The 70,597-nt window shown below is 45.4% G+C and overlaps 4 protein-coding genes and 2 non-coding genes across 6 annotated transcripts; 3 read left to right on the top strand and 3 right to left on the bottom strand.

Annotated features, from left to right (window-relative positions):
- Positions 1-927: 927 nt before the first annotated feature.
- On the top strand, positions 928-9,810 carry LOC124659759 (brefeldin A-inhibited guanine nucleotide-exchange protein 1-like). Its single transcript, XM_047197580.1, has 12 exons — positions 928-1,916; positions 3,044-3,361; positions 3,520-3,841; positions 3,935-4,357; positions 4,432-4,724; positions 4,810-5,083; positions 5,746-6,248; positions 6,352-6,673; positions 6,787-7,117; positions 7,273-7,931; positions 8,530-9,272; positions 9,369-9,810. The coding sequence occupies exons 1-11, from the start codon at positions 928-930 to the stop codon at positions 9,136-9,138; spliced, it is 5,043 nt and encodes a 1,680-aa protein (XP_047053536.1). The 3' UTR covers positions 9,139-9,272; positions 9,369-9,810.
- Positions 9,811-10,058: 248 nt separating this feature from the next.
- Positions 10,059-13,845, bottom strand: LOC124695432 (RNA-binding protein 38-like). The gene is made up of 8 exons (XM_047228288.1): positions 13,582-13,845; positions 12,957-13,080; positions 11,611-11,737; positions 11,351-11,387; positions 11,058-11,274; positions 10,837-10,950; positions 10,665-10,764; positions 10,059-10,574 (listed from the first exon to the last, which is right to left on the bottom strand). The coding sequence occupies exons 1-6, from the start codon at positions 13,828-13,830 to the stop codon at positions 10,862-10,864; spliced, it is 843 nt and encodes a 280-aa protein (XP_047084244.1). The 5' UTR covers positions 13,831-13,845; the 3' UTR covers positions 10,059-10,574; positions 10,665-10,764; positions 10,837-10,861.
- Positions 13,846-45,397: 31,552 nt separating this feature from the next.
- Positions 45,398-45,478, top strand: TRNAL-CAG. The gene has a single exon. It is a non-coding gene; the product is annotated as a tRNA-Leu (tRNA).
- Positions 45,479-50,626: 5,148 nt separating this feature from the next.
- Positions 50,627-52,045, bottom strand: LOC124683851 (cinnamoyl-CoA reductase 1-like). The gene is made up of 6 exons (XM_047218282.1): positions 51,913-52,045; positions 51,649-51,818; positions 51,382-51,567; positions 51,138-51,300; positions 50,841-51,033; positions 50,627-50,759 (listed from the first exon to the last, which is right to left on the bottom strand). The coding sequence occupies exons 1-6, from the start codon at positions 52,043-52,045 to the stop codon at positions 50,627-50,629; spliced, it is 978 nt and encodes a 325-aa protein (XP_047074238.1).
- Positions 52,046-53,424: 1,379 nt separating this feature from the next.
- Positions 53,425-53,585, top strand: LOC124685542. Its single transcript, XR_006997524.1, has one exon. It is a non-coding gene; the product is annotated as a U1 spliceosomal RNA (small nuclear RNA).
- A 413-nt stretch (positions 53,586-53,998) lies between these two features.
- LOC124695422 (cinnamoyl-CoA reductase 1-like) lies at positions 53,999-57,442 on the bottom strand. Its single transcript, XM_047228278.1, has 6 exons — positions 57,204-57,442; positions 56,397-56,566; positions 55,821-56,006; positions 54,901-55,063; positions 54,460-54,649; positions 53,999-54,140 (listed from the first exon to the last, which is right to left on the bottom strand). The coding sequence occupies exons 1-6, from the start codon at positions 57,325-57,327 to the stop codon at positions 54,008-54,010; spliced, it is 966 nt and encodes a 321-aa protein (XP_047084234.1). The 5' UTR covers positions 57,328-57,442; the 3' UTR covers positions 53,999-54,007.
- Positions 57,443-70,597: the final 13,155 nt, after the last annotated feature.

The following is a 70,597-nucleotide window of genomic DNA, read 5'->3' as shown; positions in this document are numbered from 1 at the left end:
CTTAGGAATAGAGCTTGTTTTGAAAAAAAACTAATAAGCTCTCCCTTCGAATTAATCAGTTATGCTGCTGTTTTTATGAAATACTGGACAGGCTCACATGGTGATCAAGATGCTTCTGATCTTCGTGCTGGTGCTGATGGACTCCTGCGCCTGGCCGGGGCGGCTGAAACTGGAAACTCTTCCTCTAGAAGTGCTGGACGCGTTGGACAACTTCGCCTGGAAGATACAAAGTTGGATGGCTCAAGCGATGACAAGAATATTTGATGACCTGCTGAAGGAAAAAAGATGTCTGAGTGCTTTTGTGTTGGTTTTATCCCGTTCGGTTAGCCTAGATCCCTTTGCTGTTGTCAAGGGTTCGTTTGTTTGCTCACAAAACTTTGTAGCCTGGCTCTGTAATATGCTCTCAGAACGTTAGCATTAGACGGCGATCTCCCCCTCTGCTTTTTTGCTTTTTCTTTGGTGTCAAGACTATGCTGTATTTTCGTTATCTCTTGGTAATGAAAATTCGATCCCCTGGTGGATCGTTTGAAAAAAAAACATTTTATACTTCTGTCGTTCCATATTTCTTGTCGTGACAAAAATTATAGAAATACGGAGAGAGTACAAAACATTGGCCTATGACGTGGCCGCATCGGAGCAGAGGCAATTCACAGATTCAGGTGGCCCTAGGTTCGTTCTAGAACTGTCCCAGGGACCAATATGACTTCAAGTTTACTGCTCCCGTCCCGTGTGCCTGCTGATCTGTTGCTGCAATTTCCTTTCCCTTTCGCTTCCCCGCTCCTTCCACAGCTACTACCAGCAAGGCAGCAGCAAGCGTCAGACTCGAGCTCCACCGCCAACTCAACTCCCAGATCTCCCATCCCCACCCACCGCCGATGAGCTCACCCGCCGCCGCATCCACATAGCCGGACCGCACCACCCACCCTAATGTCGTCCTCCGCGAGCGACGCCGACGCCGATCCCCTCGCCGGCGCCTCCCCGGCCGCGCGCGTGCTCGGCCGCGCCCTCGACAAGGTCATCAAGCACTCCTCCTGGCGCAAGCACTCCGCGCTCGTCTCCGCCGCCAAGTCCGCCATCGACCTCCTCTCCTCCGCCCCCACCTCCACCCCCACCCCCTCACCCCCCTCCCCCATCCCCACCCTCCCGGCCCCGGTCGCCTCGGCGGCGCTCCAGGCGCTGCTCCTCGCGCTCGATCCCGGCTCCCCAAAGGTGGCCTCCCCCGCGCTCGACTGCGTCGCCACCCTCCTCTCCCTCCGCCTCCTCCACGGCGACGTCACCCCCGCCTCCCCCGCCCCGCTCTCCGCCCTCTTCGCCGCGTCCCTCTCCTGCGCGGGCCTCGGCGACGAGGCCCTCGAGCTCGCCGCGCTGCGCGCGCTCCTCGCCTTCGCGCGCTGCCCCGCGGCCCCCGTCCGCGGGGACTGCCTCGGCCAGCTCCTCCGGGCCTGCTACAACCTCTACCTCGGCAGCGCCAGCGGCGGCAACCAGCTCTGCGCCAAGCTCGCGCTCGCGCAGGTGCTGCTGCTCGCCTTCGCGCGCGTCGAGGCGGATGCCATGGACGTGCGCGTGCGCACCGTGGCAGCCGCCGACATGATGGACCTCTCCGACCGCAGCCTCAACGACTCCAGCGTCGTGCAGGCCGCGCAGGCGTTTATTAACGAGGCCATGGAGGGCAGCGACGAGCCCGAGGAGGCGACCTCCGCGGCGGCGGCTGGGCCGGACGAGGGGGAGGACGAGGGGATGAGCAGGATCAGGGAGGATGGGCTCGCCTTGTTCAAAAACCTCTGCAAACTCTCCATGAAGTTTGCCACGCCCGATAACCCGGACGAGCCCCTACTTCTCCGGGGGAAGGTGCTGTCACTCGAGCTGCTCCGGATGGTCATTGACAACGCAGGGCCCTTCTGGAAGACCAGCGAGAAGTATGTCCGCATACCCATATATGCTTCACATGAATTCAGTGCATTCCCTATTTCCTTCAATCTTATTATTATTCCAGTGAGTCTTGATGTGCCAAAAATGGTAGGGGAGGGATGTTAACATGGAAAATGTGGACAACTACACTTGCCAACAGCGAGAGTGTTTGTATTTTTTTCCGGAAAATAGTGTGTTACATTTTCGGACATAGATTACATCTGCTCATGTTGGTTATGCGTAGTCTGCTTGATTGATTGCCCTTAGCCCTTAGGGTGTTGAAAGAAGGTTCTAATCGAACCAGGGGAAATAGTTATTCATTTTACACTAACTCTGCCACCCTGGTCGAGGTTAACGAAAGAAAATGAACTGCTTCACTGGTCGGCGGTTTCCACGGTTTGTGTTCAACCTGTGGTTGGACACCCCCTAACTGCCATACAAGTTGGTCGCATGAGGATTTGTCTGACAAAGGAGTTTTTGCTTCTGGATTTGGCTGTGTTAGGGACTTAGGGTCATATATTTGTAGCTATATGTCATGGAGGAATTTGTGATCATATTAAATGTTAGAACTACTGATACTAGATTTATTTTCTTTTGTAACTAGAATGTCTATTCATGATAGTACCAAAAGGCAGTGCTTGATTACTTGAAAAAAGAAAAGATACTATTGATGGATAATGAATCAGTTTATCCAGCTAGAATTTCCAAATGATGTACTACTAGTTACTTATCACTTCATTAACTGATGCCTGCCTGTATCGGAGTTATATTTAATTCAATTCGCTGTGGTTCTTCCAGCAAATAATGCATGAACAAAGAACATCATTAAGGGCACCAAGCAGGTTGGTGAGAACTGAGAAGTGAATATAATAGCTACATAGCCTATGCGTGTAACAGTCGATGTAGAGACAGTGCTTAAGTTTGGCGATGCCACTTTGGCAGTGGGCACTAACAATAATAATCTAAGTTAGTCTTTATTCATACGGAAATATTTCATCTAATCATTCTAAAAGAAGTCCACACTTGAAGCTGGTTAACTAATCTGATCATTTCATATAGGAACGTTAATTGAGTATGTAGTTCAACAGATAAGAACATCCCACTAATATCATATTTTTTTGCTCTGCTGGTGCAGGTATGTTGAAGCAATTAAGCAGTACCTTTGTCTATCCTTATTGAAGAACAGTGCCATGTCAGCTATGAGCGTTTACCAGCTTTTGTGCTCCATTTTTATGGGTCTTTTGTTAAGGTTTAGATCTGCTTTGAAAGAGGAAATTGGAATATTTTTTCCTATGCTTGTTCTGAGAGTTCTTGAAAATGTCCTTCAGCCTAGTTTCTTGCAAAAAATGACAGTTCTGAACTTTCTGGAGAAGATCTGTAAAGAACCTCAGGTTACTATCGATATCTTTGTGAACTATGATTGTGATGTTGATGCACCAAACATTTTTGAAAGGTATGCTAGTTTTATTCTTCACGGACTGTTATTAAGATTCATTGGTATTCTGTATCAAATATACCAAAATAGTCTGTACAAAGGGCACAGTTCTACATGTGCAACATCTACTGACAAAAATATGGCATTCTTTCTAATTTTAAAATCGTTCTTCACAGGATTGTCAACGGACTTCTAAAAACAGCTTTGGGTGTCCCTGATGGATCAACAACGACACTGACTGTGGCACAAGACCAAACTTTTCGGATTGAATCTGTGAAGTGCCTTGCCACTGTTATTAAGTCAATGGGTTCATGGATGGACCAGCAACTGAGAATTGGTGAAAGTTCTGAAGTACTAAGTTCAGTGGACAATCATAACAGTCAAAATGGAGAAGAAGGGACAGGAATGGATCATGACATGCAATCTGAGTCTAGTAGCTCTGATGTGTCTGATTCTTCCACACTCGAGCAACGGCGTGCTTATAAAATAGAACTTCAGGTGTAGATGATTGCCTACTTTAAATCATTTATGTTCTAGGTAGACATTGTTTCTATTAAAGAAATACTGATAGGTCTATCCATTGTTTCACAGAAAGGAATTGCCTTGTTTAACAGAAAACCATCTAAAGGTATTGACTTTCTCATTCGAAGCAAGAAGATAGGCCAGTTGCCGGAAGATGTGGCTTCTTTTTTGATAAGCACTGCTGGCCTAAATGCAACAATGGTTGGAGACTATTTGGGTGAAAGAGACGAGTTTCCCCTCAAAGTCATGCATGCTTATGTGGATGCACTAAACTTTGATGGGATGGATTTTGGTGAGGCAATTAGATTCTTCTTGCAAGGTTTCAGGTTACCAGGGGAAGCACAGAAAATTGACAGAATTATGGAAAAATTTGCTGAACGCTACTGCAAATGCAACCCAAATGTTTTTACCAGTGCAGATACCGCTTATATTCTTGCTTATTCCGTGATCTTGCTAAACACTGATGCTCACAGTGTCATGGTGAAGGATAAGGTAAGTCAATTAAGATCTGCCAGTGTTATCATCTGGGAGTGGCCTCACTTAATTATGGAGACTTTGTTGTGCAGATGTCTAAGGCTGATTTTATGCGCAATAATCGGGGAATTGATGATGGGAAGGATTTGCCTGAAGCTTACTTAAGTACATTGTACGACCAAATTGTCAGCAATGAGATCAAAATGACTGCTGATTCTTTGGCCGCACAATCCAAGCAAACCAACAGCATGAGTAAGCTTCTAGGCTTAGATAACATCATCAACTTTGTCAACTGGGGACAGACAGAAGACAAGGCGCACGGGGCAAATGACTTGCTCATTAAGCACATACAGGACAAATTTAAAGCAAAACACGGGAAATCAGAGTAAGATCAGCATCTTTTCTCTTTGTTACGATACTTATATATTGAATGAGACTTTATGAACTTAAGCGGCTTGTGCATGATGCAGGTCCGTGTTTTATGTTGTTGCTGATGCAACAATTTTAAGGTTCATGATGGAGGCCTGTTGGGCTCCTTTGATGGCTGCATTCACAGTGACTCTAGACCAAAGTAATGATAAGGCTGCTACATCTCAGTGTTTAAATGGATTGAGATCTGCGGTGCATGTCACCTCTGTCATGTGCCTGCAGACACAAAGAGATGCTTTTTTGACATCCATAGCCAAATTCACATCCCTCCATTCTGCTGCAGACATGAAACAGAAAAATGTTGATGCTGTTAAGGTAGGAGGCACTGAAACTGTATTTCTTTCGTGGAATTTATTAAATGTTTTTCTATATCAGTTTTACGAAACTGTGCATATTAGATTCCTGGATCTTTGGAACTTATATTTTAGTTTATTACCAGCAAAGGCCTACTTTCGCCACGTCTCCTGCAAAATGGTTGCATCGGGTTGTGCAAATTCAGAAATTCCATATCTTATGACAACACTGATGAAAACATCTGGTGTTTTTACCCTTTTGGTGTTTCAGTGCTCTCCTTGAAAAAACGAAACATACAAACTTTAGACACGTTGTACAAGGGTCATAATTGCAGCCATCCACTGATCAAGTACAAATAGTGCTGCTGCAGGTCTTGTGCAATTGAAACTTCTAGGGAATATGGTAGAACTGCTGACTTGAGCCGATTGGAATTTAAACCATCCAAAAAATTATTTTGCAGATTATTTATGATGCTATTTTTCGAAAAAACAATCCCCATTAACTATGCCAACCTGTACCTACTTGTGTTGAATAATCCTTTTTGTGAGGGTATATTCAATATTGGAGATACAAACCAGTCTTGTTCGTTAATGATGTACTTTACCAGTAAGCAGCTAGGCATATTCAGACTGTTTCAAAGTTCCTCAGTGATATATTTACTTTTTTTTTCTTCTTCTAAACAGGCTATAATTTCCATCGCAATCGAAGATGGAAATTATTTGCAGGAAGCTTGGGAGCACGTATTAACATGTTTATCACGGTTTGAACATTTACATTTGCTTGGAGAAGGGGTGCCTACTGATGCTTCATTTCTTACAGTACCTATCGTTGAGTCAGAAGGAAAAAAACAGATATCTGCTTCTGTTGTACCTCCAAAGAGAGCCAATGCTCTTCAGAATCCTGCCATGATGGCTGCTGTTAGAGGGGGTTCTTATGACAGCACTGTGGCAAAAACCAGTGCCTCAGATATGGTTTCTCCTGAACAGATCAATAATTTCATATCAAACATACATTTGTTGGATCAGATAGGCATTGTTGAGTTAAATCACATATTTGCCCACAGTCAGAGGTTAAACAGTGATGCCATTGTTGCTTTTGTGAAAGCTCTTTGCAAGGTCTCAATGACTGAGTTGCAGTCTCCGTCAGATCCTCGTATCTTCTGCCTTACAAAAATAGTAGAGATTGCGTAAGAAAATCTTAAGACCCACTCACAAAACTAACCATTTTAAGTACCATGCAGCAGCCATGACTCAGTACTTATACTCTAATTCTCGATTTTGTTTGTGCAGGCATTACAATATCAACCGCATACGCTTGGTGTGGTCTCGAATTTGGAAAGTTCTGTCAGAATTTTTCGTTTCTGTCGGATTACTAGAAAATCTTTCTGTTGCAATATTTGTAATGGACTCTCTGAGGCAGCTGTCAATGAAGTTTTTGGAAAGAGAAGAACTGGCAAATTACAACTTTCAAAATGAGTTCCTTAAACCCTTTGTGGTTGTTATGGAGAAGAGTGATGTTCCAGAAGTACGAGAGCTGATTGTTCGGTGTGTCTCACAGATGGTTCTAAGTCGGGTTAACAACATAAAATCTGGCTGGAAGGGTGTTTTTACGGTATGTATTGCTTTGGATAAGTTCTCATCTTGAGGTACCGTGGCTTGTCCAGGAAAGGTATGAAGTTAACCTGACAATCTTATGTCATTCATTGTTTCTTTGTCAATGTACAGGTTTTTACTGCTGCTGCAGCTGATGGTACGAAAAGTACTGTCCTAGTGGCATTTGGGACTATGGAAAGAATTGTCCGTGATTACTTTCGATACATAACTGAGACAGATGCCACAACATTTACTGATTGTGTCCACTGTCTTATTGCATTTACAAGTAGCCAGTTCAATAGCGAGGCCAGTCTCAATGCTATTGCATTTCTCCGATTCTGTGCTGTTAAACTTGCCGAAGAAGGGTTTGTTTGTCAGGATAGGCTTAGTACCGACATGTTGGATGGAAATGCCACTCTGAACAAGAATGATTCTGTTTCCTTCTGGGTTCCTCTCCTTGCAGGTACAGCATTAGTTTCTTATTTGCAAAAGGCTAGTTACTTTTATCCCGCAGTGTGAACCTTGTTAGATGAAAATATGAAGGCACATACGGTTTTTTTAGATCGATCAATAGTCATATTAATGTTTTTTTCCTTTGGGTTTCCCTTGCCTTTTCAGGTTTAGCCAGATTGACAACTGATCCGAGGCTTACTATTGGGAAAAGTGCTGTAGGCGTGCTTTTTGACATTTTGAAGGATCATGGACACCTCTTCTCGCAGTCCTTTTGGACTAATATATTTGAATCTGTCATTTATCCTCTATTTAGCAGTCAAATGTCTAGGGTCAGTGATCGGACCTTAACATCAAATGGTACCGAGGATGAGTTTTCAACACTTGAAACACAAACATTGGCGGTGAAATCTTTGGTGGTTGTATTTGTCAATTTCTTTGATGTGACGCGGCCAGAACTTGCTAGAATTGCATCTGTTGTCACGTATTTTATCAGAAGTCCATATAAACATTCTGCTACCATTGGTGTATCTGCTTGGATGCGTTTAGCAGAGGGAGTTGGTAGTAAACTGTCAAAGGAGGAATGGAAAGATATTCTTCTATGCTTCAAAGAATCGTCGTCACATACCTTTGTTGTATTCTCTAAAATTGTAAGGATGATGCAAGACATTGACATTCCAGATAAAACAGAATCTTATTCAGAAACCGATCAGTATTCAGATCATGAAAATTATAGTAATGATGAAGAGGAAGCTAATATGGAGACAACTTCTTACGCTATTGTCAAACTGAAGAATCATATGGCCCTACAACTCTTAGTTGTTCAGGTACTTATTTTTTGTTAATTACATCATGCACATTATCTTGCCTAGGACTACAAGGACTAGCAACTTATTTGTTGTTAATTTCATCATGTTCAGTCACGCATCGAATCAAGTGGCGAGACTCGGTTCTCATGTACATAATCTTGCTAAGACACTCATACTTGTACGTGCTTTAAGTTTAGCTCAGAGATCTTACGTGAATGGTAAAAGTGCAAAAATATGTAGAACTATGAGCATCTTTTACACAGCTTGAATGATCCTGGCCCACTTCCTACACGTGTGCCTTGGAATCTGATACGGAGTAGTGTTTTGTGGCTAGGCCTAGTGGGTTTGTCCACAATTAAGGCACCAACTTTTGAAAGAGCAGAGGGGGTGAGTTGTTAGGACAAGAGAGGAAATTGATAGAGATATTTAAAGGGCAGTTTTCTTCTACATAGAGGTATCTATGCCAGTTTTCTTGTCAAAGTAAGCTCTAAAGGCTTATTAAACATCTTCCTTTGCTGGATATAATAGCTAAAATCTCGTGCCAAAGTGATCTAGACAAGACAGTCTTCTCATCCAGTCTTCCCACATCATACTCAGTTTTTTTCCTTTTACACAGGGCATTATTAAATTGTATGAGGAGCAGGGAAAATATCTTCATGCGGAGCACATTAGCATTCTTTTGGAGATGATATCAGCGATTGCAACACATGCAAGTGAAGTGAGCTCCGATTCCTTATTACAGATGAAATTCCATAAGGCATGTTCCCTTTTGGAGGCATCTGAGCCAGCAGTTGTCCATTTTGAGAATGAGACATACCAGAGCTACCTCAAGCTTCTCCAATCTCTGCTCCATGGGTATCCATTCTTATCGGAAGACATGAAGATAGAGTCAAGAATACTTGATGCTTGTGAGCAAATACTGCGGACATATCTAAAGTGTGCAGGGCATGGGCAATCTGATGAAGCTTCTGACAGTGATCCAGCTTTGCATCGCGTAGTGCCACTGGGCCCTGCCAAGAAAGAGGAACTGGCTGCTAGGACTCCTTTGGTTCTTCAAGTGATGCAGTTACTGTCTAACCTAGAGAAGAAATCGTTTAGGAGAGTACTGCCCCGCTTTTTCCCTGTGTTGGTTGATCTGATTCGCTGTGAGCATAGCTCTGGAGATGTTCAACACGCGCTGTACACAATCTTCAGATCATCAATAGGTCCCATGATACAAGTATAATTGCACACTCCCATTCAGCAAGGTGTACAATTGTTTGACTCCATTTTGACGACTAGTCCAATAACCTACAGTGGACCATACATACATTTGGGTATCCTGGTTGAGGCCTTTCCTTCAGGATCCTAGAGTTCAAGGTGAAAATTCTCACTAGTTCCGACCAACTTCCGTGATGTGGTATACATATGTTATTCAGCTGAGAACTAATCATTGTATGTCTTAACTTATTGCAGTGCCATATTACCTGTCCAGATATCCGGCAGAAAGAAAAGTATCCTTTTTGCCTACATTCACTTCAAACAATGAGTTGCATCGGCTGGATATGACTTGGCACTTTTGTGAGCGTGGTATGTGCTGAGGTAATTAATTCATGTCCTTGTGATGCGGAAGGATTTTGTGCTCCCATTCCATCAATAGCATTTCCCTTAAACTTAGGGCAAACTGTACATAGTAATGTTGTCCCAAGGCATTGGCTGTGCTACTAGAGAAATCCATTTGAAGCTACGATTGTTTTGTAATATCCTATTTCCCCCACACAATACGATTTTATCAATGGTAGGTTGTGTTTGTAATTCTTTTTTGTCCATATATAAATGGATGACAATAGTACAGGAAATAGTTGTTGCTTGGTCGTGTAAATGGATGGAAATACTAGCTGTTGTTTAGGCAGATGAGCTATGACGACCTTTGATTTTTTTTTTTTGACATGACCTTGGATAAATTCTTAAGAACATGCACGCCGGTTAAATTCACAGCCTAAATAATGCCCAGCTGTCTGATGTGAAGGTTGTCAAAGTACGACCAATCTTTGGATTTGAATCATTGCTGAACCGTTCTATCTTGAAATCACAGCTTACCATGCAACAATATCTCTTGAATCCTCCATGAAACGATGCTATCAACATGTAGACGATCACCATTCATCCATGTGTTGCAACTTGCAACAAATCATATTATTTTACAGGGTAGAATTGGCCTTATTTACTTACACGCTGCATGCAACTGATATACAGTTGAGTTTAGAAATAATAATTTACACAGCAAACCGAAGACACTATGACTATGACACCGAAAGACCTGTACAACACATGCAGATATGCTACGAAGAAGACTGAGAATGGGTATACACAGCATGAACCAGATGCAACACTTAGAAAAAATTGAGCTGTTCTACGACTTAAACCCTACATGAGCTACTACTACTATACACAGGTTGGACGTGCGGACTCCTTTTCCGACGTCCAGTTTGGTCCATGCACAGACCACCAGCTATCAGAATTCCTGGCAGGGGATGGAGAATGTACAAGACAGAAGACACTGACAGAAGCAGAGCAAGAGTGGCTTCAGCCTCCAGCTCTCACTTGCTTCCCGCCCCATCCAATGGAGCGGTTTAACATTCACATTATAAGCATTGCGGGTAACCATGGATCAAGGATAACCTGAAATAAGAGTTAAGAAACAATATAATTCAGCCCACGCAGCCCTTACGATAAAAGGATTGGCACATTAAGATCAATGGCGTGACCAACCTTTAAAAATGCAAAAGAAGACAGTTTGCAAGAAAAGAAGCATGCCGCCCAATTAGCAGTACTGCTGCTCTTAGTCCTGCTGCAGAGTAGAGATGATACCCTGCAACATGGAAAGCTATATTTTAAGTCTGACAACCAACCAGGGACTGTAGTTTTGACAAGGTAAACACACCTCAAATTTGTCACGGGTTTTTTTGTCATCCCGACATTTGCTCGGAGATGTTGTTTGGCGGGAACTGTGGTGCACGAGCGGGGAGCAAGACCTGTTGCTGAGGACGTGGAGCTCCTGTTTCCACACAAAGAGGCACACATTAAAACTTCGACGAATACAACATGGTTGGGTTGTGCAAGACATAGTAGGTTTAATTCACCCATCACCAATGGATTTCTTGCCTGGAGGATATTGCTGTTGAACTGTTGATGCGCGCACATTTGCAGCATTCTGATTAGATAGTGGAAGAAGGTGACCTGGTACATAGCCAGGTGAATAAGAATGATCACTTGGCACAGGTTGGCCGAACTGCCCATATGGGTAAGCTGCTGGGCCTACAGTTCTGGGACCACCATATACTGGGACATACTGTTGTCCAACATATGGACCATAGGCATTCTACAAAACTAAAAATATAATAAATTAGCGAAAGCAAAAAGTAAAAAAAATATAAAATTGTGGACGAGTTCTCAACCTGTGGGTACAAGTATTCTGGTCCATACGTTGATGGCCTGCAATGACAAAAACAATGTATCATTACTTGCAGCAGCCAGGCTGTTCACTTGGAAATAAGAAGATATTCTAGCACCACAACATTATATACACTACAATCATGTAAAGTATAAATTCCAGACTAGCTACAGCTTTAATCAGTGTGCCAGACAACCTAACAGATCACAGCATTAGCTGTGCATGATTTTGCCAACAATGCATCGAATGAACTTGTTAACCTACCCATAAGGAGGATACACAAGAGCCTGTGAGTAGTTGTAGGGGGGTTGCTGATATGTTGGGCTTGGTACATACATGCTCCCTGGAACCGCTGCACCTCCGTTGTATGGCATGACAGGCCTTACAGGTGCTATTGCCACATTAAAAAGAAGGAAAATTATCAAAAATTATGAATATACACAAGGCACACGCATAAACCAGTAAGCACTTTGTAACAATATGGTTTTACTAGAGTCCTGCCTGCCAAATGACGAACATAGAAGAAACCGATTAAAACTTAATTGGCGGATACATTTTGGGGTTGTCCATTGACCACGGAGCTACATCTTAATATATAAAGCGGCCCATTATATTGCATTTGTCCTAGTCTGCATATTTGATTTTTTCTTGAGAGAACTAATACTGATTCAGCGTGACCATTATTTTTCAAGCTAATTTTAAATATCTTTGAAAACTTATTGCCAACTACACATGTTGTTCTCTCCTATTTAAAGAGTGACAGCCCAGGAATGAAGTCTTAATTGGCACATACATTTTGGAAGTGTCCATTCACCACGGAGCTTACATCTCAACATAGAATTCAGCATTCTATTGGATGTGTCCTAGTCTGCCAATTTGATTTTTCTGTGAAGTAATAATGATTCAGCACAACCATTATTTTTCAAGCTAATTTTGAATATCTTTGAAAACTTATTGGTAACTACAAATGTTATGCTCTCCTATTGTAAGAGGGACAGCGCCTGAATGAATAATAAATATCTTGTGCATTCCATAAGAAAAGATGTTTACATTTGGACACATTATTTGTCTTTGTGACCATTGACATCTTTCATCGGGCTACAAACTATGCAAAAGATGTCCGACTTGTAGATGAACAGTTTCTTATCCAAAAACCAACATGATTGTCCCATGCGTTCTACTACCCACCAGCTCATGAGTAGTCCACTATCTGTTACCTAATCGTCCTTTCATTCGAGTCATGCACTAACTCTACCACTCATCCAATCCCCCACAAATACGACTGACATATGACTAGTAGCTCTCAAGCTACTTTCTTTTGTCCATTTTTTAGAACCAACTTCTTTTCATAGCTGATCCCATAATTCTTTTAGCAGTTTAGCCTTCTGGCGTTGAAGAATTGGGCGAGAAACTACACAATGATAGGTTATGACAACTCTGAATTGATAGAAAATGATAGGTTATGACAACTCTGATACACTGGCAATAGACATTGATTTTAAAATTAAACCCAATGGGAAAAATGTTAAGCCGCGAGAAAGAACTCTACATACATTTGACAGTTCACAAAGCTGTCATTAGGACGATAGAAAACCAGGTCAGAGACTTACAGAAAGGCACAGCTGGGCCAGGTCGCCCCAGGATGGCAAGATTACAGTTGGCACGCCGCCCGTCGATTACTGGATAGGGATCCATGCAGGCCATCCTGGCCGAATCCGGGTCCCGGAAGGTCACCTGCACACGCATCCACACAGAATTAAGACACATTCACATCGTGAAATAACAGAACACTTTCCCCTTGATTCCCTCCCCCAAAACCAAATTGCTAGCGCACTCCCTTCAAATAGTTCCGCAATTCATGAGGAAATACCTAAATTTTACTCCAATTTGGAGGCATAAAAATTTCCCAAGCAGCCAAAATATGTTTTTAACAAGGATCACCTCAGGACTCGTGAGAAGCAAATTTGGGAATGAATCCCCGTGCTAAAGTCGCACTATTTCCCCTGCTTCTATCCAGAGCAATCAGTTCCCCAAATTTTCTGGACTGCTGCAGAACCCCCAAATTTAGACTTTCCTCACCACCGTATGAAGTCAAGCAACTCCCAATTGAACCCCAAACCCCTGATCCGCGACAAATACTTCAAATCACAAACTCTAGCTTGACCCTCCCCGTGATCCCTAGCTCTCCCAAACCCGACAAACACAAGAAGCAGAGAGGGAGAGAAGCGTGCTCACGAATCCGTAGCCCTTGGACCTCCCGGTGGCGCGGTCGGTGATGACGACGGCCTCGAGGATGTCCCCGTAGACCTCGAAGTGCGCGCGCAGGCCCTCGCTGCGGGTCTCCCAGGCGAGCCCGCCCACGAAGACCTTGGTGTAGGTGGTGTCCCCGTAGGGCCCGCTGAGGTAGTGCAGCGCCGGCGTCCCGCCCCCGCCGCCCCCGCCTCCGCCCCCCATCACCGCCGGCGACCGCTGCGGCGTCATCATCCCACGCGCATGCGCTCGCGAGCGAACCCTAACCCTAGGTCGCTTGCTGGGTGGCCGCGCGCGCGAGCTAGCTGACTAACTGACAGCCCAAACACAGCGCGAGGCGTGTCGCGTTGGGATTAAGGCAGTGGCTAGCTGCTAGCAGCCGGTATTATAGCGGCGCGCCCGGTGCTAATCGGAGAAGCGGTTAGTTAATCTGGCGGGAGAGGGGAGGGGAAGGGGGAGATGGAAGTTGGTGCGAAGGGAGAAGGATCACGCGCGGAGCGGAAGAGGACAAGGTGGCCAACTGGGGGGTGGTTTGGGCTTTTTGTGGATGGGACGGGACGCTTGCTGGGGGAAAATGGCTGGCATCCCCGGTGAACTGATGCTATTGCTCCCGCGAAAACTCGGCATCTTCTAAGCTGCGGGGCCCCCCTATGCAGGTCTCCAAATCTGGTTTGGGGCTGAGACCACCAAGGCTTCTACTCGTGCCCTAGAACAAAATGGCCAGCCCTAGCCATTAGAGCATCTCCACTCACGAGTTTCCCGAACTGAGCGTCGGATTTATCGTTTGAAAGACGCCGTACCTTGGTGCTGTTTTTGGGGCGCGTCCCAATGGATGTTTCCCCCAAAAAAATTAGGATTTTATTCAAACATCAAATAAATTAGACGTTTAACAAACAATAAATAGAAGTTGGGCGTCTCCTCTGAGCTTTCATAGATACTCAACGAGATTATATTGCAGCTAAACGTGAACATTAATGTCACGGATTTCCGCGTGGCGGGAAAATCAGCAAACTCTGTAGGCACCTAGTGATCAGCCTCTGCAAGACATCTCTAACACTCGTAGGGACCAACATGCCTAGCTCGAGTCTCGCGGTCATTCTCGATGATCATATTGTGCATGGTCACACAAGCTTGCATCACCTCCCACAGTTGATCGTGAGACCAGGATAGAAACAATAGCAAATTGAGCTTCAAGCAAACCAAATGCTCACTCGACATCCATCCGACAGCTCTCCTAGCGCTCAACAAAGTGACAATTCTTTTAACCTGTTGGCGCGTGGATGTTTGATTGTTGACGTCAGAAACCCCCTGGCGGGCAGAGACGGGCAACACGGTAGAGCCGGGAACAACTAGGGCTGCGGCTGGCCCCAGTCCCTCAGAGCGACGGCCCGCAAAGCCTCCTGGTCGCACGTCCGATGTTTATCACAAGGGCGTGCCACCCGACCTATACCCGGTCGGGAAGGTGTGGATGATGCCTCGCTTAGTTTCTCGCATGGCATACACGTAAACATTAAATACGAGCCTCGATCGGCTCTCGGGTTATCCCGTGAATCGGCTCAAAGAGCCGATCCACCCATGATCCGGACGAGGTGTCCGAATATATGGTGGTCCCGCTTGATCAAGAAATAGCTAATGAGATCTACGACGATTTAGGGTTTTCACCGCATAATCGTATCATCCTACTCCGAGGTTGGGCCTCGCGGCCACGCACGGTGATCGTAAGCCGATCCTAAACAAGGCCTAAAAACCAACACGAGGTTGATCCCCGGAACATCCCGTTTAGGGCCAACGAACGACACCCTACGTGCCGCTGGATCCTCCCCTTTGTAAGGCCTAACTATTGCGGATATTAAACTAATCCTTGTAGAACAAGGAGCAATCGTAACGGATCAGATCTACTAAATAATGATCAAGCGGGTGTCGCCCTACACCTAAGATAGGTGTAAGGGCGGCTAGATATGCAAGGGTTGCACTACGACAGACATATGATACGAAGAACAATGCTAACCCTAACATATCTAAGATAACTACGTTGCTCGCCATCAAAAGGCTTCAGATGCAGCAACGCATGAACAACGTAGGCAGGCTTAGTGCTGCCTAGATCGCAAGATGCGATCTAGGCAGCATGGTGCTTACCGGTAGAAACCCTCGAGACGAAGGAGTTGGCGATGCGCCGAGATTTGTTTGTGGTTGAACGTTGGTTGTTGTTTATTCCATAAACCCTAGATACATATTTATAGTCCGAGCGGACTTTCTAATGTGGGCGTGCACCAAACCGTGCACGAGTAAGATTCTAACTTCTAAACTAAGATGCGATCTAATATGTTACGTATACACGGGCAATTAAGCCCAACTTGGTATAAAAGGCCGATTCACGTATTTCTTCCATGTATATATCTTCAAGTCCATCTTGATCGCGGCCCACCTCTAACTCGGTCAAATTCTGGTGATAACACATGCCCCCCTGGTTTTGGAAATGACATTTCCAAAATCATTATGCTCTTCTTTCGTCGGGTCACGTCGTGGCGGAGCGGAATCGCCGCTGGAATCCTCATCATGATGCCTTGCCCCTTCCACTTCTCCACGTGGCCGCAAAACTCTCCCGTTGGGCAACATCTCCTCGGAAACTGCTCGTGGCATTGAATCTCTCTCATATCCCCTTTATTTAACCGTTCTAAACAGCTTGCGTCTCCTTCGTCCTCCTCGCATTAGCACCAAAAACCCTCTATGCCGCCATGTCTTCTTCCTCCTCCTCCGAGTTTTCCTACGGGTCCGACTCCTCCCGCGAGACGCCGCCGGAAATTCGTGCCCCGGAAGACTGGGACGAGGAGAGCCATGCCTCCTCCATTTGGTCTGAGGACGACAAGTCCTTGACCGGCGGGGATGAAGATCTTCGGTTCCTCGCCGACGGGAAGCCGGAGTCAAAAACGAGGACGACCGAGTTCTCCCGGGACGGCTGCCCCACCTCTCGAAGAAGAGGGAGAAGAAGACGACGACGACGACGACTCCCTCGAGGGCTACCCGCCGGCGAAACGCCTCCGCATGTGGTGGGACGACGACGAGCAGCGACGACGAAGACGGGGATGAAGCCCCCGTGGAGGGCTACGGGAGTAGCGACGAGGAGCCCATCGGCAGCGGTCCGAGTGAGAGTTCCGAGGATGACGAGGGCAGTGATGGCCCGTAGATTAGGATCTAATAGTATAGGCCTAGCAGTAGTAGATTGGTCAATAGACCCTTCTTTTGTTCTTCCTTCCTTGAGCAATCGGCTCCCCATTGTAAGAAATCCCAATGAAGAATTCCCTTAACTTGATTTCGCCGATTTCTTTCATACTGATCCCGTCGATCGCCAATTAGCCAATGCTTAATGAGTCGATGACAATGCATCGGTCCCTCATGATCCATCTTTCACCTCTTCGACTGATGAATCGAAGCCCTGGTGGACAATGAGGCAGACCACACCTTCCACAGAGTCCTAAAACAGCTGCTGAAACAACTCGCTGTTGAAACCGAGACCCGTGTAGTACAGATATCCTCTGCTCTGTTTCCTTGCAGCAACCAGATAGCCCAGAACCAATTCTCCATCGGTGATGATGGATCTCTCTTTTGCAAGAACCCATCGCCTTTGAGAGTAATCGCGTTGCCTTGCCAGCCGATGACTCTTCAATCGGCTTCTAAAAATAGCGTATCCACGAGGCCATCTGCCCCCCGAGCCTCAGCCGGGGTGGAAACAGTGAGGAGGAACCGTAACTCAAGAAAGCGGTGCCCGGGCTCAACAACGTCCGAGAGCGCTATCGTGCGGGGCCAACCGGTTGATCACCTTTTTTCCGTCGTCGGGCGATACGATCGATCCAGACAGGTCGGTAATCCGGTGTTGAGCGGGTATCTCCAACGGAGCCCCGGGTTTGTCGCTGAATCGACTGGCATGCTAAAAAATGATAATTTTGCAATATCAGTACCATTCTTCAGACAAGTTGTGGCGCAGAGCCAGCCGATTCCAACAGAATCGGCTTCCTGTAGCAGAGGATCCTTCGGGGCAAGCTGCCCCCCGAGCCTCAGTCGGGGCGAGAATAGCAGTGAGCCGACCACGTCGGTCATCCTCGGTTTCCAACTCGTAATGCAGCATCAGCCGATTCTTGGCAGGCTGAAGCAACTTCTGGCGAGGATGCCCTTGCATTTCTGACGCCCTCCAAACTCTGGACGTAACCCCCCGGAAGTGATAGTTACCAAGTCACCACCTCTGTTAGGTTCATCCCTACCCTGACTTGCACGTGCTGATCTTGAAGACTTGCCAATGGGAATTAGGGGTCCTCTGAAGAGAAGATCCACTTCTGCTCCATTGATCATTAAGTCGATGCCTGCACATCGGCTGTGCTTAAATTTTTTGAATTTTCGGCCGATTTATGTATCGGCCCCCATGCTCCAATACCCATCATCAAAGGATGAGACGCTTCCATCGCATAACATCGTGTTTTATCCACACAGGTGCCCCCGAGCCGATTCTCGTCAAGAGAATTGATGGTATCGGCTCCGTTGGATAACATGTTGAACCCGAGCGGAATGGATGGTGAGGATAATTTTGGCCGATTGCTGGAATCGGCCTCCCGTTGCTTGCTCGGTGAAGGTTTTGTGATGTCCCTTCATAAATTTTTTGGGGCCGATCACAAGGATCAGCCTCGCCACGTTTGTTTATCGACGTTTGCTTTGTTACACGGTCGAGGCTCGTGGATAAAACCAGCCTAACCCCGTTCTTTGTCACGTCGATGCGCTCGCGATCGTCCGGATTGATGCACGAGAGTGGCTCTTGGCCCGATGTCTCCCAAATGTCCATGCCGGCCGTTGAAACCTCGACCGAATCATCCGCATGGACGACTTCTACTTCATCTCCATCCCACTGTATCGGGCATTGGTGCATCGTGGATGGAATGCAACAGCTTGGCGTGGATCCAATCTCTCCCTAGTAGGACGAGCGTAGGTACTCTTCTGTGCCGACGATAAAGAACGTCGTAGGGACAGTTTTTCTTCCTACGGTCGGATCCACATTCGAGAACACCTTGTGCGTCGGATGCTTGGCCGTTGAAATCACTCGGTGTCACATTGGTCTTGATCAAATCCGAGCTCGAGCGTCCCAACCAGACGTAGCATGGAGTATGGCATAATGTTGACAGCCGCTCCGGTGTCCACCAACATCTTGTTGACGAGGCTGCCCATTGATGTAGCCTCGCAAGTACAGGGCCTTCGGATGCACGTAACTTCTTTCTTTTGGCTTCTCAAAGATGACCGGCCGTGGGCCGCGATCTAATTGTGCCACGGGTGCTTCATATAATCTTGGAGCGCTAAACTCCGTTGGAAGAATGAAGACCATGTTTGTGCCGGCCGATGTATCATCATCGGCTTTCCTCTCGCCTGAGGCGCCACTCTTTTCTTTGTGGCCGACCTTCTTCGTCCGGGGTTTGCTGAATTTTGGTGGCCAAATCAGGCCGTGCCTTCCTCGGCGTGTGCGGTACAATCTTTCGGCTTCTTCCAACCCACGAAGACGCTGAACCCTTCGCTTCGGGAACGGCTGAGCCCCTCGAGGGCACCACCCGGGCCGATGATATTTGTCTTCTTCATCATCGTCCTCTAGTTCCTCGAGATCTTCCACCCGAGCGGACTCGGCATGCTTGTTCCGAGGCGGGAGAGGCCCTAGACGCTTGAACACGGACACGTTAGCGGCATCCTTCTTCCTTTGTTTGCATTACAGGCGCGTTCTCGATTGTTGGCAATCGGCTCATTCCCGAGTCCCAAGCAATGTTTGAAGAACGGACGAGTCCAGTGCCTATCCATGTAATCCCGCCTCCCGACCTTCCTTCGGCGCGACGATTGTACCCGTCGTTGCTTCTATCATGTTGACGGTACCTCCCGACCTCTGCATCGGACCGACAATTCCTCTCATCGTTTACGTCGTAGCGCCGACGTCGGTCGTACTTGCTTGCTCATATTTGTTGAGGAGATGCTCGGAGAGTGGATGTTGATACCGCACGCTTCTCACTTCCTCCTCCGTCGGTACCGTCCGTCATCATCTTGGGGCCGGTCGCGTGGATCGGCTTCCTCTTTATCCTTGCCACGGGAGTGGCTGCTTCTGCTTCATCTTTGCCATGGCGGCTTGCAAGCCCTGCCATGTTGACACCAAAGGAGAACTTTGGCTGGCCTATGGAGTGGCTGAGATCCACCATGTTGACGCCAGGCAACGGACGTGAGTCTCTACCGAGCTTGATATCGTGCGGCTGGGTCTTCTCAGAGGAGCCAATGAGTTTGGCTTCGAGGGTTGCCTTGATCTCGTCATGTTTCCTTTTGAGCTCCTCGGGTAGATCCTCGTACTTCAGCGACCTGGTGCGTTCTTCGACGGGGCGGACAGGTCCACTCCATCGAGTGCGCCTTCGGTGTGAAACCCTTCCACCGACGCCATGGGAGCGGGTTCGGTGGAAAGAGCCGATGAGTTCGGCTTCGAGGACCGCCTTGATTTCGTCATGCTTCTTCTTGAGCTCATCGGGCGGATCCTCGTACTTGACCGGAGTGCCTTCCGCCATCTCGGATGCGGACGGCGACGTGGTGGATGTCGAAGGTTGTCCCACCGGCGTGCGCGAATGTGTTGACGTCGGAAACCCCCCGGCGGGCGGAGACGGGCAACACGGTAGAGCCGGGAACAACTAGGGCTGCGGCCGGCCCCGGTCCCTCGGAGCGACGGCCCGCAAAGCCTCCCTGGTCGCACGTCCGATGTTTATCACAAGGGCGTGCCACCGACCTATACCCGGTCGGGAAGGTGTGGATGATGCCTCGCTTAGTTTCCTGCATGGCATACACGTAAACATTAAATACGAGCCTCGATCGGCTCTCAGGTTATCCTGTGAATCGGCTCAAAGAGCCGATCCACCCATGATCCGGACGAGGTGTCCGAATATATGGTGGTCCTGCTTGATCAAGAAATAGCTAATGAGATCTACGACGATTTAGGGTTTTCACCGCATAATCGGATCATCCTACTCCAGGTTGGGCCTCGCGGCCACGCACGGTGATCGTAAGCCGATCCTAAACAAGGCCTAAAACCCAACACGAGGTTGATCCCCGGAACATCTTGTTTAGGGCCAACGAACGACACCCTACGTGCCGCTGGATCCTCCCCCCCTTTGTAAGGCCTAACTATTGCAGATATTAAACTAATCCTTGTAGAACAAGGAGCAATCGTAACGGATCGGATCTACTAAATAATGATCAAGCGGGGTGCCGCCCCTACACCTAAGATAGGTGTAAGGGCGGCTAGATATGCAAGGGTTGCACTACGACAGGCATATGATACGAAGAACAATGCTAACCCTAACATATCTAAGATAACTACGTTGCTCGCCATCAAAAAGGCTTCGGTACGAGCAACGCATGAACAACGTAGGCAGGCTTGTGCTTGCCTAGATCGCAAGATGCGATCTAGGCGAGCATGGTGCTTACCGGTAGAAACCCTCGAGACGAAGGAGTTGGCGATGCGCCGAGATTTGTTTGTGGTTGAACGTTGGTTGTTGTTTATTCCATAAACCCTAGATACATATTTATAGTCCGACGGACTTTCTAATGTGGGCGTGCACCAAACCGTGCACGAGTAAGATTCTAACTTCTAAACTAAGATGCGATCTAATATGTTACAGATACACGGGCAATTAAGCCCAACTTGGTATAAAAGGCCGATTCACGTATTTCTTCCATGTATATATCTTCAAGTCCATCTTGATCGCGGCCCACCTCTAACTCGGTCAAATTCTGGTGATAACATTGATAGATACCATCGACTATATAGTAGCCTTTGGTGTATTGATTGACATTGACCTCATAGTTGCATGGTGAAGCATGACCTTCTACAAGTTTCGAGAACATCGGAGAGCACTGCAGCACGTTGATGACATTCTGTGATCCCGCCATGCCAAAGAAAGGCTGCCAAATCCATAGGTCATAATCCGCCACAGCTTCAAGCACCACGCTGCAATTTCCATGACGTCTTTTGTACGAACCTTGACCAAGCGAACGGGCAGTTCTTACATGACCAATGTCAATCAATACAAACGATGTTTCCAAGCATTCCAGGAAACCACTCTCGCTGCATTTTGTGCCATGATCCTAGCAGTATCTGCTTCAGTTGGCCCTCTCAAATAGTACAGGCCAAACTTCCCCGCCACGACTCGGTAGAATCTGTACATGCACTCAATGGCAGGGGACTCACTCATGCGAAGGTAGTCGTCTTGTGCATCGGCAGGTGCTCCAGATGCAAGCATCCTCATGGCGGCGGTACATTTCTAGATCCACGAGAAGCCAACCGTGCCAACGACATCGTGCTTTAGCCTTAAGTAGGGGTCGAATTCTCTCACACCATGAAGGATATCCATGAACAAGTCCTTTCTCATTGAAAGTGCATGGACCCCCATGTGTGATTTTGGTAATTAATGACAATCCCTACGGACTAATGTTTGCATTGAGTTATATTTGTAGGAGTTGTCCATAGGCAATGCTTGAACCATATGTTGGCTTCAAGATTGCAATAAGGAGCAAATGAAGAAGATCAAGTGTCAAGTATGTCTTGAAGATGAAGATGAAGTGAGCTCTCAAGGTTAACTTCAAGACATCAACGAAATGAAGTGCAAGTCAAGATGAGCCAACTTGAAGAGATCATATGCTTGAAGCTTGCCATGAAGAAATGAAGTGCAAGTTCAAGATGAGCCAACTCGAAGAGACCATAAGCTTGAAGCTTGCCATGAAGAAATGAAGTGCAAGTTCAAGATGAGCCATCTCGAAGAGATCCTTTGCTTGACTCTTGCCATCCATATGGTGATCATGGATATGTGAAGATGCGCCAAAGAAGAAGCTCTCCCATGGTGGATTATGGGGGAGCAATCCACAAGACTTCGTCAAGCAAGCACAATCAAGAAAGGCGTTCCATCTTGTTGAGGTCAAGATCATCATCATCGAGCTCAAGTGGAATGCGCAAGTATAAGGTTTGCTCTTGATAGGGTTTCTTTCTCACCGGTCTCATAGTGTAGTTTGAGACCGGTTTATAGTTTAGTTGACGTACTATCAAGAGGGCTCTCGAGTGAGTAACTCGATCGTATCCTTCAGAGAGCTCAAACCTTTGCATCCTTGCATCATCTTTCTTGGTTGTTATTTGGATCTTATCCATGCGATGTTTTAGAGCTTGTGCTTATTCTCATGAGGAGCTCTAGTTCATCAAGAATGGTTTTTGCACGGGCAACTTGTTGCATTTTCAAGGTTGGAGGTTTTTACCGGTATGTCTTTTTTAGATAGGTCAAACCTTTCATCATTTGTTTCTATCCTACATTGTTGGATTATGATGGTTCCCTGCATGATCTTGTAGAGCTTGTTCCTAGCTTTAAAACAAGCCCAAGGTCATCAAAATCGGAGTCCGGATGCTAAAGTTATGCCCGTTTCAGTTTGATGTTTCTGCCAGTTTTCAGGGGGCGGATATTCCGGCCCATGTTTGGGACGGATAATCCCCCCCCCCCCCCGAAAAATCCGGCCTCTGGGAAAATCCGGCCAAATATCCGGCCCCCATCCAGGGGCATGTTTTTTCTGGTCCTTAGTCGTTGCTGGGGCCGGATATTTTGCAAATATCCGGCCCGGAAAATCCGGCTTGAGCATACCCAAACGGTCATATTTCGATGGGAGGGGTATTTAAGCACCCCTTCTTCCTCCTTGGGCTAGTTGGTTCACTCTCTCTCTCCCCTCCATTGTTGTCCTTCAAAGCTTGCCCTAGTTCTTGATTCCTCCCATGATTCTTGCATATTCTTGAGGGAAAAGAGAGAGGAGACCTAGATCTACATCTTGACCAATCAAATCCCTCTCTTTGTGAGTGGAATCCTCTAGATCTAGATCTTGGAGAATTTTGTGTTCTCCTCTTTGTTCTTCCTCTCTTATTCCCCCAATAGCTTTTGTAGCTTTGTTGGAATTTGAGAGAGAAGGACTTGAGCATCTTTGTGGTGTTCTTGCCATTGCATTTGGTGCATCGGTTTGAGTTCTCCACGGTGATTCGTGGTGGTGAAAGCAAGAAGGTTGTTTCTCTTGGGTTCTTGGAACCCTAGACGGATTCTAGACCTTTGTGGTGATTTGTTGGGAGCCTCCAATTAAGTTGTGGATGTGTGCCCCAACCTTTGTGTAAGACCCGGTTTTCGCCTCGAAGGAAATCCCTTAGTGGAACCGTGACCTAAGCCTTTGTGGCGAGGGTCACCGGAGATTTAGGTGAGGCGCCTTCGTGGCGCTCGGTGTGTGGTGTGAGTACCGTATCTTGGGGTGAGCTCTTTGTGGCGTTGGTGTGCATCGAGCAACCACACCTCAAGGTGAGCCTCTTGTGGCGTTCGGGAGCACTAAGCCACCGCACCTCTCCACCGGAGATTAGCACTCGCAAGAGTGTGAACTTCGGGATAAATCATCGTCTCCCGCGTGCCTCGGTTATCTCTATACCCGAGCTCTTTACTTATGCACTTTACCTTGTGATAGCCATCGTGCTTGAAGTTATATATATCTTGCTATCACATAAGTTGCTTGTCTGGCTTAGCATAAGTTGTTGGTGCACATAGGTGAACCATTGCTTAGAATAAGTTGTTGGTGCACATAGGTGAACCATAGTATATAGGCTTTGGGCTTGACAAAGTAAACGCTAGTTTTATTCCACATTTGTTAAGCCCATCTTGTAAAAGTTTTAAATTGCCTATTCACCCCCCCTCTAGGCGACATCTGTGTCCTTTCAATTGGTATCAGAGCAAGGTTTCTCATTCTTAGGCTTCACCGCCTTGAGAGTAAAGATGTCGGTTAGGGGATTAGCTCACAATAACTTGTTTATATTTGATGGCACAAATTATGATCTATGGAAAATTTATGTGCTTAATATTTTGCGGGGTATTTCCCCGGACATGGAGCGATTTCTTGACATGGGTTTTTCTTCTCCTAAGGATCCTCAAAATTTATCTCTTGAGGAGAAGAAAAACTCTTGCCTCGATGCTCTTGCTTCTCATGTGTTTTCCATTGTTGTGAGCAATGTAGTTACTTCTTCAATCATGCCTTTTGGGAGCGCTCATGAATTATGGACAAAGCTTCAAGACAAATATGATGTGTCCAATATTATTGAGGATGATTGTATTGCTTCCACTTCCGGCCGTGATGAGTTCTCATGTTCATCCACTTCACCAATGTGTGACAAGACACAAGGTAATGATATGGTGAGTGGTAATGGAAATTGCAATGATGGTATTGCGCTTACTATTGATGATCCTTCATCTATATCTCATTGCAATGGTTCATCTTTGGACTTAAACACATCTAGCACTAGAAATGATGTACATGCTTGTGTTGATAGTCCTTGCATATCATGTGTAAGTTGCTTGAATAAATCTAATGATGATATGCTTGCTTTGTCTTGTGGCCATGATAAAAAAATGCTTATATTTCCTCTAGTTGTTGTGTGACTAACAATGTAGAGGAAATCAAATATTCTATTGGTCAAGACAAGATCTTTAAAGGAGCCTCAAGTAACTCCTCATTTTTATCTCACGGTCCTCATATATGCCTTATGGCCAAGGGTTCCACGGTACCTCCTACCATGGAACCTAATATGTCTCGTGGTGATAAGGATGAGGATGAATATGAAGAAGAGGATTGGGCTGTCTCTCTACGCGATAAGGGTAAGAGTGTATTCAAGGTTCTTTGCAAATATAAAGTTGCTAGCTCTCACTTTCTTGAAATCTTGACTACCGCTATTGAGAGCCAAAAACTTATTTGGATGCATGAGAACACCATTGATAAAATGGGTGCTCTTGAACGAGAGTATGCCAATGATGTAGCATCCCTAAAGAATGATCTTGAAGAAGAACAAGAGACCGTAGCCTCTCTTGAAGAGCAACTTGAAACCCTTGAAGTGTCTCAAAACGAAATAGTTTCTAAACTCACTAAGGAAAGAGACCATGCTAAAGCTCAAGTAAAAATGCTTAAAAAGGAAAATTCCAAAGTTGGTGTTGGTCATGATAAACTTGTTAAGGATCTAGATGATCTAGACAAGGCCCACAAGGTCTTGGAGAGCGAACACTCTATCCTCACCAAGTCCCATGAGCAACTTCAAGCTTCCTATTTAAAAGAGCATGCTATGTTACCATCTCTTCTTAATATGTCTTGTGATGATGCGTGTGCTACTAACTCTACTTCTTGTGAAGCATCTATCTTGAAGGATAATGTTGAGCTAAGGGCTCAACTTGAATTGCTAACTAGCAATTATGGGAAATTGGAAGAAAATCATGGAAATCTTTCTAGCTCCCATGAGGATCTTCTAGCCTCCCATGATAGGCTAAAGTTAGCTCATGAGGCTATCATATCAAAGGCACCACCTTGTGAGCCTCATGTGGATACTAGCACTACTACTCAAAATTCTATATTGCCATGTGCTAGTCCTAGTAATTCATCCACTCATAGTATTGCTAAATCTTGTGATGAATTATTTTCCTTGCCTTGTTGCTCTAACAATGAAGGTTCTACTTCTTCTAGTACTTGTGTTATTACTAACCATGTAGAGGAAATCAAAGAGCTCAAGGCCCAAGTCACTTCTTTGAAGAATGACTTGGTAAAGAGTCACGAAGGGAAATGCAAACTTGACACGATGTTAAGTGTGCAACAATCCCCCAATGACAATAGTGGAATTGGATTTAAATCCAACAACAAAAACAAGTCCAATAACAATAACAACAACAAGAAGAAGGGCCAAGTACAAGTCAAAGACCCGGCCAAGATTGTTTGCTTCAAGTGCAAAATTGAAGGGCATGATCTTGCCCTTTGAAGAAGAGGCAAAAAGAGAAGCGGCCTCAAGCTCAAACTCATATTCAACCTCAAGTTGAAGAAATGCCACTTCCCAAGAAGAATCAAGCCAATACTCTCATTGTGGAGAAATCTAGTGAGAAGAAGGAGAAGAAAAGAACTTGCTACATATGCCGGGAGAAGGGACACATCTCCTCCTTTTGCACTATTGGTACCTCATCCAACTCTATCACCATTGATGATGTTTATTCTCTTCGTAAGGATGAGGGTGGCAATATGTTTGCCAAATATGTTGGTGCTCAAAGTGGTGTCAAGAAAAGAACCATTTGGGTTGCCAAGCCTATTGTGACTAACCTCTTAGGACCCAACTTAGTTGGGGACCAACAATCCAAAACTTGATCAATAGGTGCTTGTTGGAGGGCATTGGAGACTTGGCTACATCATGAAGAATTGAGGGATCTTCATCATTAATATTATCTCAAGCCAAGTCTTTTGGTTATCTTGTTTCTATCATATATCCAATGTTCCTCCTTGCGGTAACATGTGCTCAACTCATTTATATTGAAAGTTACTCGCCCCTTTGCATGTGTTAGTTTTGTTCCTAACATGTGTTTGTATATGTTGTACTTCCTACTTGCTTTTCTTGAGAAATCAAGTCTATGTATGATGGATTGCACACCATGTATATGTATTTGTGTTGGAGCCACTTTGCATCTTGTTGTATCTTATATGGCTTTTATGAGCAATTAATGGACTATCCCATTTTGGGGAGTGATATTCCTTTGGGAATTTCATGATCCTAACAACGTGTGTACATGAGGAATATCACTTAGAATTGATATTGCAAGATTTTCTAATCTCTATGTGGTATGTCATCTTCATGAGAAATTCAAATTCTAAATGTCCATTAATATCTCTAGTTGGATCTTATTTGTCTCTTGTGAAAATAAATTCCTTATCACATTATGGGGGAGTAATAAGCTTTGTGCATATTACAAGCCTAGAAAATGTGAACATTTGAGGTTGTGTCACATAGAATTGATATTGTAAATTATCTCTCTCATATGTGGCATGTTTGCTCAAACAAGCTCCAATTTGCTTAAATAGCTTCATTGCTAATTGATACGTCTCCAACGTATCTATAATTTCTGATGTTTCATGCTAGTCTTATGACAATACCTACATGTTTTGCTCACACTTTATAATGTTTTTATGCATTTTCCGGGACTAACCTATTAACAAGATGTCGAAGTGCCAGTTCCTGTTTTCTCCTGCTTTTGGTTCCAGAAAAGCTGTTCGGGCAATATTCTCGGAATTGGACGAAACAAAAGCCAAACCTCCTATTTTACCGAGACGGACCCAGAACACCGAAGGAGAGACGGAGAGGGGCCAAGGGGGCCCCACACCACCTGGCGGCGCGGCCAAGAGGGGGGGCGCGCCCAGCTATGGGGTGGGCCCCTCTGGCACCCCCTCGTGCCGCCTCTTCGCCTATATAATCCCTCGCGACGCGAAAACCCTACAACAATCAACCATACTCCAGAAAGACTCCAGGGACGCCGCCGCCATCGCGAAACTCCGTTTCGGGGGACATAATCTCTGTTCCGGCACGCCGCCGGGACGGGGAAGTGCCCCCGAAAGCCTTCTCCATCATCGCCACCGCCTCCATCATGCTCCGTGAGTAGTTCCCCCATGGACTATGGGTTCTAGCAGTAGCTAGTTGGTACTCTCTCTCCCATGTACTTCAATACAATGATCTCATGAGCTGCCTTACATGATTGAGATTCATCCGATGTAATCGGTGTTGTGTTTGTTGGGATCCGATGAATTGTTACATTATGATCAGTCTATCTATATAAGTTTGTGAAGTTATTGTTGCTGCAATCTTGTTGTGTTTAATGCTTGTCACTAGTGCACGAGTGGCATGATCTTAGATTTGAGCTCTATAATTATTGCTTAGATTGTATCTACAAGTTGTTTGCACATGTCTATGTTCAGAACCCGAGGCCCCAGAGTGACGACAAGAATCGGGATAACTGGAGGGGAAGGCTTAGATATGAGGATCACATGTTTTCACCAAGTGTTAATGCTTTGCTTCGGGCTCTATTAAAAGGAGTACCTTAATTACCAGTAGATTCCCTTGAGGCCCGGCTGCCACCGACTGGTAGGACAAAAGATGTTATGCAAGTTTCTCATTGCGAGCACGTATGACTATATATGGAAAACATGCCTACATGATTAATAGACTTGATGTTCTGTCTTAATGCTATTTCAATCCTATCAATTGCCCAACTGTAATTTGTTCACCCGACACTTGTTATTGGAGAGTTACCACTAGTGTAGATAGCTGGGAACCCCGGTCCATCTTTCATCATCAAATACTCACTCGGTCCTATATGTCATTGGAAGTAGTATCAACTATTTTCTGGTGCCATTGACTCTGTGTTACTGCTACTGCTGTTGTGTTACTGTTACTATTGCTCTCATATTACTGCTGCTTTCACATCACCCCTGTTACTAGTGCTTTTCCAGGTGCAACTGAATTGATAACTCAGTTATTAAGGCTTATAAGTATTCTTTGCTTCCCCTTGTGTCGAATCAATAAATTTGGGTTTTACTTCCCTCGAAGACTGTTGCGATCCCCTATACTTGTGGGTTATCAAGACTATTTTCTGGCGCCGTTGTCGGGGAGGCATAGCTCTACTCATAAGTTCACCTGGGGAGTACACTCTACCTCTCTCTCTGTTTTTATTTTTGTTTTGCTTAGTTTACTTTTGTCTAGTTTATTTGTGCTTAGTTTATTTCTGTCTAGTATTATTTTGCTTAGTTTACTTTTGTCTAGTTTGTTTTTGTCTTGTTTTATTTTTCCTATATACCCGAAAATCCATAAAAGTTTGAAAAACCGAAAAATTAAAAACTGTTGTTATGGAAGAACCCACAACCTATTTGGAGCTTATTGAAATATATATGAATTATAAACAATCAAGAAAGGGTAAAGTCATGAGTGCTGTGATAGAAAAATTGAATACAATTGCTAAAATCTTGCTTAAACGCCATGATATAAACTGTTGCTCTAACAGGATACTAAACATCTTAAATTCCAATGTGGCTTTAGTGAGGAAGTTTTAATTATGAACTATAATTGGAATAACTATATTCATCTTGGGTTCGAAGAAGTGGAACAATTTGTTTTATTTATGGGAGCTTCTGAAATAGAATCCTTCATGTCTAAAAATTATGAAACTTGTATTGCTTGTAAGAACCTTAAAGATTATGTCTCTTCTATCCTTAATTTTTGCATAGAAAGTTACAGCAATAATCCTTATATCATTGATTATAAAGAGAGACTCATTCATGCACAAGAATGCACTCACAATTTGCGAGAACCTCGTGAAAGAAGAAATTGATGAACCCGAAAGCTCATTGGATGAAAAAGAAGAGGAGAGTGATGAACAAAAGGAGGAAGAATGGATTAGCTACCCATGCCAACCTTCTAATGAGAGTAACTCTTTATCTCTTACACTATTTGATTGTCCTCCATGCTTACCAAAGGAGGATGAATGTTATATTCATGTGGATTCTCTTGAAATATTCCCTATGAGTAAAACTTGTGAGAATAATTATGCTACTGTTATCTATGATAATCCATGCTATTTTGATAAATCTTATGATAATGTTTTGTTTGTGCCTGATATCGAAATGCATGGTACTAAAGAGTTTTGCTTAGCAAATGTTTATGATAAAGCTCTAGATGATGGTCATATGTTACTTGATAATATTAATTATACCACTAATAAAAATGGGATTGGAAAGGTCTTGACTTTATCTAGGAGTCCCATATCTCTTGAGATTGATCAATCATCTTGTTATATTATTGATAAAAGTGGGTTTGAAAGTTTTAATCCTATTATTTTTGAGCTAGATAAAAATTATGTGTTTGTAGATCATGAAAAGCATGCTGTATGTGATAGTTATATTGTTGAGTTTGTTCATGATGCTACTGAAAATTATTATGAGAGAGAAAAATATGGTTGTAGAAATTTTCATAGTATTAAAACACCTCTCTATATGCTAAATTTTTTGAAGTTACTCTTGTGTTATCTTGCTATGCTTGTCACTTTGTTCTTCATGAATTTATTGGTGTACAAGATTCCTATGCATAGGAAGCGGGTTAGACTTAAATTTGTTTCATACTTGCTTTTTGATGCTCTCTTTGCTTCAACTCTCATCCTTATGTGAGCATCATTAAAATCACTGACCCCATCTTAATGGCTATAAAGAAAGCACTTCTTGGGAGATAACCCATGTTTTATTTTGCTACTGTTTTGTTGCGTCTTGGAAGTTGTTACTACTGTAGCAACCTCTCCTTATCTTTATTTTATTGCATTGTTGTGCCAAGTAAAGTCTCTAATAGGAAGTTGATACTAGATTTGGATTTCTGCGCAGAAATAGATTTTTCGCTGTCACGAATTTGAGTAGATCTCTCTGTAGGAGAACCTAAAAATTCTGCAAAAATTCATGCGTGTTCCTCAGATATGTACGCAACTTTCATTAGTTTTGAGTTTTCTGATTTGAGCAACGGAAGTACGTCGAAAAATTCGTGTTTACTTGGCTGTTCCGTTTTGACAGATTGTGTCTCTGTTTTTTGCATTGTCTCTTGTGGACTTTAAGTAAGGCTTTCTAGACGTGGAGAGCTGTAGCTAATGTTTTATTGAGTTCTTGCAATGTGTCACTACAGGACTAAAGTGGATTAATTTTTTTTGAGTACTAACCCTCTAATGAAGTTTATAAGAAGTTTGGTGTGCCAGAAGTTTTCAAGGGTCAAGAGAGAAGGGTGATATAATGTGATCAAGAAGAGTGAAAAGTCTAAGCTTGGGGATGCCCCCGTGGTTCACCCAAGCATATTTCAAGAAGACTCAAGCGTCTAAGCTTGGGGATGCCCAAGGCATCCCCTTCTTCATCAACAACTTATCAGGTCACCTCTAGTGAAACTATATTTTTATTCCGTCACATCTTATGTGCTTTACTTGAAGCGTCTATTTTTTTTTATGTTTGAATAAATTCGGATCCTAGCAATCCTTGTGTGGGAGAGAGACACGCTCTGCTTTTTCATATGAACACTGGTGTTCTTCATTTTACTCTAATGTTCATAGCGAAGCTGAAAGCCGCAGAACTTATTGATATTTGGTTGGAAACAGAAAATGCTTCATATTGTCTTGAATAATTTGATACTTGGCAATTGTTTTGAGCTCTCAAGTAGATCATGTTTAAGCTCTTGCATCATGTAGTTTAAACCTATTAGTGGAGAACTACCGTAGAACTTGTTGAAATTTGGTTTGCGTGATTGGTCTCTCTAAGGTCTAGATATTTTCTGGTAAAAGTGTTTGAGCAACAAGGAAGACAGTGTAGAGTCTTATAATGCTTGCAATATGTTCTTATGTAAGTTTTGCTGTACCGGTTCATACTTGTGTTTGCTTCAAGCAACCTTGCTAGCCAAAGCCTTGTACTGAGAGGGAATGCTTCTCGTGCATCCAAAACCTTGAGCCAAAAACTATGCCATTTGTGTCCACCATATCTACCTACTATGTGGTATTTCCTGCCATTCCAAGTAAATACTTCATGTGCTACCTTTAAACAATTCAAAAGCTATTATCTCTTATTTGTGTCAATGTTTTATAGCTCATGAGGAAGTATGTGGTGTTTTATCTTTCGATCTTGTCATTTACTTCGGACAGACTTTCACCAATGGACTAGTGGCATATACATCCGCTTATCCAATAATTTTGCAAAAAGAGCTGGCAACGGGGTGCCCAGCCCCAGTTAATTAACTTTCATTAATAATTCTCTTCACATGTTTTGCCCTGATCTATCAGTAAGCAACTTAATCTTTCAAATAGACACTCCTCCATGGTATGTGAATGTTGGAAGGCACCCGAGGATTCGGTTAGCCATGGCTTGTGTAAGCAAAAGGTTGGGAGGAGTGTCATCAATAATGAAACTAAAATACATGTGTAAACAAAAGAGAAGAGGGATGATCTCGCCTTGCCGGTAGAGATAACATCCTTCATGGGAGCCGCTCTTGAAAGTCCGGTTGATAAGGTAGTTAGAGTACCCGCTACCATTCGTTGACAACAACAAACACCTCTCAAAACTTTACTTTTATGCTCTCTATATGATTTCAAAACTTGAAAAGCTCTAGCACATGATTTAATCCCTCGCTTCCTCTCGCGAAGGGCCTTTCTTTTACTTTATGTTGAGTCTGTTTACCTACTTCTTCCCATCTTAGAAGCAAACACTTGTGTCAACTGTGCATTGATTCTTACATGCTTACTTATTGCACTCATTATACTACTTTATGTTGACAATTATCCATGAGATATGCATGTTGAAAGTTGAAAGCTACTGCTGAAACTTAAATCTTCCTTTGTGTTGCTTCAAACCTCTTATTAAGAATCTATTGCTTTATGAGTTAACTCTTATGCAAGACTTTTTGATGCTTGTCTTGAAAGTACTATTCATGAAAAGTTTTTGCTATATGTTATCTATTTGTTAGCAAGCTATAGATCATTGCGTTGAGTCACTTCATTCATCTCATGTGCTTCATAATAGTATGATTAAGATTATGTTGGTAGCATGTCACTTCAGAAATTATTCTTTTTATCGTTTACCTACTCGAGGGCGAGTAGGAACTAAGCTTGGCGATGCTTGATACGTCTCCAACGTATCTATAATTTTTGATGTTCCATGCTTGTCTTATGACAATACCTACATGTTTTGCTCACACTTTATAATGTTTTTATGCATTTTCCGGGACTAACCTATTAACAAGATGCCGAAGTGCCAGCTCTCGTTTTCTCCCGTTTTTGGTTCCGTAAAAGCTGTTCGGGCAATATTCTCGAATTGGACGAAACAAAAGCCAAACCTCCTATTTTACCGAGACGGACCCAGAACACCGAAGGAGAGACGGAGAGGGGCCAAGGGGGCCCCACACCACCTGGCGGCGCGGCCAAGGAGGCGGCGCGCCCAGCTATGGGGTGGGCCCCTCTGGCACCCCCTCGCGCCGCCTCTTCGCCTATATAATCCCTCGCGACGCGAAAACCCTACAACAATCAACCATACTCCAGAAAGACTCCAGGGACGCCGCCGCCATCGCGAAACTCCGTTTCGGGGGACAGATCTCGTTCCGGCACGCCGCCGGGACGGGAAGTGCCCCTGAAGCCTTCTCCATCATCGCCACCGCCTCCATCATGCTCCGTGAGTAGTTCCCCCATGGACTACGGGTTCTAGCGAGTAGCTAGTTGGTACTCTCTCTCCCATGTACTTCAATACAATGATCTCATGAGCTGCCTTACATGATTGAGATCCATCTGATGTAATCGGTGTTGTGCTTGTTGGGATCCGATGAATTGTTACATTATGATCAGTCTATCTATATAAGTTTGTGAATTTATTGTTGCTGCAATCTTGTTGTGTTTAATGCTTGTCACTAGTGCACGAGTGGCATGATCTTAGATTTGAGCTCTATAATTATTGCTTAGATTGTATCTACAAGTTGTTTGCACATGTCTATGTCCGGAACCCGAGGCCCCGGAGTGACAAGCAACTAGGATAACCGGAGGGGAAGACTTAGATATGAGGATCACATGTTTTCACCAAGTGTTAATGCTTTGCTCCGGTGCTCTATTAAAAGGAGTACCTTAATTACCAAGAGATTCCTTGAGGCCCTGGCTGCCACCGACTGGTAGGACAAAAGATGTTATGCAAGTTTCTCATTGCGAGCACGTATGACTATATATGGAAAACATGCCTACATGATTAATAGACTTGATGTTCTGTCTTAATGCTATTTCAATCTTATCAATTGCCCAACTGTAATTTGTTCACCCGACACTTGTTATTGGAGAGTTACCGCTAGTGTAGATAGCTGGGAACCCCAGTCCATCTTTCATCATCAAATACTCACTCGGTCCTATATGTCATTGGAAGTAGTATCAACTATTTTCTGGTGCCATTGCCTCTGTGTTACCGCTTACCGCTGCCGTGTTACCGTTACTATTGCTCTCATATTACCGCCGCTTTCACATCACCCCTCGTTACTAGTGCTTTTCCAGGTGCAGCTGAATTGACAACTCAGTTGTTAAGGCTTATAAGTATTCTTTGCTTCCCCTTGTGTCGAATCAATAAATTTGGGTTTTACTTCCCTCGAAGACTGTTGCGATCCCCTATTCTTGTGGGTTATCACTAATATATTTGTGGATCTTATTTGTGAAAGTTTTTCTTGTCATGGTTTTTCATAACATATCCCTCAATACTTTTTTTTGGAAAACCATGTGCTTATACTATTAATTGCTTTGCATGTTGGTATGAATACTATTAATTTCTTTGCATGTTGGTATGAATACTATTAATTTCTTTGCATGTTGGTATGAATACTATTAATTGCTTTGCATGTTGGTATGACTAATTGAAGCTATCAAGAAACTCTCTTTGCATGATGGTTAAATATTATCTTTTACCATATGCTTTATTTGTTGTAAATATGATCTTATGTATACTTTCAAACTACCACCGGGAAATATTTTCTAATACCTCTTGTCCTAGGACAATTGGCAATCTTTTATGAGGTAGAAATTTATTGATCATATTTACATTGGCTCGTGTGTTTAAATTGTCTTATTTATTGTCATGAATGTGTTGTGCTTTGACTCCCATGTGTCTTCCTTGCATCTTATGGATCTAATTTGTCTATTCAAACTTTCTTAGCATTTTAGTAGATATAGGTAGCGTGATGATCCTAGTTCTGTGCATTTTGTATTCATTTGCCAAATCCTAGATAATGCACTAATCTTGGGGGAGCTCTCCTGTATTTGTTAGAATGCTTAACATCTCTTGATCATTATCAAAAATTTGGTTTTGGGAGACATAAATTTTCTTTTTGGTACTTTTGTGCCATCATAAAAAGTGTCAAGGGTTTGGTTCATTTGTTGGAACCTTGCTCTATTGGGAGTTGGTTATCTCATTCCTTTGTGTTTAGGTTTAATTAGCTTCTTATAACGAGATAAGTCTTTGGAGTCAATCTTGTGTTGATTTGATTCTTTGATATAATTTGGACAACCATTGTCTCTTGATTTATTTGGTGTTTTGTCCAAATTGTATCTTCATTTGGTTCTTGAGAGTATTGTGCATGCATATTTAATATATGTATATCTTATGGCATGTGTTACTTTCTTTGATCCAATATATAGGGTAAACTCCATCAAATCCTAATTATGTGCATGAAATTAAATTTCATATCTATATGCACATAGTATTGTGGAGTTTGTCCTATATGTTGTAGTGTGTCTAACTACTTCGGACCCAATTAGTTTGGGGACCATGTTGTACTTACCTTTGTGTTAGGTACAATGGATATGCATTGGATGCTTGTCTCACTCTTGGGGAGAAGTGATGACTCAATGGTAACTTGAGGCAAACTAGGATGGTCAACGAACACATATCTACTACATACTCACCAATGCTATCTCGGTAACAAGTATCCTCTCATGCATATTTTTCTAGCATCCAACCATGTGGTTGCATCTTGGCATGAATCTCTTGATTTGCAAATGTTGTGCTTCTTTCTAAAGTCTTAATGAAACCTCTTTATTGCGAATGTGAGTAATTTGAGATGAGTACATATGTTGGGAAGTATATAAAATCATGCTTATGATTCAGCCATCCCATCTATGCCTATCTAGCAATTTTATTGCATATCAATTTCTCAAGCCTCTCACATGTGCAATATCGATGAAAGTGCAAATTGAGTTATTTCTTTTAGTATCCTCGTTTGTGATACTTGTTGCCTTTCTCAAAGCATCCCAACTATCTTCTATCCCTTGTGGATATTTGTGATGTATTTTATGTGTTTATGGTTGAAGTTCATGAATGTACCATAAGATAAAATTGAGCCTTTGGCCATGCTATTAAGAAAAAATTCTTATTGGTATATTGCATGACTTCGTCTTGGATATCATGCTATATTTCTTGTGTATCTATTTTGTGTGTGCATGTTTATTTGTGGATAAATATCTTTGTGATATTGCTCACTTAGAGAAACTTATACACATAAGAGATGATACATCTCCATTTGATATCTTATTTATTTGTTGCGTGTTGATTGGTCATGCTAAGCAATATAATTCATTGAAGACTATGATGATGTTTTTTGCTCATCCTTGTAATAGTCTTATAATATGATTTATCATGCCTTTCACATATCCTCTTGGTTGAGCCTTTTATTATGGTGCCTATTACTTGTTGCTCAACCATTTGTTTGTTGCAAGTGTTAAGCTTAATTTTCTATCTATGATCTATTGCAAATGTTTGTGTTTTAAATGGTAATGAGGGAGTAAGGATTCCATGTTATGCATATTGTATTCAAATGCAACATTTTAATTTATGCATGTACCTTGGGGAGCTTCCTCATTTTATTTAAGGCACTATTTTGTGGTGATCATTAGAGTTTGATTTACTTGGTATCTTTTGTTTCGAATGATATTATGGGAGTGATGATTCCATGTTTGTGCACTTTATACTCCAATGCAATTTGTCTAGTTTTGTGCACAAACCTTGGGGAGCTTCCTCATATTATTTAGAGCAATCTTCTTGATCTTATCATAATATCTATCTTTCTTTTGGTATCTTCTTTGTGGTTCATTTGGTTGCTTGCTTCATTTGTTGAAGCTTCTTGACTTTGTTATCTTTTTGCAATCTTTGATCCTATCTGTAGTGTGATTCCTTCCGAATATTCGTCATTGGATACGTGCATTTGATTCCACTCAAATTATGAGAAATGTACACGCTATGAAGGAACTCTCACTATTTTGGCCTTCTAAAATTTTCACCCATTTCGGCAATTGGTGCCAATGGGGGAGAAGTTTGGAGGGTTTAAGGGAATTTGATTATGTCTTTGCTTTGTGCTTCAATATGTGCCTTTATTGCATTGCATCTTGTTGCTTTGCATAGTTGAATATTTAGAGAAAACTCCACTAGGCTTTGAATGCCAATATATGCAATGAAAGTCTAGATCAATCACACATGCATATATTATGGGGGAGTCTGCTCTATATATTCAACTTGTTTGTTACTTAAATTCCTTATATAAATCCTCTCAAAGAGATTTTCATCAATTACCAAAATGGGGGAGATTGAAAGTGCATGGAGCCCCCATGTGTGGTTTTGGTAATTAATGACAATCCCTATGGACTAATGTTTGCATTGAGTTATATTTGTAGGAGTTGTCCATAGGCAATGCTTGAACCATATGTTGGCTTCAAGATTGCAATAAGGAGCAAATGAAGAAGATCAAGTGTCAAGTATGTCTTGAAGATGAAGATGAAGTGATCTCTCAAGGTTAACTTCAAGACATCAACGAAATAAAGTGCAAGCTCAAGATGAGCCAATTTGAAGAGATCATATGCTTGAAGCTTGCCATGAAGAAATGAAGTGGAAGTTCAAGATGAGCCAACTCGAAGAGATCATAAGCTTGAAGCTTGCCATGAAGAAATGAAGTGCAAGTTCAAGATGAGCCATCTCGAAGAGATCCTTTGCTTGACTCTTGCCATCCATATGGTGATCATGGATATGTGAAGATGCGCCAAAGAAGAAGCTCTCCCATGGTGGATTATGGGGGAGCAATCCACAAGACTTCGTCAAGCAAGCACAATCAAGAAAGGCGTTCCATCTTGTTGAGGTCAAGATCGTCATCATCGAGCTCAAGTGGAATGCGCAAGTATAAGGTTTGCTCTTGATAGGGTTTCTTTCTCACCGGTCTCATAGTGTAGTTGGAGATCGGTTTATAGTTTAGTTGCCGTACTATCAAGAGGGCTCTCGAGTGAGTAACTCGATCGTATCCTTCGGAGAGCTCAAACCTTTGCATCCTTGCATCATCTTTCTTGGTTGTTATTTAGATCTTATCCATGTGATGTTTTAGAGCTTGTGCTTATTCTCATGACAAGCTCTAGTTCATCAAGAATGGTTTTTGCACGGGCAACTTGTTGCATTTTCAAGGTTGGAGGTTTTTACCGGTATGTCTTTTTTAGATAGGTCAAACCTTTCATCATTTGTTTCTATCCTACATTGTTGGATTATAATGGTTCCCTGCATGATCTTGTAGAGCTTGTTCCTAGCTTTAAAACAAGCCCAAGATCATCAAAATCGGAGTCCGGATGCTAAAGTTATGCCCGTTTTAGTTTGATGTTTCGCCGGCTTTCGGGGCGGATATTCCGGCCCAAGTTTGGGGTGGATAATCCGCTCCCCCCCCCCGAAAAATCAAGCCACTGGGAAAATCCGGCCAAATATCCGGCCCCCATGCAGGGGCATGTTTTTTCTGGTCCTTAGCCATTTTTCGGGGGCCGGATATTTTGCAAATATCCGGCCCGGAAAATCCGGCCTGAGCATACCCAAACGGTCATATTTCGATGGGAGGGGTATTTAAGCACCCCTTCTTCCTCCTTGGGCTGGTTGGTTCACTCTCTCTCTCTCCCCTCCATTGTTGTCCTTCAAAGATTGCCCTAGTTCTTGATTCCTCCCATGATTCTTGCATATTCTTGAGGGAAAAGAGAGAGGAGACCTAGATCTACATCTTGACCAATCAAATCCCTCTCTTTGTGAGTGGAATCCTCTAGATCTAGATCTTGGAGAATTTTGTGTTCTCCTCATTGTTCTTCCTCTCTTATCCCCCCAATAGCTTTTGTAGCTTTGTTGGAATTTGAGAGAGAAGGACTTGAGCATCTTTGTGGTGTTCTTGCCATTGCATTTGGTGCATCGGTTTGAGTTCTCCACGGTGATTCGTGGTGGTGAAAGCAAGAAGGTTGTTTCTCTTGGGTTTTTGGAACCCTAGACGGATTCTAGACCTTTGTGGTGATTTGTTGGGAGCCTCCAATTAAGTTGTGGATGTGTGCCCCAACCTTTGCGTAAGGCCCGGTTTCCGCCTCGAAGGAAATCCCTTAGTGGAACCGTGACCTAAGCCTTTGTGGCGAGGGTCACCGGAGATTTAGGTGAGGCGCCTTCGTGGCGCTCGGTGTGTACGTGGTGTGAGTACCTCATCTTGGGGTGAGGCCTTTGTGGCGTTGGTGTGCATCGAACAACCACACCTCAAGGTGAGCCTCTTGTGGAGTTCGGGAGCACTAAGCGACCGCACATCTCCACCAGAGATTAGCACTCGCAAGAGTGTGAACTTCGGGATAAATCATCGTCTCCCGCGTGCCTCGGTTATCTCTATACCCGAGCTCTTTACTTATGCACTTTAACTTGTGATAGCCATCGTGCTTGAAGTTATATATATCTTGCTATCACATAAGTTGCTTGTCTTGCTTAGCATAAGTTGTTGGTGCACATAGGTGAACCATTGCTTAGAATAAGTTGTTGGTGCACATAGGTGAACCATAGTATATAGGCTTTGGGCTTGACAAAGTAAACGCTAGTTTTATTCCGCATTTGTTAAGCCCATCTCGTAAAAGTTTTAAATCGCCTATTCACCCTCCCCTCTAGGCGACATCTGTGTCCTTTCACTCATCCTATATCGCCGCCGAAAATTGTCGGCATGTGTTGCATTGTCGGAGAAGTAGTCGTTCTGCATATACCTAGGCAAAGTTCGGCCCGGGCTTAAAAAAGCTCGGTGCTAAAAAGTCAGGCCCGAGCCCAGCCTGACCCGACAATTGGGCCTGTAATTTAAGCCCGAACCCGGTCCGAACGCGCAAAAAGCCTGGCCCGACCAGGCTAAAACACACAAAAATGAAGGCCCGAGCCCGACCCTGCCCGACGTTCGGGCTCAGATTTCAGGCCCGAGCTTGGCCCGAAGTGCAAGCCCAACCCGGCCCGGGATTTTCGGGCCGGGTTGGGCCGGGCCATCCGGGCCGGGCTGCCCATGTCCAGCTGTAGTTCTACAACATAGTATGACCGTCCAACCTCTCCCAGGGCTTAAATTTTTTTCTTCCCGGCCTTGAACCTCCACGGCGCGGCCTGTTCTCCTCCTCGGCTTCATCAAGCATTTTTTGAAGGCAATCAATGATCGCCAAGTGCTCGTGAACGTCTTTGTCGCAGACTGCTTCGTCAGTAATCATTTGTTGGATCATCTCATCATCGCTATCCATGTCTATGAGGCAAATCAATTGTTAGAAATCCGCGGCGACAATGGGGACAACGAATGGTGATGGGCGGCGCCTACCAGACAAACGATCAAACACCGGCGGCGAAGGGGGAAGTGGCTACCGCGTCCTAGCAGAGTACCCGAACCATCGACAACAAAAAGAGAGGCGAGGGACTCAGGCGTCGCGGCGGATTCCAACGCAGTCGAAGTATTGCGTCGGCGGTGGCCAGTGATTGAGCGGCGGTGGAGGGTTGGGAGGCGAAGGAGAGGACACGCAGAGAGAAAGAAAGACGCGAAGCAACGGTGTCGACTATAGTCGCTCGCAGGTAGGAACCCACACGGGTTTTCTTTCTGTCCGGCTTCCCCAAAACGCTCCCTGTGTAGCGAGGACGGGCTCAGGGGCCGGACACCGTAGTGGGCCGCGCCGGACCGAAAAGGGCTTTAGGTGCGCGGCTGGGGGAGGTCAAACGTCCGACGCGCCCTAAATCCCTTTGGCGAATGGTTTGGGGACGCGACTGGAGATGCTCTTAGCTGCCGTAAAAAAAGCCATCCATCATTATCAGCCGGCTTCCAAACTGTGGGATGCACTTAAGTGAGCGAATTTCACGTGTCCAATTATGATAAAAAAACATTTTGGTATATATTAATTTTTTCCAGAGCATGTAACTTCAGTCTCCAACATTTTTTTTCCTATAGCTTGTCAAAGTCGGGAAATTATGGTACAAATCCGCCAATGATGCAAAATAATCCGAAATGTATGTAATATTTTCATATATATGATATCGTTTTGAAATATTTCTCTGCAATATATTTAACATTTTTTCCTAACTAATCCAACATTTCGAAAATACACGTGTAACATTGGTACAATTTCTCTGTAGCATACATAGAAAAAATAATTGTACCACTTTGCTTATACTTACACAGCGAAAATGATGCACAACAAATCGCAACATCGTGTGTAACATTTGTAAAAATCCCTAAAAATTTACCCTTTGCCAACGACCATGGCAACAGCCCCATGGAAGATTCGAGTTCGGCGCTGGCAGGGGCTGGTGAGGAGGGCCAGAAGTGAGGTTGAAGGGGCTCCCAAACTCGTCCAGGATGAATTGGACTCGCCGGATCCAAAACCGTCGGCCACCGAGTCTTCACTCTTGGATTTGGAGCTCCCTCGTCAGCAGCATATTTTTATGCGGGTCTTAGCAAAAAAGGATTGAGCTATTTCGAGAAATATATTAAACCAACCCCAATCCTTTTACCAATTAACATAGTAGAGGATTTCACAAAACCATTATCTTGAGCATCCATGGTGGAGGTGCACTAGCCCATTAGAAGTGGGGCGGGCAGCAGGTTGCAAGGTTAGGGACGAGCAACAGGCGGCAGCCGGGGAGGCGCGGGGTGTGGCGATTGCTGGCGACCAGTCAGGCGAGCCCGATCTAGGTAGCATGCTGGATCGATATGGGCCACATGGACCCAATCTAGGTCGCGCGGGTCGTGGCTGCTGCAGTACCTCGTCAACCCTGGGGGTGATGGCTGATTGTGCTATGACGGTGGGCACCACGTTGCTCATATGTCGATGATGCGTTTGTCGTTTCCTACTGTGGCGGAGTATGTCTGAACCAGCTTCGTTATCACTAGGCGGTGGATGGCAACATGTGGGGCTCTTCGTTTTCATCGAAGAATAAAGGTGTCAGTCCTAGGGTTTCTCTCGCGTCAAGATGAAGAACTGTTGGATGCTTGTCCTCCTTGATCTTGTCGGAGTGCGAGTCCCGGAAGGCTCTGAAGGAGAACTCCCTTGGGCAACTCATGTCTGGAGATTGTTGGATCAGATGTCATTCGGTCGTGTGTTCCATGTTTTTTCTGACCGCGTGGTTTCGGGAAGGAGCGGCGCGAAGATGTGCCATATGTTGCCATCGTGGGAAACATATTTTTTGTTCCATTGTGAAGCCAGAGATGGAGAATGGCATGGAAGACATGCTTTGAGGACTGGTGCCGGTGGTTCGAGGCTTTGGGTTGAAGGTGAACTTGCTTGGTGTTTCGGGCTTCATAGCAACGATATGCGTGTGAGGGCGTCAACACATGAGAAGTTCAATGTCCTACCTTTCAGGGTGAAAACCCAAAATCTAGCCTTAACTGATTGTGCCTGACAATACCTTGTTAAATACATTGTTTTGAGAGCGGTGATTTTTTCTTTTGGGTGAAAACCTACGATCTATAATCGGGTGATGACGATGCTTGTGCATTGCTTCCTTCTTGGAGACCTCATATATGGAGAACTTGAACTTTGTGTTATCTTGGTGTTGTTTGTGTTGCTGTTGTAAGGACTAAATATTATAGTGGGATTACCTTTTTTTCATTTTTTTTTTCAGCTTTGTGCATCCATACTAGCAGCGTGCGTTGTTGCAGATGCTACATGTAATCGACATCTTTATGATATTAATACGTTTCCTTCTACTAAAAAGAAAAAGAAGACAATCAGTCCAAACATGAGCGTGTCTCTTTGATAGCAAGAAGTGGACGGATTGTGCTAAATTGAACAGACGGAAGAACATGAGCTGACGGCGATCGAGAGGCTCTGTAGCGAAATGTCCACGGTCCTCGCCCGTCCTACTCGCGCTAAGGCTGGCCATAGTGGGTAGTATCATATAGTAGTATCATGTATATGATATTTTTGTATGATACTAGATCCATAATGCATAGTATCATAGACTAGTATCATAGTTTTGCTATATTAATCGATTTGTAGTATCCCAATACAAATTTGTGTACAAGATTTATTTGATACTAACTTTTCTCGTGATATGCGCTATGGTACAGTATCTACCTATGATACTCTAATCTCCTCTCTCATCCATAATTACCTGCCACATCAGCATTTTTGGTGGGGCTAAGATACATGATACTAGCTAAGATACTAGCACTATGGCTAGCCTAAGGCTGCTCATAGTGGTAAGTATCATGTTGTAGTATCATGCATATGATACTTGTGTATGGTACTATCTCTATAGTGGTTAGTATCATGAAGTAGTATCATAGTTATGCTATATTTATTACTTTTTAGAATCTCAATGCAAATGTGTGCACAAGATTTATTTGGCATTAACTTTTCTCGTGACATGCGCTATGATACAGTATCCACCTATGTTACTCTAATCTCCTCTCTCCTCCTTAATTAGCTGCCACATCAGCATTTTTGTGGGACCAATGTGTATGATACTAGCTATGATACTAGTACTATGGCCAGCCTAAAGAAGGCGAGGACGAGTTCCATTAAAGTATGAGAAAAAGGACAGGGGCTCCGCTCGACCAACGGACATGACCGATGCATTCTTATCCACAAGGACCACAATCTATAACTGTATACGAACGCCTTGAATCTTCTTCCTAGTTTGCTCTCAAAAATCTTCCTCCTAGTTTAGCATGCCAATTATGATATGTTCTGCCAAGCAGCATGCGAGTGAGTAGCTTTCTTGTGTGCAAAACCCTTTGATACCATATCATCCGGGAGGTTTATTCGGCCATATTGGTGCTCAGAATGAATTTTCGAGTGGAGTGATCGATACATGTCAACTCTCGGTGTAGGGGTAATGGAAAGGAAGAGATGGTGCGAAGCGCTGCTGCTGTCACACCATGGTTCAGGCTCCGCCCCTTTTTTAACCTCTTTTGGCGGCAATATAATTTGCTGGAAGAAGGATGGAAGAAGACGATACGCGGTAACGTCGAACGCCAACCTCGAAGGCTTTATGAGGAGATCAAGCTCGGCACGAACGCGTGTAAATATTAGCATAGATAACTTTTTAATGGAAGTTCAATAAAAAATAATCTTACCTTGAAAATAATTTGGTGAGTAACAATCTGCTGGCCTAGGGCGGCATGCTTTATAGCATGCCTCCAAGGTTAATAAAAAGCGCTACTTGGAGGTTTAGAATGGCTCCAAGCACTTAATTACAAGAATGTAGGTGTACTTAGCGTGGAGTAGATCAACCCACAGACCCCCTATGTTCTGCTAGTACTTCCAAATCCATTTGAGCAATATTCAATATCTAGGTGTTGAGGATGCCTAAGCCCCCAAAATTCTTAGGCTTGCATACTGTGGCTCAGTCCACCATGTGGTATTTCCTCTTGTTCCCGATCCCTTCTAAAAAAATCGGGATCTTGGTCTATCCATCGCAGAATGAGTAGAGTCGTGAAGGTGATAGATACCCATTGCGAACATTGGAAGACTCGAGAGACATGAGTTGGTGAGCTGTAGTCCCCGCCGAGGCAAGGAAAAGCCCCTACCACGGATCGACCCTATGGCCCACCCTTTCCGGGAGGAACTCCCAGTCCACTACCCTAAGCGGACTGCTGCTAACTGGGAGGCCAAGATACTTCATTGGAAGCTTTCCCAGCTTGCAGTTGAGCATATTCACAACACGTAGTTGCTCCTCCCCCGTGACCCCTGTCACGATGATCTCACTCTTGTCAAAATTGATCTTAAGCCGACATGTTCTCGAAGCATAACAATAGGAATTTAAGGTTCGCGATTCCCAGATTCGAAGGCTCAATCATGACCAAAGTGTCATTTGCGTATTGCAGATGCGTCACCATCTGTTTTTCATATCTTACTGTCGAATAAGTATGTTACATGATAATGGCACTTAATTAATAATCTACCGATAAGGGTTATGTACTAAATCATCAAATATTTGTGTTTCCACTGTCTAGAAACTATATTACGTGGCTAGGGGGCGACCTAGACAGGCGAGTTAAAAGCAACCAGATATTTCGCCGTGAAGCGAAGTTGGTGAAAGTTTGCCGATCCGAGTTAACCTATAAATAATGCGTGCTTATATTCAGTACCATAACGTCAAGATGGCCGAGTTGGTCTAAGGCGCCAGTTTCAGGTACTGGTCCGAAAGGGCGTGGGTTCAAATCCCACTCTTGACATATTTCTTTTTCATTTTTTGTTATTTTCCTATTTTACTGCATCCTGTACTTTTTTTTACAGGTACTGCATCCTTCACTTAGGGTGTGTTTGGTAGCCCGGGCTATTTCATTTTTTGTTATTTTCCTATTTTACTGCATCCTGTACTTTTTTTTACAGGTACTGCATCCTTCACTTAGGGTGTGTTTGGTAGCCCGGGCTACTCAGAAACTCTACTCACAACCGAGATTTTAAGCAAATCCAGTGTTTGTTAGGCCGGCTCTTCCCTTCTCAGCACTGCTGAGCGGATACGAAAAAGGCCACAGAGCCGGGACGAAGAGTGAAGCTCAAATCGAGCTTCGCTGCTCATCCGGGATGAGCTAATCCCGCAAACTACTGTAGCAGTGGCCCGCGCTGCCCCAAGACTCCCACCCCGCACGTCATTTCCCCCCTCAGGTGGCCCGCGTCTCCTCTCTTTCTCTCTCTCCTTCGACCGCATCGCCGCCAGCGCTGCCGTGGCCGCCAGCCTCCTCCTCTCCCGTCGGCCGAGCAGGAGCAAGGGACCACGTCGCCGCCTCCCTCCCGTCCGTCGAGCAGAGCAGTACCAAGGGCCTCGTCCCTGCGCCGCCAACCGCCGCTAGGACGCCCCGCATCAACCAGGAGACGCCGCCGCGACTCGCAGGCTGGACACGCCGCCAGGACGCCCCACATCCAGCCCAACGCCTCTAGGACGAGCTTCTCTGGCTGCTCCTCCGCCAGCTGCTCCCCCTCCGTCCTCGTCCACCAGCCTCTCCTCCTCTGTTCGACGGAAATAAATCGATCGGCGGCCGGCTTCTGCAAGCTCGACCGACGGCCAGCTTGAGCGGCGCCCGGAGGCGGGCTTCTGCATGCTCGACCGGCGGCCGGCTTCTGCATGCTCGACCGACATCCAGCTTGAGCGGCGCCCGGCGGCCAGCTTGAGCGACGCCCGGCGGCGACACCCCTGCTGCGCAGGATCCACCAACGAAGGACGTGATTGCTTTTTATTTTTTTATTGAAGGACCCGATTGCTTTTCATTTTTATGCTTAAGGACCTTTGTGTAAAGAACAGTACCAGCACATCTCACCCTATACAACCTATACCAAACAACATCTAACCTCATAATCTCTCAAGTGATACAGGCTACCAAACAAACAGCCAAAGCTCACTTGAGCATGTATAAGATCACCATGTATGAGGGGAGATAGTTATTCTGAGTAGACCCGGGCTACCAAACACACCCTTAGCGGTGCTATATATGTTTCTTCTTCTCCGAGGTCTCCGTCTCTCAGCAGAGGAACTCAGCGGTCTTGCAGGACTCCAGGTTGTCTCTGAGACACTCCTTCGCCGCCTTGAACTTCCACCCCAACAACGTCTATCTTCCTGGAGCTCATCATCCTATTGTTGTTGTTTTCCGCCTCAATGTACCGGCATACGAGTAGACTGTAGACTAGTCTACTCGTCACATCACAACACTTGTTTGGCTAATCGGAGCCGTTCTTCCTTACTTCTTGGGCTTGCTTAGATATGGACAGAAGAACCGTGTAGTCTCCCGTGAAGAGGAGCTTCACGATCCACAAGGCGACGAATCCACCGGCGGTGATCACCGGCTGCCTTCCTCTTCCTCCCATCGATCTCCAATTCTCCATGAATTTTCGTTTCTCTTCGTTTCGCCGCCTCGATGTACGGATACGCCACCGCTACTTGTAGTAGAGTGCCTTGACTCAAATCGTTTGTCTACAGAGGAGGTCTATGTATAATTTTTTTTGAGAATTAGGGGGAGGGGGGCAGTGGCGGCGCCAGGAAAATGCTGGTGGGTATTCCCACCAGCGAAAAAAATGTTCTCAAAGCAAAGAAAAACACGAGCAAACGCCTATAATTTTCACAAAGCTTAGTAAAACACAGACAAAAGCCTATATAAGCTATATTGTCAGTAGGACAATAATTTTAGTAGGACTATAATAATTATTCCAGTACAATACATAATACTGTACTAAAATGCATAAATCCATACAAATCGAAGTACAACAACAAATTTCAATGGAAAGAGCCAGTACCTCTTACAATATAACTTTGCGGGCACCATTTTGGAAGAGATTGATGAAATTGTTTCATCTAGTTTCATCTATCTTCTTTTCTTTTGAAGCTTTATTCCACATTGCATATATGCTTCCAGCAGGCCCAGCACAATTCTTTTTCTTCATCTACATAACAACCAAAACAATGAAAAAATTAAGATATGAATAAATGGCATACTCTGATTTTCTATCTACTAATATTAGTGCTACTTTAGTAATCTACTGCTCTCCTAAATACCTAAAATACTAATTTGGTGCAGGTAATTTTGAATCTAATAGACAACTATGAACATCTAAATCTTAAATCAGAATGGGGAAAAGCAGAAGAGGTAAGAGAGGAGAGGATTCGTACCCTGCGAGCCGCCGAGTCCTCCTGGCCGCAGGTCACCGGTGAGGCGGTCGCCGTCGGTCGCCCGTCGCTGGCGCGGTGGTGCCCTGGCGCCCTGCCCAGCCGCCAATCGCTAGGGTTGGCTCTGTGCCTCTATGCTCTGTCCGTCGTGTTGGAACGATACGTAACGGAGGCAGCGAGCGAGGAGATTTGCATGTTCCATGGGCTTGGCCGCTTGGGCCTAATACAAAAAAAAAAAAAATTGAGCCAAAATCTATTTGGTATGCCTGGGCATACAGGGGCATACCCCTGGCGCCGCCCATGGAGGGGGGTGTTATTACCCGAGGTGAGTTGGCAGTCATACCATCCGTACAAAGTGTGAAAACAGGGGGATTAGAGGAAGAAACACAAAATTTTACATAGTACCGGACAAGAGGAAACTACGAAGGGTATCCAGCCGCCCGCGGTCATGGATCTTGTATCTCCACCTCCAAGTAGCAAGGTCATCGCCACCTCTGCGGAGCACATTGCATGCCATGGATGTCTTGGCGTTGAAGATGAGATCGTTCCGCGCCTTCTATAGAGACCAGAGAATCGTCGCGACGCTTGCATGCCAGATGTGGGTAGCCATCCATGGGGGTGGTGGTAAATCACAAAAGGAGAAACTGCCGGCTGGGACCGAGACACCTAACCGTGCCCACGCCTCGGAAGCAAGCTAACAGTCGAAGAAGAGATGCCTCCTCGTCACGGTCGAGGGGCAGGCCGCGCACACATCGAAGGGGGTGCAGTTCGTGAAGAAGAGGTTGGACCGAGTGCTGAGCCTGTCGATGTCGGTGAGGTACGAGAAAACCCGAACCTTGACAGACAAGAGGAGTCCCTAGGAGGTGCAGGAGGACACATCCTTGTCATACCGCGGGGAGAGCATGCAGTAAGCCTCCCTAGAGCTGAACGGGGGAGCAGAGTGAGAGTCGATGCAGCGGAGATCCTGTCCATCACCAAGGGCGACAGAGGTCTATCTATATGAGTCTTCTGCGTTGGATAGCTCCGTCTCTGGCCATTGTTTTCAAGCGCCTGCACGTGGCAACAGCTGGGTTTGAAACTACGACAAGTGTAGGGCATTGTCCAGCTCATGCTAGCAGAGCTGGACAAACACAACCCTCGCCGCTTCGCGCTGCTTTGCCAGAGCCAGCCAACCAGGTGTTGACCCTTGATTTCATTTGGTGCCTCATCAAAAGCGGCACACTTCTAAAATCTTTTCCGCACGATCCCAACATGAGATCGAGTTCCATGACTTTTTTTACGAAAATTTTGTTGATCTATTAATAATAATCGGTAGCAGTACAAACAACTATAAAAGTAATAAAATCGTAGTTTTTGTTATTTTGTAAAAAAATCATAAATTATCCAAAAAAATCATAAATAATTTTTTCGATAACTAGCAACGAGTACAAACACTAGCGCGAAGAAATATTTATCTTAATGGAGTTTTTTTTGCAGTAGACAGAAGTATAATAATAGAAGAACATACAAAAGCATCTAGGTTGTAAATAGTTGAAACACCCTATCTTAGCTTTTAAATCTCCAAACGCCAGTAGTAGGCAGAGATTGCAAACGGCAGCAGTAAGACAAAAGAAGTATTACAAGTTTTGGCACAGGAGCGACCGCGCCTCTCCCCTTGATCCCCCTCCCCCTCGCCGCCGTCGAAGGACCCGCCGGGCGAAGCTAGGGTGGTGACGACAACGGTGGTGACGGTCGTGGTGTATGGCCGATCAAAAGTCCCTTTCTCCAGTGGCCGATGCGACCACGACGACACATGCGGGCGTCGTTACCTTGCTAAAGGCGCAATCTTGGCCTTCATTATGCCTTCCTTCTCCTCTGATGCCGAGGGAAACCCTACGTCCGGTTCACTGGACCAACGATGCCGACTCCAAGGTGTCATTATCTTCTTAAAGACGTCGTCGAGGCTGTCGGGGATTGACCTATGCGGCATTCTGGGGTGGTAATGTGCTGAAGGTGGTGGCCACTGCCCAAGGATTGCGCTTCCAGGGCTGTCAAGATCCTGCCTTCTTCTCGTTGACTCCTCTAGGAACATAAGGGGAGGTACGTTGGTCCGGGTTGCCTTGAAGTTGAGGCCGAGCTTCAGTGTTGTCTTGCTTGGTTCGTGACGCGGTTCTGAAGCCATGTGCTCTTCTTCTCGCCATTCGTGATAGAATGTTGGGCAATGAGAGTCGTTTATCATCGGGTGTGTTGTTTGTCTCTTGGTGTTGTATCGTGGAACGAAGTTGTAACCTTCTTGGCTTTGTATAGACTATCTTGGTATTTCTTCCAGCTAATTTATACACATTCTAAGATATATTCTTGAAAAAAATTATTACAATTTCACGGAACGGTTTGAGCAGTCCACAAATCAGCTACTTCCTCCGTTCTTAAATACAAGATCACTTTGTTTTTTGAGGCAAATTTTGATTACTAGTAGGATCAACCAAATATTAGTTGCATGCAATTTGAAACTATATCATGGGATGCACAATTCAATGAACTTTCTAATGATATATTTTGAAATGACATATAACTTATATTCGGTTGAATAAATCATTACTCAAAGTTTGAAATGAAAACGATGTGGCCTTGTATTAATGTGAGTATCCTCCGTATGAAGCTGTTGTTGACTTCAGAACTAGTGCCACATCAGCGGTGCTCAGTGCCGTCCTCTTCTTGCACAAAGACACGGCCTATGCAGCAAAGCTCAGTTGAGGATGCCTGCAGCCATGTAGGACTCAACGCTGTCCTTCAACGTCTCCTCCATCGTCCTGAACCTCCACCCCAGCCTCTGCAGCTTCTCGGAGCTGAACACCTTCTCATCCCCCACTTGGACGAACCTGCCGAAATCATCGTCACCATCTGCCAAAATCATCACTGTATACTCCCTATGGTGAGCGAATCAAGTGTTGGCTGCTTACTTGTTGGGGTAATTGAGGTTCGGATGCAAGTCCTCGATGACGGAAACCATTTCGGACACCTTCCTGGCGTACGCGCTGCAGATGTACCTGCCGGCCGCCTCCGGGTTCTCGTACGTCAGCACGAGAGCGTCGGCGACGTCGCGGACGTCCACCATGTTCCTCACCTTGTCGTCCATGGCGTCGACGCCGTCGCCTGCGCAGATCAGATCACTTAGAATTGCACGGTGGCTATGGACTATGGTGTTATCTGCATTTGTACGTCTGAATGTGAAAGGGCAAAAAATGAAACCGGCATACATTTCAAGTATTTGATGAGGAACAGGCTGCTGGTGTTCACCGTGGGCTGCAGTAGAGGACCGAACACCAGCGACGGGCACACGGTGACCACGTCTAGCCCAGTCTTCTCGGCGTAAGCTATGGCCTCGCGCTCCGCCAGCGTCTTGGAGAGGCAGTACCAGTTCTGACAAAAAGCCACAAGATAGATTGGTACTAAGATCTCGGTCACCACCCGAATAAGCTAACTGAGCCGACGGAAGTTCACCTCGATAGTTCTGCAGTAGTCTTCATTGGACCAGCAGTCCTCGTCCACCGAGGGTCCCTCAGGGAGGTTCGGGTTGACGAAGACCGCGCCGACCGACGACACCACGACGACGCGGCGTACTCCGGCCTCGCTGCAGGCCGTGAGCACGTTCAGCGTGCCGGCCACCGCCGGTGCCAGCAGCTCCACCTGCGCCGGACAACTTGCGTGTAAGCCGGCCGGGAAATCAGCCAATCGGCCGGCATAGCTCGATCTTGTATATGGTGTTACCTCGGGGTTGTTGGATTTGGTGGCAGGAACGGGGCTGGCGACATGGAAGACGCCGTCGCAGCCGGCCACGGCTGACGCCACGCTCGCGTAGTCCAGCACGTCGGCCTCGAACAATCTCAGCCGCTCGCCGGCGCCGTCCAGCGCCCTCAGGTGATCGTTCTTGTGGTCACCTGCATATAGAATTTTAAGTTGACAACATATAGAATTTTACCTCCGATGGAGGCCGGGCGGTCGATTAACACGAGTCAGACAAGAACGTCTTACTGGGATCACGGACGGTGCCGTGCACCGCGTAGTCTCCTCCGGAAAGGAGTCGCCGGATGAGCCACGAGGCGATGAAGCCTCCGGCGCCCGTCACACACACCCTCGTCGTCTTCATCGCGCCAGCTGGCTCCATGGCTTCTCGATAATCTCCTTTGGCTTGAGCAGCCACCTCTGAAAGAAGACACTACCGATCGATATTCTTACCATCTCATGTTGGAAGTTGACGAAAGCGTCCACTTCGATGTCCCTACCCTTCAGCCGTCCGACAGAGTTCATAATCATATACACTCGACTGTCAAATAAAAAGTTTATATTTGTCCGAACGTGCCAATTGACCCGTTCATCTCATCATTAGCATCTGAGTAGAAGAAAAGATTGGCTAGATAGTGAAAGAATGGAATGATGTCGCTTTTTCATATATATCGACATGCAGTTTAGGAACCTCCGCCTAACCAAAACTCAGGTAGCTCATGGGTTCAGTGCATGTGCGCCGATCACGCACGGCTCTTCCTCGCCGCCGCCTCCATGCTCTTTCTTCTCTCCCGCCGCCTCTACAGACTACAAGGCGTCTTGCCACGATGCCACCCACGCTGGGCAATCCCTATTCTCCGCTTAATGCGGGAGCGAGCGGGCGCTCCGCTCAGAGCGTGATGGACGTGGGCCGGCTCATCAGCTAGGGCAGCGTCTTTCTTTGTTTTTTTCTTCTTCAGTTTTTTCTGTTCTTTTCGGTTTTTCTCCGGTTTCTTTCCTCCCGTTTTTTGGTTTTGCCGATCGGTTTTTTCTGAACTTTTGAACTTTCGAACTTTTTTGAATTTGAACTTTTTTGGAATTTGAACAATTTTGAAGTTTGAACTTTTTTTTATTTGGGAACATTTTTTGTGTTTGAACTTTTTTCAGGTTTGAGCTTTTTGAAATTTTAGAAATTTTTATACTGAACATTTTTCAGTTTGGAACTTTTCAGTTTTGAATGATTTGATTTTTTGAAATTTGAAATTTGTTCAATTTTGAAAATTGTTCGCTTTTTAAAATCGTTCAATTTTTAAAATTGTTCGTTTTAAAATCGTTCGATTTCGAATTTGTTCGGTTTAGAATTTGCATAGATTTTGAATTCTGTTTAGAAACACTAAGAAAATGTTCAACGTTTTTTTTTTCGAGCATAGAAAATGTTCAACGTGAACGTAAACTATCATCGAAGAAACAGAAATAGAAAAGACAACAGAATAAATGGGCCTGGCCCATAATAGATTTCTTTAAGCGGAGCCCCACTAGCTCCCGCTTAAAGCGGTCAATAGGGCCTCCCCCCACGCTGCGCTCAAGTGGACCGCTGGAGAAATAAGGCTGAACCTCTGTGGGCCTCCAGAAAACAATCGGCCCAGGAAACAAGGAAGTTGGCGCTCCTGCTGCACCAGCGACTCAGCGAGCGTATCTCACGTTTAGTCCCACCTCGCTTCTGGGCACAGACGCGGAAGATGGAAGAGCCTACATATACAGGCCCCCCGCCAACCTTGCAACATACTTACCTGGACGGGGTCTACGAGCGATCAACAAGGCTCGTGGCCTAGGTCAATGGTCCACATTGCACTTGGTGGATGCGTTGGCTTATCATCTCCCCAAGTGGGAGAGTGAACGTCATAATTTGTGGTAGAGGGGGTACGCGTTCGCGCGGCCCCTGCCAATTCTTGAACATTAAGTTTTGGTCCCTGGATCTGTTCTGTTCCAAACGTATATTGGATGTGTTATGCGTGCTGACCTGTACCCGACTCTGCAAGCGTTGTTGGGGACATTCAAGTCAGAAGTCCCAACTCTGTCACCATGCTGAACATCATAAGTTACAGGCTAACATGGGAGACCTGTTCATAATTCAACTTGTTCAGGAATTATAATATGCAACAAGTATTTCAGCCAACAAAACATGCAACTACTCTGCTTGAAACTACTCTTGTGCTTGTTTCACAGCTCACGTGATTCTTTCTTTATTTAAATGCTTCTACGTATATTTTTGGTTACATGACTTCTTGATGATTGTTTCACTGTTCACATGAATCGAAAAGGGGTTTGCAAACCATGAACAGCTAAACTCGTCTCCGCTGCATGATCAGTTCAGGATGCCAGATGCTCCGTAGGATTCGACGCTGTCACCGAGCGTCTTCTCTACAGGCCTGAAGGTCCACCCTAGCTTCTGAAGTTTCTCTGAACTGTAAATGATATTGTGTTCCACTTCCTCAAAGCTGCAAAGCAGAAAGAACAATAAGTTGCTTGCGAGTTAAGAATTCAAAAAATGGAAGGAAGGACAAACATTGTACTCCGTAGCATTTTGTGATATGGGACATCTTTTAGTTAAAAATTTACATTCCATATTACTGTACTGCACTTTATATGATATGCCAGTCCCAATTCTAGACTTTCTGAGTGATGCGGACATGCTCAGAAAAGAAAAAATGGACTTCGATAATTATACTTCCTTTTAAGAAATATCATCTAGATTATCAATGCAGAATTGAAGTAGCAGCAAGAAAAGCAAAGTTGCCTGCTGAGAAAGGCACTTACTTTTTCGGATAAGTGTACATTGGATATATGGTCTTCAGTATGTTTATCATATCAGACACTTTAATTGGTGATGAACTGCAGATGTACCGTCCAGACGCCTCTGGATTTTCATACATCAAAAGAAGAGCATCGGCAACATCACGAACATCCACTATGTTCCTGATTTTATTTTCTACAGTCTCGTGTTCTCCTGCAGAAAAAAGTATTTTCATTTTTACAGAAACATAACTATGAGCTTACACAAGTTTGGTGATTCAAAATAGCTTGATTGTAAAGGCATAATGTTCTTTTCTGCTATTGGTTAACATGTTTGGTTGAGTTGGAAACAAACAACAGAGGCATGCATCATTTCTGATGGCCCAGTTCAAATAGAGCAATTCCAGTTAACACTCGTTTATGTAATTGCATAAAAGAAGAGAAAACTAAGATAAACACACCCACCTTTAAGATAATTAAGGAGGATTTTGCTGCTTGCATTAACTGTGGACTGCATCAAGGGGCCAATTACCAATGATGGGCAAATAGTTACAATATCCAACCCAGTTTTTGCTGCATAAGCAAAAGCCTCACGCTCTGCAAGTGTTTTGGAAAGGAAATACCAATCCTGCCAGAATGACAACACAGATAATTTGCTTCAAATAGGTGATCCAGAGCAAGGAATTACAAAAAGAGACCAGGAACATTTTGTGTGGTTTGCTGAAGAACATCATTTTTTTATTATAAAGTCATAGACACCTATTCAATGACTTCCGCTTTGGACAAAGCAATGCGAAAAAATCGAAAGAGCGTGGATAGGTGACTTTTGAGTTAAAGAAAAATTTCAACATGTGAAAACGACCGAAGAATTCAAGACATGAATTTGAGAGTCAAGGCCCAGAGTAAGGTAAATGTTATAGTATTAACATATTTGTAAATGCACTGAGAATGCATATGAAACTTTTCTCTTCCCAAAGGACATCTATTACACGTAACAAACTTGGAGAATGGAGATATGTGTGGTTGCAAAGCTCCCTAAAAATGCCAGATATTTTCAAAAAAAAATCAAGCATTTCAGGATGTGCTCACAGGATCCAACAAAAAGATAACCGTGATATGAATTCAAACAGGAAAAAAAAGTCTCTAGCTCTTAATTTGGTGGATCCTAAATTACAGCTAACCTAAAACCGGTAAATGATTGTTTACAACATATTTGAATCTCGAGATAAAAATATGGTTCAGCAAAGAATACTTACTATTGAAGATTAAAATTAGATATAAAACCACATGTATTCCAAGTCAAATATATGTTTGCGATTAATTAAGAGTCTATGTATACTAGCCTACCAAAGGTTTAGCAAATGTGAAGGCATTGCCTTACTTACCTCACTCTTTCTGCAGAGGTCCACGTCTGACCAGCTTTCTTCATCAAAGGCTTTACCCTTAGGCCAGCTAGGATTATTGGACACAGCAGACATTGAAGACACCATAACAACTCGCTTAACTTTTGCCTCGTAGCAAGCCTTCAACACATTCAGTGTGCCTGTTACAGCGGGAGCTATGACTTCTGCCTACAAAGCAGTAAAGAATACATTATTATCGTCAGCACTTGTTTCTAGAAATTAACCAATGCGCAGTGATATCCATATAACAGAACTATATTAGAGAAAGAGGTAACTTTCAGATAGCTTGATGCCGCAGAAGGCACAAATCAGGCAATAAACAATGTCTGCTGTCATGAACTATGTTCATAGGCAAACACAAACATCCTGAAAGGATGGAAAATTAATTGCAATACGCTTCTAGGCCTTAAAGCCAAGTAGGTGTTATATCTAACTCAGGAAGCAAAGCCACCACACATAGTTGGCAATAAATTGCATCATACTAAATCACAATCTTCACCAGCTTGTTTCCCCTGAAAACTCCACAAAACTGCAAAACATATGTCCTTACAAATTCACCTCAGGGTTGGTTGATCGGCCCGAAGGGACAGGGCTAGCAACATGGAAGACTCCCTCACAGCCAGCAACCGCTGATGCAACGGTGTCATAATCCAGCAGGTCAGCCCTGACCAGCTGCAACCTTTCCCGAGCACCTTCTAGTGCCTTGAGGTGAGCATTCTTATCATCATCTGCAGCACATGGGCACACACAACATCGTCATCATGTATACAAAATTTCTTGGGTCCATCACACTAAAGTAAACCCAAATTAATATTCAATCTAGCCAAAATCCTCGTGCTGCTACAGATTTTTTGTTGTTGCATTGTTTGAGTTGTTTAAACCCTTGTGTGAGCATAGTTCTTAACTTTATGTGGAATATAAAATTATCTAAAATTATAGATTAATCTAAAGAATTGGGCAAAAGCCATACGTATGTCTGCTACACACACTGTAGGATAATTACCATAATTAATTTCTTAGCAATTTAAGAAGTAATAATCTCAGAAGCGTGAACCGACCGCCACCAACTCAGATCTTTATAAGAAAACTTTATCTGAACACTACACATTCCGCTCCAAGAGACTTATAAAAACTAGCTAAAGCATCAGAATTTTAAGATCTCAAGAAGCTACTGTTGACATCCAAGAACCACGTGTTGTCCTACCCTGCTTCTATATTCCATTGACCTATCTATACATAATAATTAGTACTCCGTATATACTACTGTATAAACATAGATCTTCGACGGCACAGCCAGGAGAAATAAAAAAAGGGAACTTGTGGAGGTGGGAAGAATAGATCGGGGCGACGAAGGCCCTCAGTTACCAGGATTGCGCACGGTGCCGCGGACCGCGTAGTGGCCCTTGGTGAGGAGGAGCTTGACGAGCCATGAGGCGACGAAGCCTCCTGCGCCGGTAACGCACACGGTCTTCCTCGCCGCCGCCTCCATGCTCTGTCTTCTCTCGCGCCGCCTCTGCTAGTCCCCTTCTGCTCTGCGGAATTTGGTTGCTCTGCGTCTCTCCACGCCGCGCTGAGGTGGACGGCAGGCCAAAGAGACTAGACACCACCAGACTACAGGAGCCCAGAGGTCGAGGTCTTTCCAGTCTTTTTTTCCCTCTCTTTGAGATGAGAATCTTTCCACTTCGGTTTCTTTTGGCGTTGACCTACGAATGGATGAGCCCATGGGTCCGACATTCGTCGCTCCATAGGTTCAGAGAGTTTTTAAATGGGGAGAGTCGAGCACGAGCGAGTGCAAATATCCCGCAATTAGTTGTGGATGTACCTTATTTTTTTGTGATACTTTTAACTTTTCAAAAAAAGTAAACTAAAATTGTAGATGTTGGCTATGCTATATATTACGAATCTGGAAATTTTTGTGTCAAAATAAGATCATATGTGACCTGTGCAAAAAAAAAAAGACATAGGTGAATAGTATCATGTACTATTTACACATCATTTATTATTTTTGTGTAGATTATATATGATCATATTTTCGAATGAAACTTCACAAATGCATAAAATACAACACAATGTAGGTCCATAATTTTAGTTTCCATTTTTTAAAACTAGAAAGTGTCACGAAAAGAAAATTGCATCTGTAACTAGTTGTGGATTCTGAGAACCAACCCGTGGTTGGATGGTTAGGAGGGCAATGGCACCCCCAGGCCACCAGAGTTCAAATCCCAGATTTGACACTTTGGTGTCTCATAAAGGCAGAATATTCTTCAGTGGGAGGCGACGTTCCCGTCGACAGCGAGGCGCCTGTGGTGACTTCGTCAATCTCAAGACCTGCCGGATCAGTTCTTCAACGCAGTCTCTTGGAGGTGCTCATAGGGGTAGGGTATGCGTGTGTGCGTTCATAGGGGTGAGTGTGTGCGCGTATGTATGAGCGTCTTTGATTGTACTGTGTTTCGCAAAAAAAAAAAAACTAGTTGTGGATTCAAGTTTCCATGTTGATCTGGTGAAAATTAGCCGGCTGCCCACCCTTTCGAGCAACAACTTTTAGCACATCGCAATCAAATAGCTATACTGCTATCTTTTTTTGTCTTGTGTCAATTTTTTTAAAATTTACTAAGTTTAGATAAAACAGTGATGTTAATTAAATTTCTGTATTATTAAATTGCATTTTAAAGTGTCATAAATACTGCTATGTTTCTCCATAAAATTGGTCAATTTTATTAAGTTACAAAAATTAGAAGTACAAGTATTGGCAAAGGGAGGGAGTACCTGTCAAAAAAAAATTCCATATGCATGTAACTTTGCTAGTAACACTTTTTTCCATCGTCTCTAAACTTATGCAATTTTTTGATTAAATCCATGTAAAGACATTTGCGATAAATATCTATTTGGTTGCAGTACGATGTAAAGGAACGTTTCACCGTCAACATGAAACACATGTGCCCCACACATCTAATCACGTTATCACCAGATTTTGGCCAAATCAGGAGATGAGCCGTAAGTGAGATGGGCTTGACGGATTACGCGTGGAGGATCTCTGAAGCGGCCTGGCACAAAGAAGTTGGGCTAAATTGCCCATGTATCTGTATTATAGTAGATCGTATCTTAATTTAGAAGTTAGAGTTTTATCCGTGCACGGTTAGGTGCACGCCTGAATTAGAAAGTCCCCCGGACTATAAATATGTATCTAGGGTTTATGAAATAAACAACAACCAACGTTCAACACAAATCAATCTCGGCGCATCGCCAACTCCTTCGTCTCGAGGGTTTCTTCGGTAAGCACCATGCTGCCTAGATCGCATCTTGCGATCTAGGCAGCACAAGCTTATTACGTTGTTCATGCGCTGCTCGTGCTCGAACCCTTTTTGATGGCGAGCAACGTAGTTATCTTAGATGTGTTAGGGTTAGCATTGTTCTTCGTATCATATGATGTCGTAGTGCAACCCTTATACATCTAGCCGCCCTTACACCTATCTTAGGTGTAGGGGCGGCACCCCGCTTGATCATTTTTTAGTAGATCCGATCCGTTACGGTTGCTCCTTGTTCTTCAAGGATTAGTTTAATATCCGCAATAGTTAGGCCTTACAAAGGGTTGGAGGATCCAGCGGCGTGTAGGGTGTAGTTTGCTAGCCCTAGACAGGATGTTCCGGGATCAACCTCGTGTTGGTTTTTAGGCCCCTGTCTAGGATCGGCTTACGATCACCGTACGCGAGTGCGAGGCCCAATCGTGAGTAGGATGATCCGATTATGCGGTGAAAACCCTAAATCGTCGTAGATCGCTTTAGCTTTATCTTGATCAAGCAGGACCACCATATATTCGTACACCGTGTACGAATCATGGGTGGATCGGCTCTTTGAGCCGATTCACGAGATAACCTCGAGAGCCGATCGAGGCTCGTATTTAATGTTTACGTGTATGCCATGCAGGAAACTAAGCGAGGCATCATCCAACACCTTCCCGACCGGTATAGGTCAGGTGGCACGCCCTTGCATCGAGCATCGGAAGTGTGCGCAGAAGGCTTTGCGGGCCGTCGCTCGAGAGGACCAGGGCCAGCCGCAGCCCCGGGTTGTTCCCGGCTCTACGGTGTTGCCCGTCGCTGCCCGCCGGTGGGTTTCTGACCGCAACACATTCTGGCACGCCCGGTGGGACAATCTTGGACATCAACCGCATCGCCATCTACATCTGAGATGGCGGAGGGCACTCCGGTTAAGTACGAGGATCTGACTGACGAGCTCAAGAAGAAGCATGACGAGATCAAGGCAGTCCTCGAAGCCGACCTCATCGGCTCTTTTCACGTAACCCGCTCCCATGGCATCGGGTGGAAGGGGTTCTCACCTGAAGGCGCGCTCGATGGAGTGGACCTGTCCTCCCCGTCAGAAGAACGCACCAGGTTGCTGCGTCAGGAGATCAACTTCATGGTGGCTCACTCGCTGCACCGCCACTCTGAGAGCCTGGTGAACACTTTGGAGCGTGTCGCTCTTCGCGTGATCCAGGAAATCATGAGCCATCAGTACTCTCCGTCAGGACCGGCTCGGGGACTTACCAAGGAGAGATGCCACTCCGGCCCCGTCCACCGCCGTCGTTTGCGTTGGCAGCACCGTAGGTGCCGAACTCATCGGCATACGTCGTCTACAAGATTGGTGGTGCCCCTAGCGACTACCAATTCCTACATGAGGCGCCCAAGGAGATCCCGCACGGATACACGTGCGCATACGTGCTAGACCGCAAGAATCGGGCACTCTCGAACCAGTGCCGCAACGCAGGGACTTCGGAACAGCAGGAGGAACGTCGGGGACAGTATCTTGAGAAGCGTACGTGGCTAGCTAAGTACGCCACTCCGACAAACCTCCAGAGCCCAGCCCCCGCAGTTGGCTCACAACCGGAAAAGCAAGCATGGCTGGCTAAGTATGCCACCCCGGCGAATCTTCGTGGTTCGACACCTTCAGCCCATCACCGCGGATCAGATTTGTACAATTCTGAAAGATCAGCTCGGCATGATGCCGAAAAGGCGGACAATCGGCTATACCAAGCCGTACCCCAACGAGTACGAATTGATCCCGCTACCACCCAAATATCGGCTCCCGGACTTCACAAAGTTTAGTGGATCAGATAGTTCCAGCTCCATCGAGCATGTGAGCCGATATTTGGCACAGCTAGGCACGATCTCAGCATCAGACGAGCTGCGCGTGAGGTTCTTCGCACAGTCCCTCACAGGATCGGCTTTCGGATGGTACACATCGCTGCCACCGAACTCAATCCGGACTTGGAAGCAGTTGGAAGAGCGAGCTCCATATACAATATCATTCGGAGGCTTCCGAGGCTGGTATTGCCGATCTAGCACAAGTACGACGAAGCGCGGGGAAACAGGTGTCAGAATACATCCAGCGCTTCAGGACCGTGAGGAACCGATGCTATTCGGTTCACGTAAGTGAAAAAGAAGCGGCCGAGTTGGCGGTGGTGGGTCTCTCATCATCGATCAAGGACGTGGCCTCCCAAGCAGACTACCCTTCATTGGCGCACATGGTACGAGAGCTGTCAGCATATGAACAGCCGCCACCCGCATGTTTACCAGGATAAATTCAAGCGCGCGGTGGTCCCGGTTGAGGCAGACGAGGGTGAAGGTGCTGCCGGGAGATCAAGAGGTAGCAGTGGCTGAATGGACTCTGAGCGGCAAGCCCCGTGTCCTGTAAGTGGGTTAAGCCACAAGGCCCTCCAAAAGGGTTTGACTTCGACGTGACCAAAGCTGAGCAGATTTTCGACCTCTTACTCAAGGAGAAGCAGCTAAAGGTACCCGAAGGCCACAAGATCCCCACGGTGCAGGAGCTGAACGGAAAGCTATACTGCAAATGGCATAACTCGGTCTCCCATGCCACCAACGACCGCAGGGTGTGGCGTCAGCGAGATCCAAATGGCGATAGAACAAGGACGCTCGATTTTCAACCAAGTACGCCATGAAGGTCGACACCCACCCCTTCCCCGCCGTTAACATGGTGGAATGCACTTACCCTGAAGGTTGCCAGCCAGGATCCTCGTTCAGCATCAACATGGTAGGACCTGGACACCACTCTGGCAAGGATGGCGACGAGGGCAGCTGCTCTCGTAGCAAGGACACGGAGGAGGCCGCTCCACGCGATCGGCTCCGTCACGATGGCAAGCGCTACGTCACAGAGGGAGAAGTGAAGAACATAAGATATCAGCGACCTCTCTCCGATCACCTCCTCAACAAGTATGTGAGTCGGTATGACCAACGCCGACGATCCAGCCGATGATGACGAAAGAGATCGTCCGGCTAGAGAAGCCGGGAGACATCGTCGGCATGATCGTGATGAGGAGGGTACGAGCGCCGTGCCAAGGAAGAATCGAGGGAGCAAGACGACGAAGATAGGCACCTGGACCTGTCCCTTCTTCGGACACTCGCTGGGATTCAGGAATGAGCCGATTGCCAACAATCGGCAACCGCCCGTAATGCAAACAAAAGAAGAAGGATGCAGCTAACGTGTCCGTGTTCAAGCGTCTAGGGCCTCTCCCGCCTCGAAGCAAACGCGCCGAGTCCCCTCGGATGGAAGATCTTGAGGATTTGGAAGACGAGGGAGAAGAAGAAGAAGACAGTACCACCGGCCAAGGTGGTGCCCCGATGGACTCAGCCGTTCCCAAAAGCGTAGGGTTCAGCGATTGCGCGGCTTGGAGGAAGCCGAAAGGTTATACCTGCACACGCTAAGGAAGGCGCGACCCGATCTGGCTGCAAAGATCCAGCGAACCCTGGATGAAGAGGGCCGACCACGAAAAATGGAGTGGCGCCCCAAGCAAAGGAAAGCCGATGATGAGACATCGGCTGGCACAAACATGGTGCTCGTCCTTCCAACGGAGTTTGGTGCTCCAGGATTACACGAGGCACCCAATTTCGACGACTGCGAGCACGTCAACGTGACAAAGAACGGGGTTAGGTTGGTTTCATCCACTGGCCTGACCGTGTAACAAGAGCAAACCGATGAGCAAATGTGGCGAGGCCGATCCTTGGGATCGGCCCCCAAGGATTTATGGAGGAACATTGCAAAAACCTTCATCGAGGAAGCAACGTGGAGGCCGATTCCAGCAATCGGCCAAAATTGTCCTTACCATACATTTTGCCTAGGTTCAATAACGATCTAAGGGGCAATGGGTTTACGTCGGCTGATGAGCTGGAAGAAGTCCACTCTGGTCCTAATCAAGCAGACGTTCGCATAGAGTGCCTTGGCTGATCACAGAGCCGATTTCAGCAGCACTGACTGCAATCGGCTCGGGGGGCACCTAATCAGATGAACATGTGCGATACATGTGCAGTGAAACATTGGGGGCCGATAGAAAAATCGGCCTGTAAAAAATTGAAAAAATTTTAAGCACAGCCGATGCACAGACATCGACTTAAGGATAGAAAGCCGATGCATGGCCATCGACTCAAGAGGTACAACTGTTATAAGCAGAGGCTCAATGGAGCAGGAAGTGGGCCACGAAGAGAGACTCTACTGGAAGAACCTCCAAATTCTTTTTGGAAGTATTCGAGTCCGCAATATCAGCTGGGGCAAGTTTGAGGGATCATTACCCTGACCAATGCCAAAAGCAGCATGGACGTGCAGATCAGGTTAAGGATGGGTTGCTTCAAATCCGCCAAAAGGAAAGGAGCCGATCTGACCAGCAAGGCGCAAGAAGTGGACTGAAGAAGCTCGGGGGGCAGCTCACCCTGAAGGTTCTCTGCTCTGGGGAGCCGATTTTGTTGAAATCGGCTGGCTCTGCATGGTAGTTCTCTCAGACAGGTTTGAGCCTAGGTCCATTTGTCTGAATGGCGTGTCCTCGTCTCTGTTTCGCCTTGACTGAGACTCGGGGGGCAGCTGGCCTGGTGGATGCTCTGTTTTTGAAAACCGATTGGGTGGCCATCGGCTAGTCCTGCGGCGCGATTTTCGTCAAGGGTGGTGATCCAGCAGAACTCAAAATCATTGGTCGAGAAGATGAAAGATAGATCATGAGGGCTTGATGTGCTGACATCGGCTTATTGAGCTTTAACCAAGTTCGCAATCACCCCGTGGTCGAAGAGATGAAGGACGGATTATGAGAGACCGATGCGTTGCCATCGGCTCATTCAAGCATTGGCTAAGTGATGATCGGCGTAATCGCATGATGGGAAATCGGCTAAATTGGCATAAAGGAAATCGGCAAAATCAAATTGGGGAATTTCTTCATTGATAAACGAGATTTCTTACATAGAAGGGCTGATTGCTCTCAAAAGGAAGCACTAAGGGGATACATTGCCCCGTCTACTACTACTGATCCTATGCTAAGGGTCCTATCTACGGGCCGTAGCTGCCCTCGTCGTCACCATCGTCGCCGCTGTCGGCGCTACTCCCGGCGGGCTCGTCGTCGCTGACATAGGCATCCCAAATGGGCCTGCCTAATATAGTACCCGGGGTTTATTGAAGGCCCACTACCCGAAGAATAAGAAGACTCGAGAGCCCAAGATGTATTTAAGGAAAAGATAGAGTTGTAATAGGAAGTGTTATTTGTAATCCGGCGGGATGAGTTAGAAACCATCCCGGACTCCGTAATCCTTGTATAGCACGAATCCCTCGGCTCCACCTATATAAAGGGGGGTCGAGGGACGAGAAGATCATCAAATCATTGTCTGCAAACCCTAGTTTTCATATTCGTCGAGTACTTTTCGGCTGAAACCTTCGAGATCTACTTGCCCTCTACTTCTAACTAAACCCTAGCCTACAATCCATAGGCATTGACAAGTTAATCCTTTGTCAATTGGCGCCGTCTCGTGGGAATTAGAGGCGTAAGGATCTCGATCTCGATGGCACGTTCAAGATCTTCGACATCGTCAACCGGAAGCAACACTATGGATCGAGGTAAACGGATCGCTACTGGTCCTGTTGATTTTGTTCCTCACCCACCCTCCCGTTTGGATGCATATGCGTATCTGGCGGAGCCCTTGGAGATGACGTTCGGAAGGTTCCACTTTCGCGTCGAGAAGGAAGGATCGTATCGTGTCGAAATTCCGATTTCGTCGGGATCGTCGGCGGTCGATTCTGAATTTTCAAGCTATGCATCATCAACTGAGTCAGAAGAAGAAACTTCGGCAACACGCTACGTCAGCATCAGAGCAAGAGAGAAACTCGCCAAGATCTTCAGCAACGCATCGTTTGGGTCATCTGCGGACTCATATATAAGCGATGGCTCAAGCGATGTCGACAAGTTACGACTTCGTCGACAAATCTCTCACAATGGGCAAGGTCTTCATCAATCTCAACAATGATGTCACCGAACCCAACATAGATCTGAGTACAAAATATCATCGATTTATGCTATCGAAGATCAAGAGGAAACATCGGAGGCTTTCGACCAATTAGGAAATCCTTTTGTCGATCCCTCAGATCTAAGGAGAGGTATGGGCACTAAATATGTCGGGCCCACACCACGCGTCAGAGTCCAACTTCCACAGGCAGCTTGGGATAGAGCGGCAAAAGCCATAGATGGTTCAGAACCAATGACGACAACAGCTACAGCTCAAGAACTGCAAGCTTATCAATATATGCTCGCACGAACTGCCCGAGAAATAGAAAAACAGACAGCTGAGTTGAACAAGAGAAAGGCGGCAGCTTCTGCATCCAGCAGGAGAAGGGCAGATCTAAGTGGACAGTCTAGAATTTCGGGTGATAGCCACAGGGAGGCTCGGAACAGAGGAAGATCAAGGCTACAACACATACCCGACAGTACAGAGAGTACTTGGTTCAAAACCTCGACATGTCCTTTATGTCGATAGATACAAGAGGAAATATTATCCCTAGGACACCAGAAGCTGGGTATATGGCGACACAAGCTTACATCCTCGCATCCAAGCCACCCCCAGGAGATCCAAGGGAAACATTATACAACATGGCATTAGCAGGAGTTGGAGCTATGGGGACAGCGTTCGTAGCAACGCCTCCCGAAGGAGCAGCCGACGGCAAAATAGTCCACGACCTGCAGCGCAGTAACGGCGGCAGCTCCGGAAGGACCAAGTGGAGCAAGAGACACAGGAGTGCAAGCAAGGGTCGACGAGCAAGGCAAAGCAGAAGAGATCATCGGCAGTCCCGGAGCTTAATGACGAGGATATGTGCGGTCTACCGTGCTTCACGAGAAGAGTCCGAAAAACTCGAGTCCCCTCGAGATTCAAGTTACCCGACCACTTCAAAAGTTCGACGGCCTGCAAGACCCGGAGGATCAGTTAATTGATTACCTCGAGACGGTGAAGCTAACTGGAGGAACTAGAGCAACAGCGATGCAAAGTATTCAGGTGCACTTAAGTGGAGCCGCACGATCTTGGATCAAAAACTTCCGCCGGATCCATCGACAGCTGGGAAAGTTTCGAGGACGTTTTCGTCAAGAACTTCAGATCCACATGCAAGAAGCCTCGCATCGTTGGAAGAGCTGAGGGCGTGTCGACAAAAGCCGGATGAGTCAATGAGAAAATACATCCAAAGGTGGAACATCATAAAAAACTCGGCAGAAAATATATCCGACGAAAGAGCAATAGATGCGTTTGTCGCGAGAATCGAGCGCGGAGATTTTGTCGAGGACTCGGGAAGGACCAATCCAAAAACAAGTATCCGCGTTGATGGAGATAGCAAATAGATGGGCAGACGGAGAAGACGCTGTCCACAATAAACGACACAGGTCGCCGAAGGAGGACCGTGGTCGAAATTATCGACGAGGCGACGATTTCCTCGGCGGTATCCGATCTACGACGCCCTGGGGCAAATTTCGGCAGGATTTCGGTCAAATACAGGAGCAAGCAACAGAGATGATTATCGGAGAAGCAATGAGCAGCGAGACGATAATAGGGACGACTCCCGTAACAGTGCAAAATAGTGGGCCAAGGTTTCCACGACCTTTTATGTCTCCCGAAGAAATGCTGAACGGACCGTGCCGGATGCACTTCTTCCTCGACAGCGAATGGGAAAAGACAATCAGGACACCCGCGTAAAGATTGTCGAAATTTCCAAGCAATGTTCGGATGTGCGTAAAACGCTCACGCACGAGCAGCACGGAGAAACCCTCGGGAGCCTAGGAGCGAAGTTCATCTACCGCCACCTCCCGCGACTACGAAGGCAATCAACACCAGCTCAGAATAGCGGCAGCGCCTGCACCACCACCCTATGTTGATCCTAACTCCAACGGAGCAAGTGTCGATGATTCGAAGGGAAGGCCATCTAATAGAGCTCAAAAAGTAATCTCACGACAGGTGTTTATGGCGAGAGAAAATGCCTCCACCAACGAGTTGAGTACCTCAATTGGTCGGGGCAAGACATCGGCTTCACCATAGCGGACCACCCGCAGCAAGTTCCTCGACCGGGGCAGTCAGCACTCATTTTGCCAGCAGTTATCGCAGGATTTGACGTTTCTCGAGTATTCATAGATGGTGGCAGCAGCTTAAACCTCATGTATGCAGATACATTGAGGAAGATGAACATATCCTTAGCAAACCTGAAGCCAACAGACACAAGGTTCCACGGCATCACACCAGAGAAACCAAGCTACCCATTGGGGAAGATCAACCTCGACGTTCAGTTTGGAACCCGAGAAAATTACAGAATCGAGAACCGGAGTTTGAAGTCGTGGATTTCCCATCGCAGTACCACGCTTTGTTGGGACGACCAGCATACGCTAGATTTATGGCAGTACCACACTATACATACCTGTTATGGAGATTGCCCGGACCCAAGGGACCAATCACGGTCAAAGGGAGTTTTGCCTTAGCAGATAAGTGCGACAAGGATTTCCATCGGTTATCGAAACCTTCGGGATGCAAGCTGAATACTTGGCGTCGAAGAGCATGATCGATTACGACGTATTGCCGGACGTCGGAAGGCCAAATAAAGAATCAACTTTCAACACGAGAGAAAAATTCTAAGGAGGTGCAGATTCACCCGACAGATCCAAAAAAGACGACATCCATTGCAAACAACATGGATATCGCATAGGAAAGCGCGCTCGTCGAGTTCCTCCGTGAGAACTGGAAAATCTTCGCATGGTGTCCAGTTGACATGCCAGGAGTACCCGAGGGAACTTGCCGAGCACCACCTAAATTTGGATCCAACAGTGAAACCAATCAAACAACCTTTGCGGCGTTTTCGAACCAAACCGCAAAGCCATGCTATCGAAATAAATCGACTAGAGGAAGCTGGTTTTATCGGAGAGATATCTACGAAGCCACATGGGTAGCTAACCCGAGTGATGGTGCCGAAGAAAACACGACAGTCCTTCGCATGTGCGTCGACTTTACGTGTCTCAACAAACATTGCCCTAAGGATCACTTTCCCCTTCCAAGGATCGATCAAATTATCGACTCCACGGCAGGTTGTGAACGTCTTTCCTTTTTGGATGCATACTCTGGTTATAACCAGATCAGATTAAAAGAAGATGATGAAGCCAAAACAGCGTTTATTACACCTTACGGCGTGTTTTGCTACAAGACAATGCCCTTCGGTCTAAAAAATGCGGGAGCAACATATCGAGAGGATGATGCGAAGTGTTTAGCAACACGAGATTGGGAAAAACGTGCAAGTTTACATTGATGATGTCGTCATAACATCAAAAAAGGGAGCAACGCTGATCGAGGATCTCAAAGAAACTTTTGACAACCTCGACAAATTCTCGCCTCAAGGCCGAACCCGACGAAGTGTTCTTTTGGCGTCCCAGCCAGGAGAACTTCGGGATTTCTAGTTTCAGCAAGAGGGATTGAAGCAAATCCCGACAAAATACAAGCCATAGTAACAATGAGGAAGCCAACGAAGTTGAAAGAAATACGACAGACTAACCGGGCGAGTCGCAGCTTTGAGCGGATTCGTCGCCGGGTTAGGAGAAAAAGCGCTACCATTTTATGCGCTGATAAAGCAAGGAGATAAATTCCAGTGGAACGAAGAGGCTGATCGAGCTTTCGAGGATCTAAAGCGAAAAATATCGACACCACCAATCCTAGTGGCTCCTAAGGAAAAGGAACCTCTCCTGCTGTATATTGCAGCCACGCCTCAAGTGGTTAGCACGGTGTTAGTTGTCGAAAGAGAAGAAGAAGGAAAAATCCATGGAGTACAGCGACCAGTATACTTCGTGAGCGAAGTCTTGTCGCCGTCAAAACAAAGGTACCCTCAGTACCAAAAGCTAGCATATGGAGTATTCACGACAGCACGAAAATTGCGACACTATTTCTCGGCACACCCGATCATAGTGGTCAATGAAGCTCCTTTATCAAATATACTGAACAACCCAGAAGCTACGGGTCGTGTCTCCCTTTGGGGAATAGAACTTTCCCCTCGGGACATCACGTATGAAAAAAGAAAAGCAATAAAGTCGCAAATACTACCGGACTTCATCGCAGAGTGGATGGAGTTGCAAAATACAGGACCCCGCATTTATCGAGAACCTGGACTATGAACTTCGATGGGTCCAAGAGGCTTGAAGGGGCTGGCGCAGGAGTAGTACTCATATCACCTGAAGGCGACAAGTTGAAGTACATCCTTCGGATGACGTTCCCCAACGCATCTAACAATGAAGCGGAATATGAGGCTCTCATACACGGGATGAAGATGGCGAAAGCCTGCGGAGCAACTCGACTAAAAATCTTTGGCGATTCACAGTTGGTAGCTCAGCAAGTTATGAACCAATGTGACGCAGTCAATGATAGCATGATGGCATACAAGGAGGTGTACAATGAGCTCGAGAAATTGTTCGATGGATGCGAAGTAAATCATATTAGCAGATTGAGCAACGACGAAGCCGACGTTCTTGCAAACATCGGGTCGCAGTGCCTTGCAGTCCCACCAGGTGTATTCTGGGAGGAGATAACAGAGAGATCCACTGAGACGATAAAATCAAAAAAGAAGGAGAAGAAACCCTCGGGGGCTATCAAGGAGAAGCAAGAGGAAGAAGAAGAGGAGCAAGACCTGGTCCTAGTAATACAGATACCATGGATGCAGCCATACATATCATATATCCTCAGGAAAGAAATACCCGATGATCCAGATTGAGGCAAGGCGAGTAATTCGACGCTCCAAAGCTTTCACGGTGGTTAAGGGAGAATTATATAAGCGAAGTATTTCAGAGCGTCTTGCAAAGGTGCGTTACACCCGAAGAAGGAAGAATAATTCTAAAGGACGTACATGAAGGAATATGTGGCCACCACGCAAGTAGTCGAGCTATCGCAGCCAAGGTTTTTCGGGCAGGATTCTACTCGGTTGACAGCAATAGAGGACGCTAAGGACATAGTACGAACTTGCGACGCGTGTCAAAGGTTTGCCGCAAAACCTCACTCTCCAGGCGACGAGCTAGCACCAATACCTTTGTCATGGCCCTTTGCACAATGGGGACTCGACATGGTAGGCAAATTACACAAATCGTCGCCGGGAGGAAAGGAATACATGCTAGTAGTCTGTCGACAAATTCACAAAGTGGATAGAAGCGAAGCCGATAAATTCACCGGACGGAGCATCTACGAGTAAAATTCATAAAAGACCTCGTCTTCGGATTTGGAGTGCTCCCACGGCATCGTCACGGACAACGGCAGCAACTTTACGTCCAATGAATTCAAAGACTATTGCGAAGAGGTGGGTATCAAGCTGAACTTTGCATCGGTTGCACATCCTCAAACCAATGGGCAAGTCGAGAAAGCCAATGGCATCATCCGCAATGGCATCAAGAAGCGCTTGTTAGGACCACTAGAAAAAGCTCGACATACCTGGCCCGAAGAACT

The sequence above is a fragment of the Lolium rigidum genome, chromosome 1 (genome assembly GCF_022539505.1).
Source record: "Lolium rigidum isolate FL_2022 chromosome 1, APGP_CSIRO_Lrig_0.1, whole genome shotgun sequence".
Classification (NCBI taxonomy): Eukaryota; Viridiplantae; Streptophyta; class Magnoliopsida; order Poales; family Poaceae; genus Lolium; species Lolium rigidum.
The sequence above is the reverse complement of the archived record's forward strand: the minus strand, read 5'-3'. Positions and strand labels throughout refer to the sequence as shown.

Coding starts and splice junctions, on each gene's coding strand:
- LOC124695422 (XM_047228278.1), bottom strand. CDS start 57,327: ATGGAGGCGGCGGCGAGGAAGACCGTGTGCGTTACCGGCGCAGGAGGC. Junction 56,007..56,396: donor GCCGATCAACCAACCCTGAG/GTGAATTTGTAA, acceptor ACTGCTTTGTAG/GCAGAAGTCATAGCTCCCGC. Junction 54,650..54,900: donor CCTCCTTAATTATCTTAAAG/GTGGGTGTGTTT, acceptor TTTTTTCTGCAG/GAGAACACGAGACTGTAGAA.
- LOC124695432 (XM_047228288.1), bottom strand. CDS start 13,830: ATGATGACGCCGCAGCGGTCGCCGGCGGTGATGGGGGGCGGAGGCGGG. Junction 13,081..13,581: donor GGTCCAAGGGCTACGGATTC/GTGAGCACGCTT, acceptor ATGCGTGTGCAG/GTGACCTTCCGGGACCCGGA. Junction 11,388..11,610: donor CTTGTGTATCCTCCTTATGG/GTAGGTTAACAA, acceptor TTGTCATTGCAG/GCCATCAACGTATGGACCAG.
- LOC124659759 (XM_047197580.1), top strand. CDS start 928: ATGTCGTCCTCCGCGAGCGACGCCGACGCCGATCCCCTCGCCGGCGCC. Junction 6,674..6,786: donor GCTGGAAGGGTGTTTTTACG/GTATGTATTGCT, acceptor GTCAATGTACAG/GTTTTTACTGCTGCTGCAGC. Junction 7,932..8,529: donor TACAACTCTTAGTTGTTCAG/GTACTTATTTTT, acceptor CCTTTTACACAG/GGCATTATTAAATTGTATGA.
- LOC124683851 (XM_047218282.1), bottom strand. CDS start 52,045: ATGGAGCCAGCTGGCGCGATGAAGACGACGAGGGTGTGTGTGACGGGC. Junction 51,819..51,912: donor CGGCACCGTCCGTGATCCCA/GTAAGACGTTCT, acceptor TTCTATATGCAG/GTGACCACAAGAACGATCAC. Junction 51,568..51,648: donor CCAAATCCAACAACCCCGAG/GTAACACCATAT, acceptor TGTCCGGCGCAG/GTGGAGCTGCTGGCACCGGC.